At 40.2% G+C, this 69,860-nt stretch overlaps 10 protein-coding genes across 18 annotated transcripts in view; 8 read left to right on the forward strand and 2 right to left on the reverse strand.

Annotated features, from left to right (window-relative positions):
- Positions 1-14,014: 14,014 nt before the first annotated feature.
- LOC133730428 (uncharacterized) lies at positions 14,015-15,544 on the reverse strand. Its single transcript, XM_062158021.1, has one exon. It carries the CDS (start codon positions 15,542-15,544, stop codon positions 14,015-14,017), a length of 1,530 nt encoding a protein of 509 aa, XP_062014005.1.
- Positions 15,545-18,729: 3,185 nt separating this feature from the next.
- Positions 18,730-23,583, forward strand: LOC133730429 (uncharacterized). Its single transcript, XM_062158022.1, has 3 exons — positions 18,730-19,281; positions 21,378-21,545; positions 21,871-23,583. Exons 1-3 carry the CDS (start codon positions 18,730-18,732, stop codon positions 23,581-23,583), a joined length of 2,433 nt encoding a protein of 810 aa, XP_062014006.1.
- Positions 23,584-24,309: 726 nt separating this feature from the next.
- Positions 24,310-29,694, forward strand: LOC133731794 (UDP-glucuronic acid decarboxylase 5). 7 transcript variants are annotated; one of them, XM_062159204.1, is made up of 13 exons: positions 24,310-24,431; positions 25,198-25,317; positions 26,046-26,132; positions 26,388-26,475; positions 26,601-26,692; positions 27,101-27,165; positions 27,243-27,331; positions 27,810-27,887; positions 28,014-28,107; positions 28,475-28,541; positions 28,624-28,687; positions 28,790-28,830; positions 29,182-29,694. In XM_062159204.1, exons 2-13 carry the CDS (start codon positions 25,228-25,230, stop codon positions 29,365-29,367), a joined length of 1,041 nt encoding a protein of 346 aa, XP_062015188.1. In that variant the 5' UTR covers positions 24,310-24,431; positions 25,198-25,227; the 3' UTR covers positions 29,368-29,694. The 7 variants fall into 7 exon arrangements, with proteins under 7 accessions (XP_062015188.1, XP_062015186.1, XP_062015189.1 ...); XM_062159202.1 differs by having other exon boundaries at positions 24,352-24,625; XM_062159205.1 differs by having other exon boundaries at positions 24,363-24,493.
- A 444-nt stretch (positions 29,695-30,138) lies between these two features.
- LOC133731860 (ATP synthase small subunit 6, mitochondrial) lies at positions 30,139-31,816 on the reverse strand. Its single transcript, XM_062159290.1, has 3 exons — positions 31,643-31,816; positions 31,510-31,552; positions 30,139-30,353 (listed from the first exon to the last, which is right to left on the reverse strand). Exons 1-3 carry the CDS (start codon positions 31,761-31,763, stop codon positions 30,350-30,352), a joined length of 168 nt encoding a protein of 55 aa, XP_062015274.1. The 5' UTR covers positions 31,764-31,816; the 3' UTR covers positions 30,139-30,349.
- A 14,993-nt stretch (positions 31,817-46,809) lies between these two features.
- LOC133733402 (histone H4) lies at positions 46,810-47,327 on the forward strand. The gene has a single exon (XM_062161032.1). The coding sequence runs from the start codon at positions 46,887-46,889 to the stop codon at positions 47,196-47,198; it is 312 nt and encodes a 103-aa protein (XP_062017016.1). The 5' UTR covers positions 46,810-46,886; the 3' UTR covers positions 47,199-47,327.
- A 356-nt stretch (positions 47,328-47,683) lies between these two features.
- LOC133733399 (uncharacterized) lies at positions 47,684-50,027 on the forward strand. The gene is made up of 3 exons (XM_062161029.1): positions 47,684-48,026; positions 48,992-49,091; positions 49,690-50,027. Exons 1-3 carry the CDS (start codon positions 47,762-47,764, stop codon positions 49,760-49,762), a joined length of 438 nt encoding a protein of 145 aa, XP_062017013.1. The 5' UTR covers positions 47,684-47,761; the 3' UTR covers positions 49,763-50,027.
- Positions 50,028-51,386: 1,359 nt separating this feature from the next.
- Positions 51,387-51,888, forward strand: LOC133733401 (histone H4). Its single transcript, XM_062161031.1, has one exon. It carries the CDS (start codon positions 51,462-51,464, stop codon positions 51,771-51,773), a length of 312 nt encoding a protein of 103 aa, XP_062017015.1. The 5' UTR covers positions 51,387-51,461; the 3' UTR covers positions 51,774-51,888.
- A 2,180-nt stretch (positions 51,889-54,068) lies between these two features.
- Positions 54,069-54,732, forward strand: LOC133733400 (histone H4). The gene has a single exon (XM_062161030.1). It carries the CDS (start codon positions 54,164-54,166, stop codon positions 54,473-54,475), a length of 312 nt encoding a protein of 103 aa, XP_062017014.1. The 5' UTR covers positions 54,069-54,163; the 3' UTR covers positions 54,476-54,732.
- A 1,539-nt stretch (positions 54,733-56,271) lies between these two features.
- On the forward strand, positions 56,272-60,302 carry LOC133733533 (ACT domain-containing protein ACR9-like). Its single transcript, XM_062161161.1, has 6 exons — positions 56,272-56,520; positions 57,206-57,424; positions 57,529-57,634; positions 58,077-58,428; positions 59,362-59,646; positions 59,856-60,302. The coding sequence occupies exons 1-6, from the start codon at positions 56,367-56,369 to the stop codon at positions 60,000-60,002; spliced, it is 1,263 nt and encodes a 420-aa protein (XP_062017145.1). The 5' UTR covers positions 56,272-56,366; the 3' UTR covers positions 60,003-60,302.
- Positions 60,303-69,391: 9,089 nt separating this feature from the next.
- Positions 69,392-69,860, forward strand: part of LOC133732301 (uncharacterized) — a 20,188-nt gene continuing 19,719 nt past the window's right edge. Inside the window, exon 1 of one of the 3 annotated variants that reach the window (XM_062159826.1) lies at positions 69,392-69,860. This exon is cut by the window's right edge and continues 29 nt beyond it. In XM_062159826.1, the coding sequence (XP_062015810.1) occupies positions 69,809-69,860 (52 nt within the window). In that variant the 5' untranslated portion in view covers positions 69,392-69,808. The other 2 variants (XM_062159827.1, XM_062159825.1) reach the window with 2 other exon arrangements.

Below are 69,860 nucleotides of genomic sequence, written 5' to 3' on the forward strand. Positions count from 1 at the left end.
TCAGTGCAAGGATCAGATCCCACCGCCACCCCCAGGAAGGTACCCAAAGACGGGAAAACCTAGAAACATCGGCAGGTGGTGCAAATGCCACTAGGACAGCGGTCACAACACCAACAACTGCAATGCTCTCAAAACGGCCATTGAGACCTTGTACCGTGACGGCAAGATGGAGCAATTCAAGGTGCGCCAACCGCCACCTGTGATCGCCAACATTGAACCCTTGGGCCGCATCAACACCATCGACGGCGGTGCTCCAATCACCAACATGTCTCATAGGGCAAGAAAGCGCTATACCCGCGCTAACTACCCCAAGGAAATCTGCAACATCCGCTATGAGAGATCCGCTAAACTCCCAAAGTCTGGCTGGGAGCCTATTACCTTCTCGGAGGAGGAGGAGTGCGAAGTGCATCTAACCCACGACAATCCATTCTTGATCGACGCAATTCTCGATAAATGGTCAGTGGGAAGAATCCTGGTAGATAGCGGATCCGCTGTCAACATCATATTCAACGGTTGTTACAACCACCTCAAGCGGAACAGAAAACTACTCCAAGATCATGAGCCACTGCTCAGCTTCTCCGGTGACATCACTCAACCGCTGGGGTCCGACTACATACGACTAGTTATTGGCACTAGTCCATGTACGGCGGAGGTACATACTGAGTTCATAGTTGTCGATTGTTCCAGCTCGTATAACGCCATCATTGGCCGACCGGCACTCAACAAGCTCAAATGCATCATCGCTGGGTACATGCTTCTCATGAAGTTCCCCACACCCAACGGCACGGGCTGTGTGAGGGGAAGTCAGCAATTGGCACGAGAATGTTATTCAACGACTATAGCACGGTCAACGCGCCGCCATGAAATCCTGACGGTGGGGAACCAGGCACCGCCACCAAATATCTTCGAGGACCTTAGGGATGACCAGAAGAAGTATGTAAAGAAGGAGTCAGTCAACCCAGAAACGTCGTTGAAGGTTGTCTGCATCTCGGACGAGCACCCTGAGCGGACAATCCTCATAGGCGCCCAATTAGACCCAGAGGTGGCGGCGGAACTCACTCAATTCCTACGTGACAACGCTGCCATCTTTGCATGGTCATACGCAGACATGCCAGGTATCTCCCCTGAAATCATCACACACAAGTTGAGCATCAAACTATCCTTCTATCCTATCAAACAGAAGCGGAGGGCCTTTGATGAAGAAAAGTACCGTGCAATAGGAGAGGAGGTTGCCAAGCTCCAAGGCATTGGGTTCATCCGCCAAGTCATCTATCCCCAGTGGATTTCCAACCTGGTTATGGTCAAGAAGCCCAGCGGAAAGTGGCGGATGTGTGTCGACTTCAAAAATCTTAACAAGGCATGCCCAAAGGATAGTTTCCCACTACCCCGCATTGATCAACTGGTTGATGCAACCGCCAGACATGAGCTCCTTAGCATGATGGACGCTTTCTCCGGCTATAATCAGATCAAGATGCATCCCGACGACCAGGAATGCACCACTTTCACCACCGACAAGGGCCTATACTGCTACAATGTTATGCCTTTCGGTCTGAAGAACGGCAGCGCAACTTATCAACGACTGATGAATGCCATGTTCGCGGAACATCTCGGAAAAATAATCGAGGTCTACGTGGACGACATGTTGGTCAAGAGCATAAAGGCCAGCGGACATGTGGCAAACCTCAGAATCATAGTAACCATTCTCTTGGCCTATGGTATGCGCCTCAACCCAGAAAAATGTTTCTTTGGCGTCACCGCCAGCAAGTTTCTGGGTTATATCGTCAGCAAGCGAGGCATAGAGGCTAACCCGGACAAGGTGCAAGCCATCCTCAACTTGAAGGACCCTGAGTGGAAGGTGCACGTCCAGAGCCTCCAAGGCAAGCTAACCGCCCTTTCTCGATTCATCTCCAGACTCACTGACAAATGTGTCCCATTCTTCAAAGTCCTGAAAACGACTCACAAGAAAGTCATCAACTGGAACCCAGAGTGCCAAGCAGCATTCCAGAGCCTGAAAGAGTACCTGGCGGCAGTCCCACTTCTTTCCATTCCTGTGCAAGGAGAAACACTGTACATATACCTAGCGGTATCAGAGTCAGCGGTAAGCTACGCCATTGTCCGACGGGAAGGCCAGGAGGAGCTCCCAGTGTTCTACGCCGGCAGAGGCATGAACGGAGTAGAAACAAGATATCCTCCCTTAGAGCAACTCACTCTTGCACTCATCGTTGCCGCCAGACGCCTCCGCCAGTACTTTCAGGCCCACACAATCCATGTGTTAACCAATCAACCGCTGAGACAGGTAATGCAGAACCCTGAGCATTCAGGGCGCCTCAGCAAGTAGGCCATTGAGCTCAGCTAGTTTGACATTGATTACAAACCAAGAACCGCCATGAAGGGCCAGGCGGTGGCAGACTTCATTGCTGAACTCACCGAGCGTCAACCCAGCACTGGGACAGGGCCCGGAACGGAAATGGTGACCTCTGAAGAGCCAGTTCTCCAGCAGTCAGACTGGAACCTGCACGTGGACGGCTCTGCTAGCGCCAAGGCCAGTGGCGCCGGAGTCATCTTAACAGGACCTGGGGGGCTGAACGTGGAATACGCGTTGAAGTTCAATTTCAAAGCCTTTAACAACATGGCGGAATATGAAGCACTCATTGCCGGCCTACTCCTCGCTATCGACTCAGGGGCTGACAGTGTCAACATCTTCAGCGACTCTCAGTTAGTCGTTAACCAGGTCAACGACAGTTTCCAGGCCAAGGACCAACAGTTAGCGGCATACTTGGGGTACGTCAGGACATTGCTCAAAAAATTCAAATTTCACACCATCACACAAATCCCTAGGGAAAAGAACACCAAGGCGGACTCTCTGGCGAGACTGGCAACCGCTCAGCCACACCAGAGCGCAGCAGACACAAGGGTGGAATGTCTTGACAGGCCAAGTATCACAAAAACCCTAGCGGAGATCTTCAACGTTGAGGTCAACCCCAGTTGGATGGACGAGATCATCGAATACAAGCGCAATGGCACATTGCCAGAGGACAAGGTCAATGCGCGACAGCTCAAGCGAAGAGCAACCCGCTACAACATCCAGAATGGCAAGCTTTACCGCCAGGGATTCACCCACCCCAACCTCCGTTGTCTAACTCCAGAGGAGGGAAAGTTCGTGCTGGAGATGGTACACGGCGGAGAATGCGGAAACCACTCGGGCGCCAGATCCCTGGCAAATCGCACAATGCGACAAGGTTAGTTTTGGCCTACTCTCGGCGATTATGCCAAGAGGGTATCGAGATCTTGCCACAAATGTCAACAATATGCTGATCTCCTGCATGCCCCAGCGGAACCACTGTCGGTCATCATCGGTCCATGGATTCACTCAACGTGGGGCCTGGACTTGATGGGAAAATTCCAAACCGCCAAAGGCCAGTTCAAGTACATCATTGTTGCCATCGACTACAACAGCAAGTGGATAGAGGCGGAGCCACTGACGGCAATAACTACCGCTAAGGTAATTCACTTCCTCTGGAAGAACATCTATTGCCGCTATGGTGTCCCACATACAATCATCACAGACAACGGCACACAGTTCAATAACAAGGAGCTCATCTCGTTCACCGCTAACCTGGGTACCAAGATGAGTTTTTCATCTGTCGCTCATCCACAAACCAACGGCCAGGTCGAAGCAGCAAACAAGATAATCAAGAAGCTGCTAAAAAAGAAACTCGACAACGCCAAGGGTTTATGGGCGGAGAAGCTTCCGGAAGTTCTATGGGCCATCAAAACGACCCCAACTTCCGCCACTGGCGAAACACCATTATGTATGATGTTCGGAACTGAAGCCGTCCTACCTATTGAGGTAACTCAACCTACCGCTAGGGTCGAAGGCTACTGCCCAGAGACCAACGGCGACGGTGTCAACCTTGACAAGGACCTCCTAGAGGAAAAACGACACAAGGCCCATTTGCACAATCTGCAAAACAAGCAGCGGGTATAGCGTTTCTACAACGCCAGGGTCAAGACCCGGAACCTCCAATTGGGGGACTGGGTAATGAAGGAAGTCATCCCACCGCCAACAAAACTCCGCCCAACTTGGGAAGGTCCATATAAAATTGTGGAAGTCGTTAGCCCAGGCACCTTCTACTTAATGGACAAGGATGGCATCACAACGACCCACCCTTGGAATACCAAGCACCTTCGGTACTACTACAAATAGTCATGCCGCTACCCAAGAGCATCTTGACTTAGCTAAATTTTTGTTCAATAGCTAAGGGAAGCTACCCAACGGGTACTACCCCGCTTTTGTAAACGCTGACCAGTCAGCTATCAATAAAACGAGGAATTATTCAAACCATTGTTACCAAGTCTAGCACAGAGGGCAACTGGCAACGCCAGCAAAGTCAGCGGACAAGGTCCGCTACATTGTGCACTTGGACCAATTTTAATTCCTTTAATGTTTCATTGATTGGCAAAAGAAAACTCTAAGTCAAAACTCTAGAGGTACAAACGTATCATGACAAACACAACAAATTTCGAAATTTCACTTCATATATTCAGGGCTGGGACTCACCTCCCAAAAGTATTCAATACACAATTTTTCACGCCTCAGCGGCTACAAAAAAAAGATTCAGCACCATCATCTTCAGGGATTGGCACGACTGCCATCAGCATCCTCGCCTTCAGCATGCGGCGGCGGATGTAGGCGACTGGTTTGGTCAGACCCTCGAGCAGTGGGACTTCAGGTCTCTATAGTACCATCCGCCTGGGTATGGGCTGCCAGAAATCCAGCACGAGACACCTCCGACTGAGTGGGAGGTGGGGTCCGCTAAGAACCATCCGCCGGACGCGCGCCGCTTTCTCTGCTACCCGAGCGAGCACCTTCAACCTGAGCGGGGGCCATACCCTTCGCCGGCGGAGTATTCTGAGCTGGCGGCACGGCGGGTAGGGACGCCTTCACCCAGTCAATGGCGCCCTTCTGCCTCAGCATCTCCACGTTGGCAACGGCACCAGCCTTCGCCGCCTCAGTCAACTCCTTCTTATATTCCGCCGACTGCTTGAATGCCTCCACAGCGGCGGCCGCAGCACGACTTCCCTCAGCTCTAAGGCTAGCGACCTCACCCTCCAGCCTCCTCACCTCGGCCAGTCTGGCAGCAGACTCCCGCTGAAGGATCTCAACCTTCTTATCCTTGGCAGCCACCCGATCTTGCAGCAGGGACATATCTCGCTCCAGCTTGGAGACATGATCATTCAGCTCCAAGTCCGGCTCAACAACGACTGCCAGCTTGCCGCGGGCATCCGCAGCATCACAGTCAGCCTTGGTCAGGCGCCGCTCCACGTCCGCCAGCCTGTCCTTGGCCTCCCCCAACTCCCTCTGAAGACCCTTCACCTCCTCCTTGAGCTGCCGCTCGACCCGAGGCTGTTTCGAAGCCACCAAGAACATCTCGTACAGTCCAACCGAGAGATGCCCAAAGGCCGTGCTGAAGGGCGATTGGTCAACGGCAGTTAAGCGTACAATCCCCTCTAGGTCGCCGAACCTGAGCCGCTCGCAGAGGTGGTAAAGAAATTCCCGCTCATCGTCATTCAAGAACTCTGCGTACGCGGCGAACGAGTCCAGGTCGCTCGCGGGCACCTCTCTCTCAGCGACCACGGGCGCCTTGAGCGGAGCCTGTCTTACCCTCTTCTGCTGGCCGTCCCCAATGGTTTCCACATCATCCCCTTCCTCTTCCCCGCCAGAGTCATTTTGGCAGCGCCTTCGTTGAAGCACCTGTGTGCTTCCAGCGGGAGCAGGCCTCGATCCCCTCAGCGGCGGCTCCAACCCCGTAATGGTGACGGTCTCCGCCGACGGCACCGCTTTCTCCTTGTGTGCCCCACGCCGGTTGACAGGCACTCTCTCTTTCAGTGGCGCAGTTGCAGAAGGGCCTTTACTCCCGCCGACAGACCCACTAGCCATACCAGTCCCTGCCTGAACGACGGGCGAGCTGTCGCTACCAAGATGAGAGTGGTGCGGCATAGGTAGCACCACGGGAATCTCGAATTGGCTTAGCACCAGTGTTTCGGGATTAACGACCGTCTGCTGAGCCGCCAGCCTAGAGGCGTACATGCTATCCAAAAAATTATCGATCTCAGCACGATCCATAGCCTTAGCAAAAGCGTCGCGGCTCGCTTTGTTACCTGGCGGAGATTCTAAAAAAAAAAAAACGACTTAGTCTGGGGCAAACTTAACTAAGGCACCAAATAGCAGAGATTGCTTACCAACGGCACGAGTCAATTGTTGATCGACCAACAACTCCCAACCAGTGAGGAGGCGAAGGTCCAGAAGGTTGCGATTCCGCCAACAGCCTCTGATGCGTGCCACGCGACACTCTTCTTCGCGATTCAGGTTATAGCGCAGGCCCGCTACAAAAAAAGAAGTAACCGTTAGTACAAACTACAAGGACTATCACAATAAAAATCGCCAACTTTGGTCAGCGGAGACCGACAAAAAACCTCGGATAGGCTGAAACTCCGACTTAATCCTAAACGTCAGCTCCCCCTCATTGGATCCCGCTTGATATTCCCACCTCGCCGTGGCAATACAGAAGGTACCCCGCCAATAGGACATGGAATCCTTCATGTTCTCAACAAGCTTGGGCGCCCCCTGGCGACGACTCAAGTTCACCTGCCCTCGGCAACCTCGGCGCTTCACGTACACCAGCTCGTAGAAGTGTAGCACCTCCGCCACAGTTGGCCCCTCACAACCGGACAACCGCCATAACGAGTTCAGCGCCATCATCAACCGCCACATGTTGGGACAAATCTGCCCAAAGGCGAGGCCAAACTCGCACACCATGATTTGGAGATTTGGCAATAACGGGAACGACACTCCTTGGCGGAAGATCGCCTCATGCACGGCAGCATACCCCGCTGGCAGGATCGAAGCCTTTTCGTCCGTCGTCGGCGGACGCAACTTCACTACGCCTGGCAACCGAAAAATCCGCTTCAACCGGCTGACAGCAGCAACGTTCATCGGACCTCCTGCTTCGTCAACAGGGGTGCCGTCACGGAGGACCCACGCTGACTCAGTATCCTCCCCATCCACCTCTCCCCCATCAGCGGAGCCGCTAGCAGCACTATTACTCGCCAACCGCTCCTCACGCCTATTTCGGGCAGCGGCAGCCTCCCCCGCCCTAGAACTCTCTGGACGCGAAGCACGACCCATAGCTACTTCCCAGGGTATGGTTTGTAGCGGCTCGATCTCTAGTGGTTCTGGCAGTGAGGTTCCTGCACAGGCAAACGGACGCAACGAGTCAATAAAAATTCTATCCGCCACGCTGAACGACACGTCAGACCCGGAGTCCTCACTGCTTGAAATTTCTACGACGTTAGCCATCCCAAACCCTAAAACCCAAATCAGTCAGTTCACACAAAATCTAACCTATCCCTATATTAGTTGCATCAAAGAACATCAAGAACAATTACCCAGAAAATTCCAAAACAAGAACAAAACGCACACTCAACCCATATTCGACCATCTAGCAAATCCCTAAACACGAACTCTCTGCAAACCACCATAACCTACCCCCAAAGTTCACTTTACACCCTCGGAACACACCGGGGGAGAACAGATCATACCCCAAAACAAAAAACAAAAAAACAAAACAAAACCCAGAAACTGGCAGTAGACAACACATATCCAATGAAACAGGAGTGGGATTCGAGATACCAACCTCAAGGAAAACTCTGGTGTGATCGAGAGCGCTTGTCTTCACCGCTAAAGATTTCGTCCCCCCAGGTTCGATAACTCCACAGAATCGCAGTAGTCCTCTTCACAAATCGCAGACGAACAGAGCTTGAAGACGACTCAGGTTTGAAGTTTTCGCAGAAGTGTCAAATCTCACTAAGTTCCCCCCCTTTTATGTCAACGTCAAAGAATTCTAGGCCGTCCGCTGAAAAACGACATTACGCACCAGCCGTACACGTGTCCCACGTCTGCACTTACTCTCCGGATTAACCGAGGCGTCGCCTTGGTTACAAAATCCATAATTACTCGCATTAATGGCGAAAAGACGGGCAGCCTGAGGAGGCACGCCTCCAGACGCTAACCCTATAGAAGCCGGCCACGTGTCGACCACCATCAGAAGAAGCGTCTAATGGAAGTAACCACTTAGGAAGAGACCACCAATCGTCGGAAGTCTCCGCTAAGCGAAACTCCGCTAGAGGAACTTCTCTCCTTTTCACCTTCTAAGTGACGAAGTCTCCGCTAAGCGAAACTCCGCTAGCGGAACTTCTCCCTTTCACCTTCCAAGGGACGATGTCTTCGCTAAGCGAAACTCCGCTAGCGGAACTTCTCCCTTGTCACCTTCTAAGGGACGAAGTCTCCGCTAAGCGAAACTCCGCTAGCGGAACTTCTCCTTTTCACCTTCTAAGGCACGAAGTCTCCGCTAGAGGAACTTCTCCTTTTCACCTTATAAGTGACGAAGTCTCCGCTAAGCGAAACTCCGCTAGCGGAACTTCTCCCTTTCACCTTCCAAGGGACGAAGTCTCCGCTAAGCGAAACTCCGCTAGCGGAACTTCTCCCTGGTCACCTTCCAAGGGACGAAGTCTCGCTAAGCGAAACTCCGCTAGCGGAACTTCTCCTTTTCACCTTCTAAGTGACGAAGTCTCCACTAAGCGAAACTCCGCCAGCGAAACTTCTCCCTTATCACCCTGCAAGTAAGGCAGCTTCCGCCACACGACATACCTCTAGCGGAACTCCCTTTCCATCTTGCAAACTGCGTACTTTGCTGAGCACAATACCGCTCACTAAAATACCGCCAAGCACGTCCCCGCGACGCTGCTTCCTGCTTACTACCAGCGGGGGGATTTCCGCCAGCGGCGGCTCCCGAGGCAACGCCTCATTCTGACGACGACCGCCACCCAGCGTTGCGGTCAGATTACGTCCCTCCGGGACACGGGGACTAGTCAACAGTCTACGACGGCCCTGATCAGGCACGTTGACCCCCGTCACTTGGGTACCAAAGATTGGGCTCGCTACCTAACACCCTCTGCTCCGCGCAGCTCCCCTCAACAAACAATATACCGACCATCCGGAGGTCTATCTTAGCCAGGGAGTGGGGGACTCCCTGGGGGGCCTAGCAGGGGCCCACCCTAAAGGGTACAAAGCGTTCGCTCAGTAAATCCATGGTTGACAACGCACTGACGCTAATTATGCTGTTGCAACTCTAGCGGAGGCAACGCTTCAAACCGCTGAGCAACTCCCCAACCAAGATTGCCCTCCTTGACTAGGGACTTGGGGGACTTGTACCTACATGTGCATTTGCAAGCATAATTAGCTATAATGAGCCACACTCATGGTACCGCCAGCGGTACCGACTCCCGCCAAAGGAGTGACCTACGGAAACACAGCCATGCGGGCTACCGCCTGAGCCCCGGATTGGCCCCATATCACCGCTGACGCACCTCCACGCGCAGCGCCAGGATAGCATCAGAAGCTCCAGACGCTGGGAATTGAAGCACATCAATCCCACATCAAAAATAAAGAGAAGATCAGCTCTCTCCTCACCTATAAAAGGTTCTCTCTTTTTTTATCAATTAAATAGAGGATTAGGCGATATTAGTTCCTCTGCGACAGCCGATTTGGGGTGACTGGCACCCACCCACAATCTCGAAAGAAAGGGGGCCATCGCAACCGGGAACCCACCGCCCATCCCTCTATTTTATTTTATTAAAAAAGGAAAAGAAAACACAAGAAGAGAGAAGGGGACAAGAACCAAAACCTCTCGGAAAACAAAATGAAATAAAGTACTCAAAGTGAGCACTGAGCTAAAATAGTTACGAACTAATGAATAGAGCAATCACGCAGCAGAAACCACCGTTGCATGAAATCAATCAAGCACTTCAGAATTAGCTAATACGGAAATTCGGTAACCCTTGCAGATTGTGAACAAAGGCAGCTGATGCACAAGGAGGGCAAGAGTCCCACCAATAATGCCCCTCATGATCCACCCCATAGTTAGCTAAGCAATCAGCCACTTGATTCCCTTCTCGATAAATATGTGAAAACTGAATCTGCATAGAGGAGAGAATGGTACAACAATTGACCCAATCAACACTTAGACGCCAAGGGACTGAGTAATTTTTATTGGCAAGAAAGTGAATTGCTACCGCTGAATCACACTCAATCCAGAGAGAAGTCCATCCTTTTCCTGATGCTATTGAAACTGCATGAATAATGGCTTGAAGCTCTGCTTCTAGGGCAGTAGCAATACCCAAGGAACCAGCAAAACAACCCATACAATTACTCAAGTGATCACGAAAAATACCTCCATAGCCCGCGAGTCCTGGCGTCCCACGAGCAGCACCATCTGTATTAACCTTTAATTGATAAGCACAAGGAGCATGCCAATTTACCTCACAAATTTGATATGATCTTGAGGCTCTACCGCTGATTCTAAGAGCACTGAAAATACAAAGCTCATCTACTGAGTTACGCATAATTCCTAAACCCCAAGAATCAACCTCTCGAATTTGCTGCTTGATAGAGCGAATCAAATAATCAGTAGTTAAGCAACGCTCATCAAAACGGATAGAATTTCTAGCCTCCCAAAGAGAGTAGAAGCCAGCTCCCATCATTCCCCACCATAGCAATTGCAATTGAGTACCAAAACCATGTTGCAGTGGGTAAGAGAAGAAATCATATATATCCAGGAAATGAATACTGACTTTAAACCAAGATAAAACTGCAGACCATACCTTCATAGAGAAAGAGCACTCAAAAAAAAGGTGGTGGGCAGTCTCAGCAGATGCATGACAGAGAGAGCACATAGAAGCAAAAGAAAAGCCTCGCTGAAGTAAGAGATCATCTGTTAAAAGCTTACCATGAAGAAATTTCCATAAAGTAACAGAGTTTCAAGGACGAAAGCATTGACGCCAAACCCATCTATCCCAAAGAACAATTGCCTGTTTACTCCTCTTGAACTCATAGGCTATAGATAAAGATAAACTCCCATCAGAAGAATCCAACCACACCAGCTTATCCTCCATGGCTGAATAAGGAAGTCTAACAGCTGAAATTTCTGACCAAAGTGCAGAAAGATCAGCAATCAAATTTGTAGAGCAATACCAAGAGCCATCTCTGATGAAATCAGAAACTTTGGCACATAATAATTTGCCAAGCTGATGCACAATACCCAATCTATCAACAACTGAACCATTAAGCCAATTACCATGCCAAAAATCAATTGATCGACCATTGCCCACTAACCATTTAGAGTTGTAGAAAATATCCATAAACAAGGGCCACATGCCAGGCCAAATAGATGATTTTTTATAGTAAGAACATGGCTGACCTGAACGTTGAAGAAACCGAGCAGAAAAAAAAGCAGCCGCTGGTGTAGACTTAGTTAAGAAATCCCAAAATTTTTTTAGGAGGAAAGCCTTATTAAGAGCCATAATATTACGAACTCCAAGACCACCCTCCTTCAATGGAGCACAACACTTTTTCCAAGAGACTGGATAATAGGCTCTAGAAGACACATTGCCGGTCCAAATAAAATTCCTCATCCAATTTCGAACTTGTTGCAATACAGTCCTTGGCCAAGCATAAATTTTGAAACTATGGGAAAGCATACTAACCACCACAGAATTGACCAGAGTTACCCGTCCTGCCATAGAAAGAGAATGCCCTCTCCAATTAGACATAACATTACGAATTCGATCAGCCAAGACTTGGAAGTAAATTCGCTTTGGACGGCCAACAAAAATTGGCACACCAAGGTACATGAAAGGCAATTTACCCACTGAAACACCCAACCAAGAATATATTAAAGTACGACGATGAAGAGCTGACTTCCCCAAATAAACATGAGACTTGGTTTTGTTCACCAATTGACCCGAGTTGAGTCCGTACTCCTCAAAGAAAGCCATAAGATTTAGTAGGCTTCTTTTATCTCCCTTACAAAAAACCATTATATCATCAGCAAATAAAACATGAGAAGGGATTTTCACAGCACGAGGAGAGGATATAGCTTGGACATGCCCCATATCAACCAGACGCAAAATACCACGGCTAAGAACCTCTTCAGCAAGGCAAAAAAGAAGAGGAGACAGTGGATCACCTTGTCGAACTCCACGGCTACAACTAAAAAATCCCACTGGAGAGCCATTAAATAATATAGAGAGCCGAGCTGAAGCCAATATAGAACTAATCCATTCAACAAAAGTTGCATGAAAACCAAAAGCATTAAGAACCCTTCGAAGGAAGTCCCAATTCAGAGTATCAAAGGCCTTTGCTACATCAAACTTAATGGCAACATTCCCGCCACGACATTTATTATCCAACAAGTTAACACACTCAGAAGTCAGAAAAATGCAATCAGAGATTTGTCTTCCTTTCAAAAAAGCAAATTGATTCGGCAATATAATCCTGGAAGCAATAGGAGCAAGACGGTCTGCCAGTATGCGAGTAATAATTTTAAAAGAAAAATTAGCCATAGCAATGGGCCGAAATTGAGTGATAACATCAGCTTCTTGAACCTTGGGAATAAGCGCCACAAAGCTGGAATTTAGATTAGGCAGTATATAACCTGACTGAAAGAAAGATCTAACAGCACGGACCACATCCAACCCAACTACATCCCAACAAGCCTGAAAAAAGTGACCAGAATAACCATCCGGACCTGGGGCACTATCAGCATTCATGGAAAATACAACATTTTTGACATCTTCAGCAGAAGGAATAGCAAGTAAAGAGCCATTTTCTGAATCTGAAACCATTGAAGGAATAATATTTTCAACCAAACCTGTATCAGCAATATTTCCATCATCTGAAAAGTCACTTGTAAAATGCTGAACAACATGATCACGCAAAATATTAACATCATCCACCAAGTCATTCCCAATCCGAAGAGAAGTGATAGAGGAGCGTGCTCTTCGAATTTTTGCCAAAGTATGAAAATAGCCAGTATTTCTGTCACCTTCCCTAACCCATCTCACCCTTGCCTTCTCCGCCCAGAATTTTTCCTGAACCAATAAAGCATTTGATAAAGCATCCTGGGCTAAAAGCTCCTCAACATGACGCACATCAGTAAACCCATCAAGAGATATGGCTAGTTGAATTTTTTCAAGGGCAGCGCGTGCACTATCCACAGCAGTATGAACATTACCGAAGACATTAAGATTCCACTCCTTCAGAATAGGTTTTAAAAGCTTAAGCTTCCTTTGTAGAATAAACATAGGACAACCACATACCTCAAAGGATTGCCATGCTACTTGAACAATTTTAAGAAAGTCTGAGTGCCCCAACCAAAGCTTCTGAAAACGGAATGGAATTGGACCTTGTGCAATGTATTTGGTGAATGAAATCAAGAGAGGATTATGATCAGAAGAGTGTCGAACCAAAGTGGAACAACTAGTCATCGGCCAATAGTCTAACCATGGAATAGAACAAAAGCACCTGTCCAACAACTTTCAATATGTGAGCCAACTCCTCGACCATTTGTCCATGTAAACGGTGACCCTTTAAGATCAATTTGTGTCAAATGACACACATCCACCATATGCTGAAAGTCATCACAAGAAACACGAGTAGGTAGTCTACCACCCGTCTTTTCATGGGCTCCTAAAATCGCATTGAAATCACCAACTAACAGCAAAGGACCCGAGAAGCTTGTCTTTATTTGCTCAATTGCAGACCATAAAGGATGACGTGCCACACTAGTTGTTGCCGCATAGACAAATATCAGACCATGAGCAATACCACCAACAGAAAACTGCACAAACATATGTTGACTAGAAGAAGATATCATAGTAGGAGAGGATATGTTTGCTGAATGAAAAACCCAAATATTAGGAAATAACTGATCTCTATCATTGACACCGACCAATTGCATACCAATAGATCTCCAAAAAGAATCAGGAACACGTGTCAAAGATGTCATTGGTTCCGATAAACAAAGGAAATCAGGGGAGTGCTTTCTAATCAAACTACGAAGAGCAGTTCTTGTAGGAGCATTAGCTAATCCCCGAATATTCCAAAAAATAATCTTCATAAATTAAGCTTATGAGGAGGACCCCTATTTCTTGCGGGGTAACGATCCACAGTGCCCTCTTCTGGCTGCTTTTCCTCTCTTTGCTGTTTGCGAAGTCTCTTTTTCTGCCCTTTAGAAAGAACAAGGGTCATATTCTTAAGGCCTGTATCACCCCCCATCATAGAATTCACTGCTTGCATTTCAAATTGCCCCCTAGGAGGGGTTCCATCAATACCAGTTGTGCACTGGTCTTCCTCAGTTAAGTCATGGCCACTAGTTTTCCCTTTTGTCAACTCACCTGCTGCATTTTCCAAAGAAAAATGCTCCTCAAGAACTTGTTCAGTCGTTTCCGAGGAGCTCAAGTCATCCTTCCTTGCATTAGCAACCTCAATAGTTGCTTCCAATGGCTCCTCTATTACTCGCTGGGCAATAGTCTCCATTTCACCCAAAGCCGCCTCTTCAATAACGGTTTGTGCAAACTGAGCAATTTCTACCAATTCTCTTTCAGAAGATTGGACCCTAGGAGAGTCGTCATCAACTGTCATAGTTGGAGCAGCATGTTGATCCTTTGTAACAATTTCATTAGTCATATTTGGTGGAGAAGAATAGACCATCTGCATATCATGCCTAATATCAGAAGTGACCACATTACGCTTTACCCTGTACTCTTGACGCACTACAGTAGTCAAAGGCTGAGAAGGCTTCTCACGCTGTTTCTTGTTCCTTTGTTCCTTGTCGTTTAGTTGCTTACAACGATCAGCAGTATGGCCAACCAAACCACAATGGGTGCACAAATTTTCATAGACCACTTCAATGGGAAAACAATGATTTTCACGCTCGATCATCAACGAAGATGGTAATTCCCTGGCAAGATCCACATCTACTAACACTCTGGCATAATAGCCAAACTCACGCTCCTTCGTAGCCCGGTCTAATTGCAATGGAGTACCCACTCCATGAGCAATCTCCATTAGATGTTGAGGATGCCAATAGTCTTGGCTCAAACCATAAAATCTGACCCAAAGTTGAGCATGGGTCTGTGGGAGAACGTCTCCCGGCACAAAATCTGGCTTCCATTGAGCCAATCTGAAAATACCAGTAGCAAGGGTGCATGTACCCCCTCCCCAAACTCTTCGCAAATCATCCTCTGTTGCAAAGTGAATGTCGAAGTATCCTTTCCCCAACGGAACAAGACGCCATGGAGCTGAGGGCTTCCACAGAGTGTTAAGCATACCCTTGAGATCAGCAGTCTTCAAAGGTGCAGAGCCTTTACGGAGTAGTAGACGACCAAGGAGGTTGGTTTTGAAACTTTTCAATTGCTCCTGATAAAGAGCCTCATTGATCTTAATGTATGTTTTATCTCCGCGAACAATCGGTGCAGGTAGTTGGCTAAGAGACACCGATGATTCAATTGAATCTGAAACAATTGATGCGAAAGTTTTCGCCTTGGGCGGAGGAGGAGCTGTGGGCGGAGGAGTAGTCGAGTCAAGGAACCCCATGAACGCCCATGGGCAGATAGCTTGAGCACCGGAACTGGACGCCGACATGGGGGAATTATGTTCAGATTGTAATTGAAAACAATCAAATTTTACTTTCTATAAAAGGTTCTCTCATCTCTCCTCATTAATTACGCATTTACTACTCATTTATTGTTATGCTGTCTATATGCATTGACTGACTTAGGCATCGGAGAAGAGAAGACCGCCCAACGCGGTCTCCCTCTGACGCCCTGTCTTTCGTTTGACAGCTAGCGAAGATTACCAAGTCCTCAGAGTAGCGGTCTGCCCACCGGACCCGCGTTAAACGAAGGCTCGGCTACCGCCGAACTTTGAGCATTAACATCACAAAACAAATACCTCTTCGTCAGGAAGACACACGCCTATTGAATAGGTAGCAAACACAATGCTCATCAACCGTGCCAATCGGATTAAAGGGATATGCAGTTGAACAAAGGCAACCCACCAACCTCTAATTGTGAGATCCATTTATATCACAATCACAATTTGAAATCAAAAACATAATCGCATGATTGTGGAGAATGTCGCACCTAAACTCTAGGTGGGAGTATTCTTTAGCCATCAAGAACTTGTAGAATCTATTGAGAAACAATGAGAGGAAAAAGAAACATGCAATCAAGAACTTGTAGAGTCTATTACACCTATTCAATAGCATAAACCCTGAAAAATCAGAAAACAAATACCTCTTCGTCAGGAAGACACACACCTATTGAATAGGTAGCAAACACAATGCTCATCAACTGTGCCAATCGGATTAAAGGGATATGCAGTTGAACAAAGGCAACCCACCAACCTCTAATTGTGAGATCCATTTATATCACAATCACAATTTGAAATCAAAAACATAATCGCATGATTGTGGAGAATGTCGCACCTAAACTCTAGGTGGGAGTATTCTTTAGCCATCAAGAACTTGTAGAATCTATTGAGAAACAATAAGAGGAAAAAGAAACATGCAATCAAGAACTTGTAGAGTCTATTATACCTATTCAATAGCATAAACCCTGAAAAATCACAAAACAAATACCTCTTCGTCAGGAAGACACACACCTATTGAAGAGGTAGCAAACACAATGCTCATCAACCGTGCCAATCGGATTAAAGGGATATGCATTTGAACAAAGGCAACCCACCAACCTCTGATTGTGTGATCCATTTATATCACAATAATAATTTGAAATCAAAAACATAATCTCATGATTGTGGGGATATTGATACCGGCTTTGAATGTAGAGATTAGGCTTTTGAATGTGGAGATTACATAACATCCAACCCAGATGAGAGTTTTCAATTGGGTTTTCCATAGTGGCAGTTTTAGTAATTCTTAACAACATTGGGTTTTAATATTTATCCTATTTAATATGTTTTTTTATTTTGAGTATACCTAATTAATTGGTTTGGGTGTATATTAAAACACTCTTATAGATGGGTTTATCAATTCTAAAAGGGGTGTGTGTGTGTGTGTGTTTATATATATATATATATATATATATATATATATATATATATATATATATATATATATATATATATATATATATATATATATAGACACACACACACACTTTGTCTTGCATAGGATCCCACCTCATCCTGCGGCTAGGACTGCCATTTGCTATGAAAACTTTCTTCTATATTAATCTTCTTTTGATGTCAGCTAAAACAGAATGTGGTTTTGTAGGTTGTTTAAATGTGCTCCTATTGTACCTTTATACATAAGGTGATAAAGGCATGCTTATGAAAATTAGGTCAGGCATATATAACTGTATAAGAAGCTGCAGCTTTGCTTTTGAACTAACACAGTGCTTCTATTATATTTCATAAGAGTACTAGATGATTTATAGCTTCTCCTTACCCCAGAATTAACCTTTGCCCACTGTCATGAAGGAACAAATTTGGGTGCATTAAGGATTGAAGTGTTGAGTGGAAATCTATAGAAACACCTCTTTGATAGTTAGATTACACTATTTTAGCATGTAGTCCTTTACTCGCCACTGGATTTTGCTTTTGTGATAAACGTAGTGTGAATGTGATGTATAATAGTGGTGATCTCAGTGCTTGGATGTGAGGTGGGAAGAATTTGATTAAATGTTGCGGTGAAACTTGATGATTTACCTTGTGCCTAAGCTAGGAGACTTGTTCATCTGAATGATGTGATGGAGATTCTAATTTTAATGAATTTTCATCTGCTCGATTATTATTATGTTTGTGCCGAATTATCCTTGTGCTGCAAGTTTCTTCGAGCTGCGAAGCAAATTACTATTTATCAATACTGAATGGTGTTTATATAGCAAATTAGCAATGTGTTTTTTGGTATCCTACTAGCAAAGAGTAGATGTCATATGCAATGCTCTTGGACTAGTGTATCAAAATTTCAAGTCCAAATCCTCATACAGATACTTCGTATGTATTATCCACCAGATTTTGACAGAAAATTATACTGTACAATCTTAATGGATGAGCTCTTGTAGGCTGCAGGCCGCTTTGTTGAATTAAAGACCAAAAGGAAAAGTTTGACCTCACTAGTTTAGAGATCATTAGGTTATCTCTAAAGCAAAAGTTCAGTAGATCGGATCACAAAGAGAAAGGGTGTTATCATACACCGGCCTCTCCGGAAAGCATAATAATTTATTGACCACATAATGTGACAATTGATGATCCATTACGGCATAGCTCATACTGTTCATTAGTTAAAGTGGCAAGAAACTGCAATCCTCTAACTATGAAATACGAATGCCCCCGACTGTCCCTGTTAATCATTACTCCGACCCCAAAGGCCAACAGAATAGGACCGAAATCCTATGATGTTATCCCATAATAGGACCGAAATCATTACTTTTGTTACATGGTTTCTTCTTACTCCAACCTAACTATCCAAATTTGGGTTATCAAAGTGGTATATATTAATTTAGCATCATTACGTACCACTTTGACAACTCAGGCTCTAGTTTTCAGTGATATGTGCCATAATTCTTTATACAAATGAAGTCTTCTTCACAAATCACTATTATCATGGTCACTAGCTAGCAATCGGTGCTTCATCCATTCACTACACATAGTAGGCCCCACTATAGCCTTCCGTAGTACCTAATTAGCAATTGCATGCCTTTTCTCTTCTCTTATATAAACTCCCTCCTTCCGACCCTGACATAAGTACTCTGTACTCCTATTCCTTCTGGCCACCATTCCTAAGTACTCCTATTCCTTCAGAAGCAATGGCAACCTCTCAAAACCAAACCGACCGTGCCCGAGCCTTGTGGCTCACATGCCTAGCCTCGACCTTCCGAACCGCTCTAGCTTGCACCATAGTAGCCATCACCACCCTCTACGGCCCTTCCTCTCTCCGAAACCAAGTAGCTTTCCCTACATTCTCCTACGTGACTGTTATCCTCATTGCTCCTGATGCAACTCTAGGTGACACATTCCGTGGATTCTGGCTCGCGCTCTACGCCACTATCCAGAGCGTCGGGCCTGCTGCCTTGAGCCTCTGGCTTATTGGACCAGCTCGCCTTTCTAGCAGCACGACGGCTCTGGCTGTCGGTCTGGCAGCATTTGTAGTGGTTCTGCCTGGAGAAGCTACTCACTTGGTGTCCAAGCGCATAGCCTTGGGACAGATTGTGATTATGTACGTATTTGCTTTCATAAAGGGTGGGAGTACGGAGGCCATCATCATGCACCCTGTGCACGTGGTAGCGAGTACGGCAGTTGGGGTCTTGGCTAGTGTTCTGGCGTTGTTAATTCCATTCCCACGCTTGGCTTGTCGAGAGGTACTACTAGCTTTGCTAGTTTCTAATAATGTTCGTACTGAACACCAGTTAATGATAGATGAAGTGGCTTAAATATTTATAAATTTATAGGCAATGTTCTCAGTTTTTTATGTGAAACTTATATTATCAACACGCTCTCGCACACGTGACGAATTTTTAAGTCATATATGTGAATAATTTATAATAATTTATAGCTGGGCGCACCCTTACCGCCCTGATTATGGGCTAGGCGACTGAGCAAATCGCTCGGAGCTTTGGCGGGCGCCTAGTCGGGCTCGACGGGCACTAGGCGGTGTAGGCGGTCGGGCTTAGGCACTGGGCGCCGTTTTTTGTTTGGTTTTTCTCATCAAAACTGAAACCAAATCTCGACCGTATGTCCTCTTTGTTCTCTCTAAACCCAAAACTCGATTCTGTATGTTCTTTCTCCAAACCCAAAAGCATACTCACTGACTTGTCATTTTTCTCTACTCAATTTGATCTTGCTTCGCACTCTTTGACTCTGATTAAATCATACATCCCTCTCTCTCAATTTGAATGTGAGGAAGAGAGTAAAGAGAGAATTAGATGCAGTCATGAGAAAGAGGAGATGAGAAAGGAGAGATGCATAGATGAGAAAAAAGAGCGATGAAGAAGATGAGTCCACGTGTGGTGTGGTGGTTTTTTTTTCCTTTTGTTTTTTTCTTTTAAGGGAGAAGTGGTGCGGTGGTTGACAACTAAAGTTTCATTATCAATTATTCTGATAAGATTTGACTTTTGAGATAAGTTTTTTTTTTTTGAAGAGCCCGAGGGCTAAAAAATATATTCATCAAAAGCCAGAATAGGCTGTTACATACCCTTCCGCTGTCATCTAGGCAGACAAGAAGATAGTGGTAGTACCCACAGTGGTACGTACATAGTAAATAGACCTACTCATTGTACAATCAAATACCTAGACATGGCGGGATCCCCCTTTGGTACTACGCCGGAGGCGCTAGAAAGGTCCAGCCCTCGCGACCTAACTCTTAACCAGCAAATCTAGTCGCCTAGGGACCTCAATTGGTGTACAACTAGAGACACTGAAAATTAAGTCAACAAGACCAAGACCAGATACTAAAACTAGATGCACAAAGGTGCCTAGACTGTCCCTAAATGTAGGGAATTATTGAAGACTAAACAAAGTAAATAGGGACTAGGACAAAACCAGCCCAAAATAAGGCCCAACAAAAGGTTGACCCGGGCCAGTCACCAAACATCCTCCTCCAGCGCCGCCGATCACCGCCAGACCTGTAGTGGCCGCGACCCCCAAGAGATTTCGCAAACCACCTAGCCACGCCGCCACCACGATCGCTCCAGATCCATCATGGCCCCGCCCCTGCAACGATCCTCCCAGACCACCAAAGTTGCGCTGCCACTCCGATCCCCCAGAAAACCGCCATAGCCACGCCACCATCACATGTTCAGGAGAGCTCCTAACAAAACCCAACCGCCAGCAGTCGTGGAAGCTCCAACGACCCACCAAACCTGCACAAACCGACCAGCCCGGACTCCTTTGCCAAACCTCAAGCCACCCCCATTCAGAAGACTACACGGCCATTGCTTTCAAAACCCGCCCAGCAGCAACCCATTTGGCATGGCGAACCACCACCGACGAGCGCCGCAGGACAAGAAGGGTAGGAGATCTTGAAAAAACCCTACGCGCGGTCGAGTTTTTTGGAGTAGGTTTGATATCTCATATGACTTTTGAGATAAGTTATGCATACCATTAGGTGACTAACAATCATTATTTATTAAGTTTATATCATAAAATAACTAAAAAATTAAGAAAATAAAAACCGCCTAGGCCCCTAGGCGCTAGTCTCCAAATCACCGTCCGACTAGCGCCTAGCGTTTTTTAGAACCTTGTTGATCCCCATTTTCCCATCTATAATCTATATTTCAACACATACTAATTGTGAATATGTGCTGGTCCATTATCATATTAGGCCAAAAGAAATTAAATGTTCGAAAAGGTTGCATTTCGACTGTAATCTAGAAAGCTTAAATCGACATGGAGGGGAACCAACTTGACTTTTTAGCAGTGAAACGCAAGAAAATTCATTATTACTTTACTTTTGCAGGTTAAACATAACTCGAAGCTGCTTGTGGAGAATGCTTCAGAGAGGATGAAGCTCTTTGTGAAGGCTTTTTGTGCAAAAGATAACGCATCCGCTCTTGCTTCAATTTCTCAAACAAAGTCCTTGGCTTCCACTGCAACCAAGCTTATCCAAACCATCAAATGCCACCAAGTGAGCAATTTAATTTCGTATATGTGCACTATTTATATAATTAGTCTTCACATAGACTTACAGTTGGAGTTTGTATAAGTACAAGGTAGTAAACTGTAATTTATTCGTTCTGCTCGTAGCACATTGTGTATCATATCACTAATATAGATAACGGCATATCTATACAAAAGCTCTCACCTTAGTGTACGTGATCGATATGGTACACAATTTATGCAGTATAAGAATGCGTGATGAACGTAGCCGCACTCAAGAGATATAATATTTTTGTAAACCAACCACTCATTTCAGACGCGCTGATCCCAAAATATGGTTTCCTTGTGTACAGGAAAGCATGCAATGGGAGAGATTTCCACTAAAAATTTTGAGCCAAGGCAATGTCAATCCAGGAGATAGATTGCAAGGTTTGGAGATTCCCCTAAAAGGGATGGAAATGGCATTGAGTAGTACTCCTTCATTCCCAGTTGGGGTAGTGGATGGAGAGCTCAAAAGTGGTCTACTTAAACTAGTAGAGGAGCAAATGAGCTTAAATAGAAGCATTCCTTGTGAAGATGCAATAACTGCTGAATCAAAACCAGAAATTGATATTAGGTGCCTCCAGACACTTCAAACCATCCCACAAAACCACCAGGATTTATCCCCATTTTTCTTCTTGTTTTGTATAAGTCTCCTTCATGGAAATTTATTAGCCACAAGTTCTGGTACTACCGCACAGGACAAGTTGATAATTCCTCAAAAACAAGAAGCAATTACTTCATGTAAGCAAAGTGTGATATGGAGTAACTTCTCCATGAAGGTAAGTAGCAAAAGGGTTATGGCAGCTTTCAAGTGCTCACTTTCATTGGGTCTAGCTGTGTTCTTTGGCTTACTATTCAGCAAAGAAAATGCCCATTGGTCGGGGCTCTCAGTTGCTATCAGTTTAGCGGCAGCTAGAGAAGCAACATTTAAAGTTGCAAATGTTAAAGCACAAGGGACTGTTTTGGGCAGTGTATATGGAGTTATTGGTTGTTTTCTGTTCCAAAGGATCTTACCGGTTAGACTCTTATCTCTAATTCCTTGGTTCATTTTCACCAGTTTTCTTCAGAGAAGCAAAATGTATGGCCAAGCTGGTGGTATTTCTGCAGTAATTGGTGCTGTACTAATTTTGGGCAGAATAAATTTTGGACCTCCAAGTGAATTCGCCATGGCAAGAATCACAGAAACCTTCATTGGGCTATCATCAACGATTATTGTTGAGCTTCTGTTGCAACCCACAAGAGCTTCCGCTCTTGCAAAAGTTCAACTCTCTAGGACTCTTGGGGCATTGCATGAGTGTATTAACTCAGTGAGTCTTCAAACTGGAAGAGCACATTTGGAAGATAACCAAAAGTGTCTCAAAATTCATGTTGAAGAATTGGGGAAGCTCATTGCAGAAGCCGATGTGGAGCCTAATTTCTGGTTCTTGCCTTTTCACAGCACTTCTTATGGAAAGCTCATGAGTTCTATCTCCAAAATGATGGAACTCCTAGTTTTTAGTGGTCATGCAATTGGAGTTCTTGAACAAAATTCACAGGGACTTGAGGGTTCTTGGAAAGGCATTGTGCATACAATGGAATGTGATCTTGAACTTTTCGAGAAGATGGTTGGCCCTTTGATAAGTTTCTTTAAGGAGATCGCCCTGATCAAGTCAGTAACAGTTCTTGAGAAGGAAGGGCTTGATGATCAAGAAAATGCCAAATCTTGTGATCTTGAGCTGGGAAAACCGCAAACCCTAAATGTTTATAGGGCTTGTGGTTTAGAGGATGAAGAGATTGATAAGATTGTAAGTTCGTATCTCCTACACTCAAAGGAAATTGTTGATAAAATTCCTTGTCAACAAAGTGAGGAGCTCAAGGGCCAAATTGTTTTATGTTTGAGTGCTTTAGGATTCTGCATAAGTGGTTTGATAGGAGCAACAAGAGAGATAGAAGAGGGAATCAAACAACTTGTTCGATGGGAGAATCCTTCAAGCCATGTTAATTTGTATGAAATCTCTTGTAAGATGCATGCTTTACAAAAATAATGTATCCATATGTATGCAAAATTGTTTGCACAAAGACTGACACATATTATAATCCAATTAATTTGTGGCAATTTCGATTGAGCCAACGGAATGAATGAAATATTGGCAATGACAATGATTATGATCAACTTTTCAATTTGGTTCAAAATATGGCATGGATTTAAAAATTTGTATCAATTTTAAGTTAGATTTCTAAGAAGTTCAGTTATTAATGTCGTTAAATCGGTCCATCGTAACATTGTTGATTTAATGATATTTCTTTTGTCAATGAATTAGAAGCTAAGCGCAAATCCTTCCTACTTTAATACCAATCCAACCCATTTCCTCTCACCAACCAAATTGTTACCATCTTCTCCCACTTACTCAGTTACTCTGCGAGAGATGAACTCTAGATTTTGTGCGTTGGGCCAAAGATTGAGTTGATAAGAAAGATTCAGGAATTGTCATTATTTTTTGGTGAACACTCCATTAGATCAAATGATATGAAATGGTATACAGAATTTCTTGTTTACAAAGTGTTGTCTTTGATAACCAAAGTAGTGTGCCAAAGTAAGAAAACCTTCTTTTGCATGTCAACAACAGATTGGTTATTTTATCACACAATGACGTAAATTATTAAATTTCCTCTTCCAAAGTCCAAAACTCTTTTTTCTTCTACAAAATAAATATATAAAAAAATAAGTTTCACCCCACCTGTGTACTTGTACTGTAAACGTGGCAGTAGCGCAGATGCGTAAGCCTATAAAGACAAACTCATGCAAAGAGCATCCTATTCCAGCCTTCAGAACAAAGCAAGGGACAACCTACTAACCAGTCAGGCAGAGACCACCACCAGTTGAACGGAAGTGGTATGGTTGATTCTAGATACCAAAGCATCTGTCTTAGGATTTAGTACTTATCAGAACCCTAGGTACCTCTCTGTAATCACTCCACTTACTAATTCAATTTCAAATCGTTTATCCAATCACCCTCTTTACTAGGCCTCCTAAATTAGTTAATCTCAGAAACCCAATTAATCCCACAGATTCTCTAGTTTCAGAAGGTAATTAATATAATTACTGCCTTTTTCTGGTAGAAAGTAAATATTTACAGCTTGATTATCAAATTCAGTTTTCTTTGCTTGAGAAAATAACAAAGATAATTGATATATAAGGGAATATAGTTCGGTGGTGATTTCAAATTTAATTATTGTTATCGAGGAGCTATCATAAAGGCTGAGCTTTCCGTGAATTTGAAGTCTCTCTTGATTTTCTTTATTTAATTTATTTAGCTTTCTATATTAAAATTCAATGTTTGGTAGAAGTTTCGGTTTTTGGGAATTCTTTTGGGACTATAAATATGGGTTCTGATCACTAGACTTTGTGGATCCAAAGGGTGTTCAGGGTTTTGGGTCATCTTCATCTGAGGCTAATTTGCAGTTACAGGTCTACTTCAAGCTCCAATCTTTTTCTAAAGCTTGGGAGTTGAAATTTACAAAGTTTTCATTTCAAAAAAAAAAAAAAAGGATCTTTCAGTCTCTGTGTGATTTTAAGGCATCTGTCAATTTGAGATTACAGTTCCAGTAGTGTATTTATGTTGTTTACCAGAGTTTGACTGTTGGGTGAATTGTTATAGGTATTTGGATTTTAGACGGGATCTAAGAAAATGGCAACCAATTCTTCCAATGGGGATCACCAGACTACAACAAAGCCGCCTCCTTTGCCATCCCCTCTGCGTTTTTCCAAATTTTTTCAGGTTCTTTTGTTATTTATTCACTCATCTATCTTTTGGGTTATTATGAATTACTTTTTACAAGCTTGATTTGTAGATATCATTGTGTGGCTGTGAATTTGTGCTATTAAGTTGTTGCATTTCTCTGTCAGCATTTACTCACTGCAAACACAAACTTAATTATTAGAACTCTGGCAATTGCATGATTTTGTTTTTTCTGCCTTTGCTACTATAAATTGCATTGCCCGTACAATTTGTTCGAGCTATTAGATCTTCAAAATTCAGCTGCCCCCCAAAAAGCTTGGTAGTCTGTTAACTTTTAATATCTCCTGAGAATTCTTTGAGGAGGTGTTGTATATTTTAGAACATCATCCAGATGGGTTTGTAGAGGTTAGGTATTGATATCTCTCCTTGCAATTCTCTGTTTTACCCCCATTGCCCAGACAGTCAAACCTCTGCTTGTGTCCTCATGTCTGTAAGTATGTAGTTCACAAAGAAATATTGCTCATCCTCGTTGCAACTTGCAAGATCTAGCTCATTTGAAGTTTTGGTGAAATACTCTGCTACCTTTGTTTGCTTCAGCAGAGATGTGTTCATTAGAGTTTTGTATCAGTCATGCTACTGTGTATTTCAATAAGTAGCTTTGTTTAATATTAGATGGCTGATAAGTATCATCATTCCAATGGTATGGTCTTGTTTATCATAGGTTGATTCTAATGCTCTATTTTGTGTACTTTCATTGTTGATGACAGTCCAACATGAGAATCTTGGTTACTGGAGGAGCTGGATTCATTGGTTCTCACCTGGTTGACAGATTAATGGAAAATGAAAAGAATGAGGTCAGTATTTGGTTTTTTTTTCTTTTTCTTTTCTTGTTTTTTTCTAAAATGCTTAGTATTAGTTTTCAGCTGATAGTGTTGAAGACCTTTTTGCAAATGTATATATATAGTAGGGAAACTTCTTATAACAATAAGTACGTAGATAAATTAAAATGGCTAGACCCTCTAACAATCAAAAATAAACTGACACTTGATAGCATGCATGGGATAATTTTCTGAAGTCATGATATAACATTGTCTCCAATTTCTACTCAGGTTATTGTTGTTGATAACTACTTCACTGGCTCCAAGGACAATCTTAAAAAATGGATTGGTCATCCCAGATTTGAGCTTATTCGTCATGGTACATACACTTTGGTTTATTCATAATGTTCTTTCAAGTAGTTTTAGTTTACTTGTCAAGAGTCTTTGCAAAAGCATGTCTTTGATTGGAATCATGATGTTGAATGCTTATTTTCCTTGTTATAGATGTCACTGAAACATTGTTGGTTGAGGTTGATCGGATATACCATCTTGCATGCCCAGCTTCTCCAATTTTCTACAAATATAATCCTGTAAAGGTATGTACGTAGATGATTTAGATCATTAAACATCAAGATCTTACTATTAAAATAGACCTGCCATGTATCATCTTCCTGTCAAAGGTGATTCATATTGCCTATACCAAATACAGTGACGTTTTCATGAGTAAGATACATTTTTCCTTTAATCAGCGGTAATATTCAATTAACCATGGCTTTTGTCAGTCATGTGATTGGAAATTTGCCATCCTTATCCCTGCAAAAGCTGTTAGATCATTTCACAATCTATTATATAGTTTTCATGTATAAATATGTCATTGTTACTTTCCTTTTTCTCTTTTTCCTGTGCAATCATGTAAGTTCTTTCTTTACCTCCAACATAAAACTATTTGAAAGTTTATGGTAAATCTCTAGACATCTAACATTTGCACTTGTGATTTCCAACAGACAATAAAAACAAATGTGATTGGCACTCTAAACATGCTTGGACTTGCCAAGCGAGTTGGAGCGAGGTGAGTAATTAATCTTGCATTTGGATTATAGTTGAATACCACCAAATTGTCTTACTTAAGTATATACTTCTGGGCAGGATTTTGTTGACATCAACTTCAGAGGTATATGGAGATCCCCTTGTGCACCCACAACCTGAAAGCTATTGGGGTAATGTTAACCCAATTGGTAAGTGCTCATCTCATTTTATTCCTCAACTTTGCTGTATTCTGACAGATCTAAGAAGATTATGTTGTGTGCAATATATAATTAATGGGGAGATACATATGGCAAGAAGCAAAATGACCGTTACACTGTTTTCATTCTCTGTGAATAACTCTAAATTTTCTCAACTCATTTGAGACGAACTTCCTTGAGGGAGATTCTGGAAATTCCAAGCTGTTCATGAGCTTTACATTTGGAAGTGCATAGGAAAATGTGATCTTTAGGGCCCTATAGTGTGTTGTTACAGCCCAACCTTCAGTATATTGCTACCATATTGGGCATATGGTTATGGAGACTGAGATACCCTATCTGCTGACTTATAACATGATTTTGTAAAACATTAGAAGGCAGAATTTTTTTTTAAATGCTTTCCTAGTTTAAGAATCCATTGAATTTCATGAGAACCTGATCTCAACGAGAACAATGCATCTTATGACAACAGGAGTGAGGAGCTGCTATGATGAGGGCAAGCGTGTTGCTGAGACCTTGATGTTTGACTATCATCGGCAACATGGGATAGGTATAATCTCATTTCTCTTTTCCTATTTCCGCCGACTAACTTTTGGTGTTTTCTTTTCAATGGTGAAATCGGTAAATGTTTTTCTCTTTATTGCTTGATGGATTTAATTGACTTTCTCTTTGACAGAAATACGCATTGCCAGAATCTTCAACACATATGGCCCTCGCATGAATATTGATGATGGGCGTGTAGTGAGCAACTTTATAGCTCAAGCACTTCGGTGAGTCCTTAGGATGTTTCATGGTTCTAATGATGCAAAAAGAAAACAAAGACTTACTGGTTCAACCTATTTCTGTTAAAAAGATGCAAACCAGCATGTTCTGTGGCATTATTTCAAGCTAAGTGATGATCAAGCTTTTGGCAACACCAAATTTTACCTCGTTATTTACCTTGTATCTTGAAAATGACTTCCCATACCTGGACCACTGGCCTCATAGCCAGACATGATGACGATGTGTTTGATGTTGAGGATTTAGCTACAACTAATATTTGTCTAGTTGTTATTTTGTGCATAGAAATGATATTTCCATCAGTTAGCTACAACTCTTATTTTCCGTTAATTCCTACTTTTTGTTTCAACATTGTAGAGATGAACCATTGACGGTCCAAAACCCTGGAACTCAAACTCGCAGTTTCTGTTACGTCTCTGACATGGTATGTGAAACATAATTGACTTTACATTCTGCCATGTATCACAATGTATTGGGAATATAATTACTTGTTTGAAATGTCTTAGGTGGATGGCCTCATCCGTCTCATGGAAGGAGAGCACACTGGACCCATAAACATTGGAAACCCAGGTAAACTTAAGAAAATATGATGTGGGATGTGCATTTGTTCTAGATAAATTATTAGTACTATAGTTGTATATGATTACTGACCTAGTCACTCTTGTATACTAGGTGAATTTACGATGCTTGAACTCGCAGAGACAGTGAAGGAGGTAAGTTTTATTGTTTCTCTTCCCTTCGTAGGCTGTTATAAGGTAGTTCTTAAGTAACATGCTTGCTGAATACAAAAATAATGTAAGCTGTTCTTTAGTTCTTGAAGAATCATTGAGCTGCTGAGTAACTTGTCTATATTAGCTAGATTTTAGATATGTGATCATGGTAAGTAAGTTTTAGAAAATTCTTCAAGTATTAATGCTTAGTTGAAATGAATATACCACCAATGAAAATGTGGTTCAGATGCAAAAAGGAAAACTATCTAATGTGGTTTATGAGGGAGAGATTTGGAATCAATTATTTTGCTTATATTGATAAATACATCTTCACCTATGCATTTGACTTTGCAGCTCATCAACCCGCAAGTAGAGATTAAGAGGGTGGAGAACACTCCTGATGATCCAAGACAAAGGAAACCCGACATCACAAAGGCAAAAGAATTGCTGGGATGGGAGCCAAAAATAAAGTTGAGGGAAGGTCTGCCTCTAATGGAGGAGGATTTCCGTCTGAGGCTCGGAGCAGCCAAAAAGAACTGATTGTCTTTTACTGGAAATACAGATGATTGGGTTTTGGCCGTGGAATGGATGTTTGACGATTAGACTGCTGAAGTATGCTCGTCTCCAACAGCTCCCGATCACCAAATTGTGCTTATTTGTGTGTTTTCTTTCATTGTGCTATAACAGAAAATAAGAATTAGTGTCTTGTAATCTTTTTTTTTTTTTTTCTTGCTTCATCCTTCAAAATGTGGGATTCAGCACTGTTCTTTAGTTTGAATTTTGAAAGTTGTTCTCAATCGAGTCTGCTACTAGGAACCCCCAATTTTGTTGTTGCAATAATAAAAAATGAAACTATACTTTCTTGTCCGTTCAATACTTATTCCTATTGATCTTCACACAGCCTACAATTATGAAGTGCAAGAGAATGTTTTAACTGTTTTATCTCTTTTCCTGAAGGCCATCAATCTGATTTGAACTGTTCTCAGAAAAGACGCATAAAAAGCTGAGAACAGAAGAGAAAGCGCTTTTAATCGATGCATTTTTTTGGAAGCATTTGTAAGTAAGCAAAATCATTCTGGAGCACAATCTTTAACCCGCCATTCAATTAAATGGCAGAGCATGGATATAACTCAAAATTTCATCCACTCGAGACTGTAAAACCTGTGCCTTTCCACTCACTACAAAATTCTTCAGATCTCCTAAACTGATTTAGCAATTATTTATATCAGAAGAATGAAGATGCATGAAACTGGCTTCAGCAGGAAATCATGAAAGAACGCATATTGAGATCAGCTATAATAACATGAACACAGCACAATTTTTGTAGTTTCACTTTGAAAGATTGGTCTGCTCAAATACACAAAGTTCAAAACCAATGGAAAGAAGTATTCCTTCTCATGTTATTCAAGCCATCATAAACAAGACATAAAATTCAAAAACAGAGAATCCTGAACATCACTCTTTGTTATTATCTTCCCCTTGACAACATGAGAAGAAAGGTAGTCGCAACGGCATCCAGAAATCACCTACAAAACAAAGAAAGAATTAAGGAACGAATTGCACTTACTGACTCAGGGAGACTCTAGTAATGCTATAACTTGTTATTGGTGAATACACAAACTTTATTCAAAATATATGGCCAAATTATAAAAAGCAAAGGAAAATAGCACTAATCAAAACTTAGCATCCTAAGAACTTGGATATATCTATATTGCATCACTCGCATGTAAAAGTTGAAGTAGGCTATGAGAAGTTGAAACATTGAATCACTGACATTACATAATTGCAAAATATTTGAGCATTGGCAGTGACGTTATAAAAAAGTGTCCTCTTAACATATATCCTTACATGCAAGTGGGAAACATATATTTTCATGTAGGTAATGACATTAATATTTTTAAAACTCATACCTTCTTAACTGCAAGTAGGGAAAGTAAATGTTCCTATATACACCATCACAGTATAATTTCCAAAACCTCTTTACCCAATACCATCTATATACTGTGAAAACGAAGAAAGACATCTCAGGATTAACACTCGGAACAGTACGAACTTTTGTAACCACCAAATGGCCCTCTGATAGAGAACCGAGAGGGCAGATGTATGTGGTAGTAGAATTGGTTTTCATAGTGGAAATGGAGAAAGTATTGGTTTAACAGAAGACCAAAGAACAATACATGCATCAAGAACTTAAAAGAGATGATGTAAATGACCGGTTGAGATCTAAGATTAAAGACAACCAGTTTAGGGGCAGGTTGTGATTCAAAATCTCAACTCCATCCTGTAGCAGCAAACCCCACTACATCCAGACTTAGACGTAACCATTGGGTCTGTCTTGAATAGAACTAAAAGTTTTCAGAAGGCAGAATTCACTTCCGGGCATTAAAATTAGTCATTCTGGCAGCAACCCCAATTGTTAAACTTGTAACAATCCGTAGAGACCCTACCAAGTGCTAAAATTAAGTGGAATTCTCAAATGCCTAGTCTCATATGGCAACAACAAACAAAAATTGTACGAAGCAGGATCTAGACTCTACACCCTCTCAAACAATTAATCATTTAGTCATAGAGCCCAATTCAAATAAGGTGCATTACCGTATTGCCTATACCAGCGAATCATTATATTGCAATCGAATAACAACGAGTGTACATTTGAGTTCCGAGATAAGAATGAAAAGGTACCTCTTGTGCCTCTGAACGAAGGGTGAGTTCTTGGCATCTTCCTCTGTAAACAAATCAAGCAAAAAAAAAAAAAATTAGGGTTTTGGTTTGGAGATTCGAAAAAGAAGAGATCGAAGAGAGAGAGAGAGATTACCAGTGAGGCCGAGAGAGAACTTGGTGATGAGGGCTCCGGTTATGGCGAACCCAGCGATGAAAGGCCAGTTCCGGTTCCATTCTCGCTTGAAGAAAATCGGCCATGGATCGAACTTCCTCATTTCTGCTTTCTCTTGCTCCTCTCTCTCTCTCTCTCTCAGACTATGTTCTGTGTTTGCGTTTGTGGGAGGGTTGTGTGGCTCATTTGCTATTTGTAGCCACTTGAAACCTTTGGGTTGGGCTCTTTCATGCTCGTGTGTAGGTAGGCCCGCTTGATGATACAGCCCATAAAGGCCCATTGGAAATGACCTTTTTTTGGGGTTCTATCCGAGGGATGGCAATCGGTAGTAGGAGGGTTCCGGTGTGTCATTTGTCGCAGTACGACTAAATTTTTGACCGATCTTTCAAAAATAAATAAATACATAAATTTGACCGAGGAGCGGGTTTGGATGTGTCTTCGAACATTTTTGACTAAAATTCGTGGCTTTGCCCACAGATTTTTGGTGTTTTTGGCCAAAACACTTTTTTTTTTTATGTCTTTCGGTCATGCATTTTGAAATTTTTAGGAAGATAATTTTGTTTAAACGTGTCAAAATCAATTTATTTTGTTTCTTTTGAGATTTTTTGCGTGTGGCTCATGAAAAATGTTGAACCTCATGGTAACAATTCTAGTGACTATTTGAGCACTACATATCGAGTTTTACTTTTTGGGTTGAAAAAAGACATGCACCTTCATTTCCCTTGTGCTTTTGCACACTTCATCTTGAGTGAGTTTTGTGTGCACAGATATCACATAAATTATATCAACTCTTCCTTTTAAACCATATAGGTGTAGTCCTCCAAAAAAATTCGATAATAGATGTACATCGTACATTTATTAGTGAGATATTTGAGATAACTAACAAATTAGACCAAAAGTATGTGATATAATACATAAATAAATATTCTCATGGATGACCTTTTTTTTCTTGGCCCTGGGACATACAATTTTACACAATTTTTTACACTGTTTCTAAGCCCTTGAGATTAAAAGCATTCAATGGCTCGGATTAATTTTGTAAATGATGTCAACATACCAAAAAATGATTGGACAAATGACGTGGCATCAAATTAATTGAAACAAAAAGATTAGATTAAACTTTTCTTTTTATAACAAGACATAAAATTTAAAAAAAAAAATTGCAATGAGATGATTAGAAGAACACGATTAGAAAAAGAAGCAGAGGAAAAATGAAGAACCCTAGCTCTATCTTCATCGTCTTCTCCAAGGTCCAGTAATTGAAATGAAGACAACTTAATTACCCAAGAGAATATGGAATTCTATTGCTTATATGTTTCTTTTAGAAAGGCATCTGATCATTGGTTGCTACTGATAAACATGTTCCCCTCTTCGGTAGAATTACGCATGGTCAGTTGTCGACTTCATAGCATTCCTGTTTACCTATCTTCAATTTTACTTCACTTGCCATCCTTGATCTTTCTTACAACAAGTTTTATTCTTTGATGCCAAGGTGGGTTTTCAGTCTTAGAAATCTGATTTATCTTCATCTAAAGCGTTACAGGTTCCAAGGTCCTATTTCTAGGAGTCCACACAATATCACATCTCTTAGGGAAATTGATCTCTCCATGAAATTTCTTAATCTTCTGATACCTAAGTGGTTGTATAGTTTGAACCATGCATCTTGAGTCCTTAATTCTTTCTACCAATGCCTTTCACAATGAAATTTCAAGCTCCATTGGAAACCTAATATCCATCATCAACCTAGAGTTGTGTTCAAATCTTTTGGAAGGGAAGATCCCAAACTCATTGAGAAGTTAATTACCTAAGAATTATGGAAATGCTCTCTGGTTGATCCTCCTGCTCCGTCATGATCACAATCATGAAATATGAGTGTCAAAATTCCCACCAAACAGAGCACAGATCCTACAATAGAATACCGTAATCTCTTAGGGAATTAAGTTGTCTTGATTTCAATACTTGGACCTTGGAGAAGACGACGGAGCTATGCTGGGGTCTTCATAGTTCCTTACTTTTTTTTCTAATAGTGTTCTTCTGTTCATCTAACTGCATTTTTTTTTTTCATTTTATGGGATTTAAATTTGCTCACCATTTTTATTTTGTGGTGATATCACCACCCAATTAAAACTTGTCACGTCATGTAAAATTAATTTAATATTTAAAATTTATTTTTTTAATAAAACATCATGATTAACTATAATTATGTTTTATAACACATGTCAGTTTTATATTGAGTGGTATCACCACCAAAGTATTGGTGGTGAGCAAATTTGAATCCCATTTTATGGCTTCTTATAAAAAGAAAAGTTTAATCTAATTCTTTTTTAATCAATTTGATGCCACGTCATTTGTCCAATCATCTTTTAATATGTTGACATCATTCACAAAATTAATCCGAGCCATTGAATACTTTTGATCTTAAGGGCTTAGAAAGAGTGTAAAAAATTGTGTAAAATTGTGTGTCCCAGGATCTTGACCCTTTTTTCTTAATGTTTATTTATTTTTCTCTATTTTCTATACCTCATGGTTAATTATTTAGCAAATTACCATTGACTACACTTCCATCTAACCTTTTAGAGCATCTTTAGCAGACTCTCTACTTTGGTTCCTTAGCTATTTTTGAGAGCATGTTTAGCTTTTTATCTATTTTAGCGGCTGCACCAGACTTCTAAGAGGCTCTCCATTATAACTTTTAGCTATCTCACTCCTAAATATACAGAGCGAGATGAGGCTCTCTATAATTTAAAACATTCATTTTGAGTTATTTTATGTAATTTATAAATAAATTTAAACTATTTAATCTTCATTGACTCAAAAATGGCTAGCATTGCTAAAGATGCTCTTACCAGCCTAAAATCTCGATTCCTTTGCAGAGTGGCCATAAGGCCTAAGCGGACTCTTAAAGTCCATGCAGAACATTTTTCTTTTTGTTAGATAGCAATTGTCAGAAATACCCCTATAATAAGCGGACTCTAAAAGTCCATGCAGAACTAATCTCAATGAATTTTCTACTGAAGGTCAATAGCAATATCTATTTCTTTATTGAATACAGTAGATATATCAGTTTTGTTGCTGATGGTTTATAAGAAAATTATATTTGTTATTGTGGGTCAGTATATGTATTTGCTACTGAGGGCTACTGAGTGTCAATAAATGTATTTGCTATTAGGGCCCTTTTTTTAATCGTATCAAATGGTCTATAATATTAGAGTTTTTCTATTGGGACTTCCATATTTGCTCATTTGACCTCTCATCTCTTTACTTTTTAAAAAGTAAAATTTGCTAAATAAACCTCTTTCATATACCTAACTTAACCTTACTCATAAAAGAAAATTTTTGGGAGCATTAAAGATGAGTTAGTGCTCCTATAATTATTTATTTACCACAAAATAAACTTGACATTGTTCAAAAAAAAAAAAGAGAGATAATTATTGAAAAACATACACAAACTTATTTGGTTAGTTTACATGAGGGCTCTCTATCCCCCGTTTCATGATCCTCAAGAGAAAGACCTTTGTATCATAATTTTATTTTTATATAATTTGCCAAGTAATTTTGAATGCATTTTCTCTTGATTTTTTCTTTTTTGAAAGCTTTTTTTTTTTTTTTTTAAAGGAGGGCTGGTGCGGCTGCCCTCAAGCCTTGAATAATGAAACTGTCGAATACAAGGGGTGGATATAGAGCCTAAACCCTTGATTACAATAAGCATCCAGAGAAGATCCCGAAATAATATCAGGACTCTCAACAAAAAAACATGTATTCTAACAAGCACCAATTAGCAAAGAGTGCTCTACTGGCTACTCCATTTGCTTTGACAGAGCGGTGGCATACCGGAAAGATAACTCGATTACAACGTAGCATAATTGCCAGCTTTAGTACAGCTTTCCCACTATGCTGCCGCCGGAGAATAAATCTGACGTCACTCAGTTTCATCCTGCCACTAGCAGGCAGCGACCATTTAACAATGAACTGTTGCCTCGCTAGGTCAGACAAGGCACTTAGAGTGCACACACAGGCATTTAGCTCGACTAGCCCTGCAAAATAGATGCAGGGACTTATTACGCGCCAAAGACGCAACAATACTAACCAACTAACATAATTAGAATTAAAAGTAAAACATATAGCCAAACCAGCCCAGGTTGGGCCCAAAAAAAGAACCCTAGCCCAAGCCTCAACACAGGCAACAAGGAAAATGAGAAATATGAAATGAGAACTAAAATGGAAATGAATAATTAAAGTACTATAAATGTGTTTCCATTATTATAAATCTTTGCAAAGAAAAAAAATATTTTCGTTATTAGTTTACTGTCTTTAACAGTCTTTTTGTATAAGGATACATATGTCATTGAATAATAAAAAATTGAGGGAGGTCTAGAAAGTAGATTAAGAGATCTCAATAGAAATTAACTCTCAAAATATTATGTTTGGTTTTGAAGGAAATGAGAATAAAAAATGATTTGGCGAAAGCATTGAGATATTGACAATTTCATATTGTTTTGAAATTTTATTGGCCCAAGTTTTTTTTTTTTTTTTTTTTTTTTTTTTTAAGAAATATGGGCCAAGAATGTGTGGGATGACATTGTTTCAACTTTCAAGCTACCATTTGAATGCTCAGTGGCGAATTTCATAATTTCATCAAACTTTGATGTCTACTCTACCATTTGAATGCTCAGTGGCTCATTTGCTATTTGTAGCCACTTGAAACCTTTGGGTTGGGCTCTTTCATGCTCGTGTGTAGTTACGCCTGCTTGATAATGCAGCCCATAAAGGCCCATTGGATATGATCTTCAGTTATGCATTTTAAAATTTTTCAGGAAACTGATTTTGTCCAAACATGGGGATGGTCTAAAAGTTCTGATAGTTTAACCATTCCAACATGGGAAAAATGCACGAACAGTGTCTAGACACTTTAAAGACTTTCAAAATGATACTTGAACTTTATAACTTATCAATATGATACCTGGACTTATATTTTCTTGTCAACGTAGTACCTATGTCAACTTTCCGTCACAATACCATCAAGTTGACACGTGTGTCACGTGTAAGGCCGAAAAAGAGAAGTATATGATTGATATGCCCTCAAATTACTTTTTTATGAATAAAATAATTAATTTAAATGAATTTCATAATTAATTCTTAAAAATGAATTTTATAATTAAGAGAAAGAAAAAATGCACGAACAGGTCTACTGCCCACGCCTCTTCCTCCCCTGATCGTGACATCACCACGGAGTTAGCTGCCACCGCCACCACCGCCGCGCCAGGTGGCAACACAAGCAGCTGCGGCGAGGACCACGAGGTCCGCGCCCCGAAGAAGCGGACCGAGCATTGGATCCAGGAGGAGACCCACTACCTTATCAACTTCGGCCGCGAGGTCGATGGCCTCTTCAACACCTCCAAGTCCAACAAAGAAAGAACAAAGACTTGGATTGCAAAACAATCACAGATGTATAAGATTGAATTAACACAAAATTCCATTCCTCTTTTGAAATCGCCTCAACAACATCAATGCAGACATGTTGTGAAATGGGCAATGAAGAAGAAGAACCAAGAAGACCTTGCAGAAACCCTGAAATTCATTTTCCGTCACCACCCACACCCACACCTCCACCAAAACTTGAACTCAAACTCAAAATCCATTAATATCAAGATATTAACTACAACAAAAACACCAGCAAGTAATGATATAGACGATCTCTCCGTCCTCTTCCTTCCTTGATCTCAAGTCCCGCTTTGAGTACCGTAGAAGTTTACAGAGAACCCAATCCAAATCCAAATCTCAATCTCAATCTCAATTTCAATTTCAATTTCGTCCTCCAAAATGAAGGACAGAATCTTCTCGAAGCCTCGCTTGTTGAAGATCTGAAATCGGCGATGGAGTGCGCCGCCTATCCTTTCGTCGAGGTCAACTGCTTCGGCGCCGTGTGCCTGAAATTGAGGAGTACTGAGGGGTTGTTGGGGGACGAATCGGCGAGCGAAGTCATTTTTTTAGAGAGAGTGGTTGATTGAGGGGAGAGGAAGAAGACGAGAGGTGGAGGGGTAAAAAAAAATAATTATAAAAATTAAAGGTAAATAGATCATTTTTATTAAAAAAAATTAAAATGTTTTTACCAAAAAAATAATAATAAAATGTCAGTTATAGGGAAAATCAGTCTTTGTACCTTCATTTTGTACCTAACACTTGGTAAATTTAACGGTGCTGTGACGGAAAGTTGAATAAGTACTACGTTGACAAGAAAATATAAGTCTAGGTATCACATTGATAAGTTTTAAAGTTCAGGTGTCATTTTGACAATCCTCAAAGCGTCCAGACACCGTTGGTACATTTTTCTCTTCCAACATTTCAGGTGGTGTTGAGGAGATATGATAAAACCATATTCTTTTTTTTTTTTTTTATCAAGAAGAACTTCATTAATAATGAACTGCTTACAACGAGTTTTAGGCAACATCTCATACACAAAAATAGCCACTAAACTTCACACAGCTGGAACTCTATAATGATTGACTCAAGGGGCCAAAAACCCCGACTCCAAACTTGCACTACAACTATATGGCAATGACAACAAGTGCAGGAGCAGTGAATCCTTGACATCTCACCTTTCGTCCAGCCAATACGAACCCTAAAACTAGACAACTCACTTGTGTCAAACTAACTCGCCACCTAGAGTCCATCTGACTAGCTTTTGATCGACCAAGCCTACACTCATTGTGACCTAAACCCGACCAAAAGGATTGTCGGACATTCAGACTTGAGACTAAAGTAAACCCAACACCGTCACCACCCTATTGTCAACACCATCAATTCACAACTGCTCCAAATCACCATCGCCTTCGACCCAAAACCAGACAAGATCGACCCACTAGAAGCTCAGTAATGCTCGTCTATGGCACAACCAGACTTTTTCGCTGACCCAAAACCAGATAGGAACGCCCTACTAGAAGGCCGAAGAGAATATTGTCTCTGCCACATCCTGTAGTGTCTTATTACCAACAAAACAAAAACATTAAAATAAAACCAAGCCCTAAATCACTAGTAACAGCAGCCCACCAACAAGGGCTCAACAACACAATCCAGCCCAACAAGCAGCAGAACAATGCCCAATCCACTGCCCAGATTTCCAGTGCTTCATTGACACCGATCACCGCCGGCCAGTATCACCCCATCGCTGCGCCTCACCTGCGTTCACCAAAGATCCGGGATGGACCAATCGAGATCGATATGCCCACCCCGAAATCCAACAGCCATCCATCTTCCTTGTAATACGCCTATGCCAGAAGGTTCCGCCGCCCCCTGCATAATGACGTCGCAGCCGTCGCCACCTCTATCATGCCACCTACGTCGGCAAATCACCATCGAGTCAAGGTCTCGCTCGCCATCACACCACCCTAGCAACCAAATCGTACCAGATATGGGTTGAACATCCCAAATCGCAACCCTCAGAGATCGTGGTCGAAACAGAAGCACAAATCGATCCCATCACCGCCACCCAAGTTGCCCGTCCCCACTTCTACAATACACCATCAACTCAGCAACAGACAACTGGTCCGGCTGCACTTACCATCCTCCAACGAGGCCATAAGCCTACCTCGGCGCGGTGAGCCGCCGGACGAGCAGAGAGGAGCACACGAAAACCTAGTATTTTTTAGGGGCGCGTTCTAATCCCGTAAGTTGATAAGTTAGAATCTTCTTCAAAGCTAACTTATAGTACTTTGTGAAATTTAAAGGAATGTTACTATTTAAACCAGATTTTTTTTTTTTTTTTTTTTATAGATCTTTTGCATGTGTATCACATTGCATAAATTTTACTCGTTTGGGTTGAAAAAAGACATGTGGTCAAACAACTACAACCTTCATTCTCCTTGTGCTTTTGAACGCTCCTCCGTCTTCAGTGAGTTTTGTGTGCACATATATCACATAAATTATATCCGCTCTTCCTTTTAAAATCATATCGCTGTAGTTCTAATGAAAAAAAAAAATTATAATAGATATATACCGTACATGTATTAGTGAGATACTGGAGATAACTAAAAGATTAGAGAAAAAGTAAATGATAGAACACATAAATAAACAATCTCATAGATAATTTAGTTCAACGAAAGGTTAAGTGTTACCAGGGACGGTCGAGGGTATCGCCACACTAATAATTAGTTTTTTTTTTTTTTTGATCCAAAGAAACTTCATTAATAAACGAAGATTACAGTGAAGATTAGATCAAGAGCTTCATAGGTAGAAGTACTCTGTCCACTTTAGACTTCACACCCGAAGTCTATACTGACACACTGGTGGAGCCAACTCGGCCCCGACTCCAAACACACTGGTGGAGCCAGCTCGCCACACTAATAATTAGTTAAAACCATCTAATAATTGTATATTTAAATTCTTCACCAAACATGTCACACATTTGGTATATGTTTTAGATAGAATATAAAATTATTAAACTTTTAGGAAAAGACAGATTTTTATTATTTAATAATATTATTGCGTAACTTTTTTAGGTAGAATGTAAAATGATTAAAATTTTTTGAAAGGAAAAATTATTAAACTTTTTAGAAAAGATAAAGTTGTATTCCTTAACCGTATTGTCTAATTTTGCACTCCTAAATGTATAAGTGGTATAGAAATTAAATTAAATTCGTTTGTTTAATTATTCAGCTTTAGCCAAACTGAGAAATTTTTCTATGCTCACGTCAAACCATATCATTGTTGTGACGTGGTTTGACTTCCCAATAGAAAACTGACACATGTTCAATTTCAATTTAACTTCACTTGACCTATTTAACATGCACCGTTATTCTCCGTTAATCATCTTGAAATAAAAATAAAAATAAAAATAATTTAGCGACATCTTCTTCGTTAGTTTCCTCTCATGAATCCACCAAACACATCTTCTCATGAATCTCATCACCTAAAGCAAAAACTTTTTTCTCAGATACCAATATCTTCACAAGACCTTGTTCAATCATTGAAAACTTGGGTAGATCTTTTTAGATTAGTTTGACTACTCTCATATTGGCCTGGGATTTTTTATTTCTCTTTTCCAAAACCTAGATCCAAATTTCTATCTCAATAAAGCATAATTAATTTGATAATCATATCAAGATTTCTATCAAGCCATGTCTAGAGTTTTGGTGGATGATTTTGGCTGAACTCATCTCCAACGTGATCTTGTCTGCCCAGAAAATTGAAAATTGTGAAATGATAATACCAAAATTCAAAGTAATTCTATTATTTTTCTTGAGAAATAAAGAGAAATGATGGAGATGGTGTGAGCTTGAATTTCACTTTGCTTTGGTTCATTGATTTGAAGAGGAAAAGAGGTCGAGTGATGGAGAAGAATCAGAAAGCAATGAAAAAAACAGAGGTCGATGGAGAAGAAGAAGCTCTAGAAATTAGATAGAACTTGTTTTTTCTTTTAAATATTTCTGGGAATTTGACGACGTTATATGTGAGATATGAATTTATGGAAACTGAACATGTGTCAGTTTTCTAGTGGGAGGTCAAACCATGTCATATTGCCACATGGTTTGACCGTAGCATAAAAAAATTTCTCAGCCAAACTAGTTGGAAAGGAGGTTCCTCTTTCAGTTGGGGTTGAGATTACCACAATTGAGGACAAATCATTTGCTTCTATTTTTGAATGAGTGGGGAAGATCGATAAGAAAATTTGTGAATCTGTTGTTAAAACTATCTCGTCTCCTGAGTACTAAATTTTCCTGTTTTTAGGCTTAAGTATTTTAAATTATTGGTGTACTAGGGGTATCCTTTTGTAGTATACTTGTGGGAGGGGTATAGTAGATAAGTGTATGCTAAGTAATTATTTTTTCTGACGACCCCTAAGGGCATATCATTATTGTACTGCTTGCTAAATTGCATAATACCTTTTGTACTGAAAAAAAAAAAAAAAAAAAAAAAAAAACTAGTTTGAAAAATGATTACTAAAACACATAACTAGAATAGTATAGATCAAATTTTTCAATGGCCAATTTGCTACCTTAGATACTTAGAACTACTCCATCAATATTAACTACTAGACTAAACCCAATCTACTCCCTAAACTTTTATTGAAAAAAAACACTTCAGTCCTCGCCTTTTAATTTGATATGTTTACTCTTTCATCTCTCAAATTATTATGAACCAATAGGTCCATTTCGTTACTCTCCATTCAAAAGCTCCGTTAAGTTGCTGATGTGGCATCCTTTCGGCGCCAAAATATCTATTATACCTTCCCTCACTCTTTTTTTTTTTTTTTAATATAGTTTTTCTCTCTCTATATTTTTTAATTATTATTATTTTTCTCTCTTTTTTATTTTTTGTTCACCACTTGTCCCCAAAACCCCCAACCTCTCCCAACCATCACCTACCGTCCTCATCTTCAAATCTCAACCCACACTCTCATATAATTTGGTTCTTCAATTTTTGGACACACAATCTCAACCCAACCACCACCTTCGCCACCTCCTCCTCAACTCAAGCCGGTCCACTGTGACACTATCAGTCAAATAGTCACCTTCAAGTATAAGGGGTTCAAGTAATAGTATAGAGATTTAAGAAAGGTTGTCAAGCCTACGAGGATTGGATTCCTTTCACTAGCTAGGGTGTGAACCTAAGGCCATCTCCAATGGGGGGCTAAGGGGTTGATATAGCCCAAAAAATAGTGGAAACCTAAATTCACAAGGAAACCTAGACTCATGGTAAGTATGTGAAAGATGGAGTAGTGATTTGATTTTATTTTTTAAAGATAGTTTTGAACTCAAAACAACTAAATAGTCAAATGTAAACCAAATTACTTTAAACTAAACTAGTGACTTAGTAAATGAAAGTTAGGATTGGGATTGGCTACCATTAACATCCCTTGCAAGTATTGATTGATTGATGCATTTCAATATAAATGATGCTAAATTAATTAACTAATTTCTCTCCTTGCATTCCTCTCAGGTATGATAAGAGACTTGCACATTTTGTGATATCAAGCAACCCCTAGCGGGTGTAGTACTTAACTACTTAAGTCATACATTTCAATCCGGTTAGGTATCTAGTACATTACCCTAAGGGCATAACATTTGAAAATGAAGAAATCATCCAAACCAACCAAACTTATCTCTAAGTGATTGTAATTCACAACCACTACATGCACACCTAGTGTGCTTTCATACTTTAACTGTAAGACCTCAGAAATTTGTTATTAATTCCTAAATGTTTCCTGGGATTAATAAAGTGTTCGTTTGTACGATTTCGTGGTTCGAGGGTGGAGTGGAATTATTTTCGGACGAATAATTATTCAAAGTGCACGTTTTAGGGGGTTACGAAGTTTGACTTTTTATACATTTAGATTATGTGAGAACTTCCTTCACAAAAGTTGTAGAGCGCGTCGATACGAGTTTGTGGACATATGGAACGCGAGAATCGGAGCTCGTATGAAGAAGTTATGGCTTTCGGAAAAAGTTTCCATTTTGATATATATGAGATTTTTCCAGAAATTATTTCAGAAATTCCAACTTTCCATTTTGGAAAAGTTTTCTCTCTCCTCTCTCCCGAGCCCAGTTTCGCCCTCTCCCTTCGCCGGCCGATTTCTTCACCGTCCGGCCACCAATCGGCGTGATTCCAAAGGGAATCCTGCTCGCCTCAGTCCCCTCTACACGTCTGTGGTGGTGATTCGTCGTGGGAAGCACCGTACACGGCAGTACAAGGCCGAGAAGTGGAGCTGCTGACGTTGAAATCGCCCTTGTGGGTTCTTACTCCTCCGGTTCTTGGGGGCTTTTCTAGCCCAGAAGACGTAGATTCTATACCCAGGGTGGCTTGCAACGATTCAACATGTGGAGCTCGAATTTGGAAGATTGGGAATCTAGGGTTCATCGGTTTTCAAAACTTGCGAGGTAAATTCTAGCCAAATGGCTTTGATTCTGACTTGGTGCTAGTTATGAATGTTGTAATTGGAGTTGAGATGAAGATCTTTTGTATTGGAAGTTTTGTCAAATTTTGACTTTGGGTGGGCGGCGGTGCCGCCACTGTGGTGGTGTTTTCCGGCGGCTTCCGGCCACCCCAGGGACCCTGATTTCGATCTACTCGTCGATACGAGCATTTCGATATATAGTTTATAATTTTTAGAAATAGTATGAGCATGTTATGAATTTTCCAAGTTTTAGGGTTTTCGGTTCGATCGGTTTTCTATCCGTGAGGATTCAGCTGTCCGATCAACTTGTAGTTTTGATATAGTGATCGTAGAAGTGTTCCGAAGACGTTGGATGGTCTCGGATGAGGATCCGACTGTCGGATGGTCGTATAATTGTGTTTTGTGAATTGTGTGCTTTGTGTTGTATTGAGTGTGACCTTGATGTGATTAGGTGATTGACGAAATTGTGTGAGTGGAGTTTGGACGATTTAGTGCTTATCTTGGTTTTGTGTGAAGATGCAGCAGGATATGGAGGTGAGTAAATCTCATGGTGTTTCGGTCGAGAATTTAGTTATGTTTAATTTAGTAGATTTAATTGTTAGTATGCAAAATCATATTTATCAAAATAAATTATTTGTTTTAAAATATATGAACTTGATCGACAACGGTTCATGGGTAGGTTAAAACATGGTTTTGATATAAAATGATTTTTGAGAAGTATAATTTGTAAAACTATAGTTGGTATTAGTGGTCATTCCTGCGTGAATGATTACGTATATATATATTTACGTGGAATATAAATATCTGGATGGTGTGGCATTGTGATATGTAGACTTTTAATGATTTATATTGTTAAAAGAGTGATTTGAAGTTATGGTGTGAAATCTGTGAGTCGTGTAGGATTTGTTTTAAATGTTTTGTTCTGAGGGCCAAAGTTCAACGGTTTAATGATAACCGAAGTAGGATTGTTCTGAGGACGGGGACGTCTAGAGTTCGACGGTTTAATAGTAACCGAAGTGCAAGATATCGTAAGGCTGAACTCCGACGGGGGTGACAAGTTACGATTTAGTTGGAGCTCTAGTCTGTTGTATGCGTGCGGTCATGGTGGTAACTGGGTTACGGCATCAAGAGTACGTAGTCTGTTGTATGCGTGCGGTCATGGTGGTAACTGGGTTACAACATCATGAGTACGTAGTCTGTTGTATGCGTGCGATCATGGTGGTAACTGTGTTACTGCATCATGAGTACGTAGTTTTCGAGGAATGTTGTTGATGTTCTTTCTTTAGTGTTTACGTGAGATTTGGATTTCTATGAATTCTATTGTTTGTTTTAATGTAATCTCCTGAACTAAGTTATATGCAGGGATTACTGCCTTTTGTATTGTTTGTTTTTAATGTAATCTCCTGAACTAAGTTATATGCAGAGATTACTGTCTTTTGAATTGTTTGTTTTACTGTAAATTCCTGAACTAAACTCTATGCAGGGATTTATATGATTTCTATTGTTTGTTTTTAATGTGATCTCCTGAACTAAGTTTCTATGCAGGGATTACTGATTTTAATTAATTCAATTGTAAGTGCGGTTGTGGTTGAGATTTGTAGTGAGTTGTGAAATGAGTCGTGAGGTCATCGTTTTGAGAAATGTTTTATGTTGAGGGGAAGTGAGTGGGATTTTCGTAGATTTGTCGTTGAGATGGAAAATGATTTGAAACGTCATTAAGGTGACAACTATTTTTGTTGAGACAAATGAAGGTTGATTTTGTAGTTCGTTGTGTTTTAAAATGTTTAAAACATAATTGAGTTTAATTGTTTAGTTGAAGTATTGTGAAATTGGATGCATGAGTCGAGAGTCAGAGCATGTTGATTTTGATATGAGTTAACTTACGTGAGCATGATATGATATGATATGATATGATATGATATGATATGATATGATATGATATGAACTTGATGTTTAGTTGTGTTTTGTGGAGTTAAATATTGTCGCTTTAATTCATCTCACGAGTTGAGAAATTATAAGCATGCGTGACGTGAGTCACTTTAATTGAGTTTACTCATACGGGCTTAAAAAGCTTACCGGGTTTGTTTTATTCAACCCAGTGCACTATTCTATGGTGTAGGGTTTATTGTGCATGTTAGAATACCAATTAATCGTCGTCGAAGCTGAGGGGTACGTTCGGTAGCGTGGACGTCGAAGGGTACTATTAGATTTAAGTCTTCCGCTGTGTAGTGAGTTGTGGTGGGTGTGTTTACTTATTGAATTGTCATTCAGTTTAATTTGTAAACTATCTGTAATGTAATATGTGACTCTAAAGAACGAGTCGGTATTGACATTGTGAGCTCAGTTTGTTTAGTTACTTAATTTAATTGAAAAATTTTCTATGTGTTTTTCTTGTGCTTGTTAAGTTATCGCGTTTCGGATTTGAATTTATTTATTCAAAATTCGGGGTGTGACATTAACATTCAAAAGTTATCAACCTCTAAACATTATATCATGACATGACAAACACACATACTCAAAGTAGTAAAGTCTACGCATATGATATATACTAATCATGTACATATTGATCATAAACCTAAGATATAGAACATTTGTTGCATATTGATCATAGACACTTCAAACCCAAAACATATTTAATAAGCTACTTTAACGAGAAAGCTAACAAAAATACAATATTCAGCAACGACATAATATTTAATGTATCATTTGGGGTAAAAAAAATTTATAAGTAAAAAAAAAATATCTTTCACAATAATGAATAATTCAAGTACCAATTGTTATAATGACTAAGCTCGTTCTGCTGCTTAAGACTTAAGATTTTCAATTTATTATTATTAATTTATATATTTTTTTCCTCTTTTGAGGTTTTCAATTTAATCAATTAAATGTTGCTCTATAAATTGGAAATACACTAATACAGGGGTGTTTCAGTAATTCTGATCGCACGTGTTGTGCGCGCCCACTTTTCCCCAACTCAAATTTTAACAAAAATTATAAAAAATCGTTTCCTTTTGGCCTTTTTGGGTTGTTTTTGGCTCGCCTTCGAAACAGCGTAAAAGAGAGATAAAAAGCACAATCCGTGCCCACACCTAACAGGGCAAAACAATACCTCTCAACCAATAAAAAGACATGGCGCGGATCGACTCTATAAACCGTCGATAAGCACACATATCCAACGATCAGTATCAACCGACAAAGACCTCCATATATTCCAGATCCCTAATTCCTTTCTATATAAAAACCCACCCTTCCTCCCTCTCCTCCACATCAAACCATCTCAATTCTCTCATCTTCCATCAAAATCAGAGTTTCTCTCCTTCAAATTTTCCTGTGAAAATGTCAGGCCGCGGCAAGGGAGGCAAGGGGTTGGGCAAAGGAGGAGCTAAGCGTCACAGGAAGGTTCTCAGGGATAACATCCAGGGCATCACCAAGCCCGCCATTCGCCGTTTGGCTCGCAGAGGCGGCGTCAAGCGTATCTCCGGTCTCATCTACGAAGAGACCCGAGGTGTCCTCAAGATCTTCCTCGAGAACGTCATCCGTGACGCCGTCACCTACACCGAGCACGCCCGGAGGAAGACCGTCACCGCCATGGATGTCGTCTATGCTTTGAAGAGGCAAGGAAGGACCCTTTATGGATTTGGGGGTTAAATGGTTGGGTATTAGTGTAGGGTTGGTTCCAAAATTGGGATTTAGATCTGGGTGTAATGAATATTAAGTTTGCTGTTCATGTAATTTGGATCTATTTAGAAGTAATAGAACTTTGATTTCCCAATATGACTCACCGTTTTGTTATGTCTTGCATCTTTTTCTGTGGGTTTGTAATTCTGTTTAATTGTGGTGAGATTGAATTCTGACTATATGGTTTTTATGGTTTTGTTACTTGAGATTACAACAAATTCCAGAACTATGATTATTGAAAGAAAAAATGTTTTCTGCACTATATGATATAACCATGAATGATCTCCTTTCCCTTTCGGAGTTTAGGTGTATGGTGCCGCACTGCTACTCAGTTGCACGGTTGGGATAATGCAGCCCAAGTAGGCCCATAGATTTCCTTTGGGGTTCTATATGGGCCTCTAAGGGGTTCTGACAACCCCAATCACCTTAAACGACGTCGTGCAAGGTGCATTGGTTTTTAGTTTTGAAGTCCACCTACAGCACTCTCTCTCTCTTGTGTCTCTCAGAAGAGTAGCTCCGTTTTCTTGAAAGAAATGGCGTCAAAAACTCTAATGCGAACCGGAGCTTCTCTGATGAACCGGTTCCTATCAAAACCATTTCTCCACCCGAACCCTAATGCGAATTACCAGATTGTATCCCACGCCCTCGAAATCACTCCCAAGCTATTCCCGTCTCTCTCCAACTTGGACACCTCCCTCCGTTTCCCCCAAAACGACACCGAATCGATTACAAGGGTCTTCAATGAGAGCTTCGTGCACCCTTGCGGCCTCCCTTATCTCCCGCTCATCTTACCTGAAGGTATTCCCTCTCTCTCTCTCTCTCTCTCTCTCTCTCTCTCTCTCTCTCTCTCTCTCTCTCTCTCTGTCATTATCGATTTATGCCTTTTTTTTCTTTTTTATTTGGTAAAGAAATTAATGGACCTGTTTAGTTTATTTGAAAATCTGGGAAAGAATTCAAAAGCAGTCATTTTGCTAAGTTATGGGTTATAAGGACTGCACAAAGTACACAGGTTTATTTAGAGCGAGTGTGCTGTTTACTTTGATTTGGGTTTTTTTTTTGGTTGAGAAATTTTGGAACGCACAAGTCTTTTTTGTTGAATGGGATTGAAAAATTTTGGTTGACTGAATTCATAGATTTTGAAGCAGAAGGTAGCATTTCAATAGTAATGTCGCTAATGAGTTGAACAAGGTTTAGCTTCCAACTTCTAAGCATGTCCTTCATCGGCAGCTTCTCATACCTCTAAATTGAGCTTACCGCATTTGGTTCTATGTGATAAGTTTTGAGGGGAAGTTGAACCAAAATACTTTGTCTCATGAGCTTGACTTTCTAATCATCTTATGGAATTTGTTGTTCAGGCTTAATGTATCTTGCATGACACATTGATATCCAGGTTTAGTTCCTTTTGTGAATTGTGATATACATTGTTTGTGAAGTTGCTTTGGAGAATGAGATAATTCTTAAAGTATGTTAAAAGTTTCACATCACTTGCATATCTTTGTCAAGTTGTGTAGTTCAAATGGATTTGTGTATCGAGTTAGATAGCATTTTTATCAGCATTGTGTACTTGTTTAATTTCTTCCCCTGTTAGAGTTATGATCGGCACTGTAAACTGGGAGCTGAACTCTCTGCTAGTTGTCCTGTAGGCAATGCCAGCCAAGTATGCTGCATGCCAAGCAGATATAAGGGATTGCACAAAAGTAATTTGGACCCAGTTTGTGTTTCTCTTTGGTTTCCACTTACCCGGTATACAATTTATTCCTCAGGAGATGAATCTTCATCAAATGAGCCAATGATATTATTTCCGAAGCGGACATTCCAGCCTAGTACCATCAGGCGTAAGAGGAACCATGGATTTTTTGCTCGGTATCTCTCTCTCTCTCTCTCACACACACACACACAGATACAAACACTCCATGAGATATATATAAGAAAACTTAATATTCCTTCTAGAGTTGGTTTTTTCTTATGTTGTATAATGTATCCAAAGTTGGATTTTAGACAGCTTTTAGAATATGGTTTTTGTTATGCAGTCTTTTCAAGCAAACTTTAGGTTTAGCTAATAGCTAGTTATGAAGGAATAAGATGAATGTGGTTGGCTTAAGTGCTACCATTGCCTCACAATGTTTTTCTGTGATGCTAACGTTAGTGAAAATATTTACAGCTGTAATTTCAATTCTCTGGATAGTAGATGCTTAAAGTTAGCCTTGTTTAGAACACTTGTGAAATCATTGAAATGTAATGCTTCTTTGACAGTCATATCAACCTATTAAAACTCTTCATTTTGGTAGTCTAATCTGCAGTTAAATTCAGCTTTTGTTTCAATGGTGTCTCATTCAGTCATTTGGTGGGTTATACAAAGACATTTTTTTATCTCTTGGGCACAATTTGTCTTCTCTTATGTTTACGTCTCAGCTCGGCCAAGATTTTGCATGAATGACTGACATATTTATCACATGAACAGCAAGGCAACAAAGGGTGGACGGAGAGTAATTGCTCGAAGAATAGCAAAGGGTCGTGCAAGAATTACAGCTTAGCATCTCTTACCCCGGCCGAGTCTTCATTGATCTTAATGAGCGAAAAATCTAGTTTAGAAGCTTATGTTTATCTTGGTGCTTCTTGTTACTGCTAGCCTCAGAAGTACCCAGGCGTTTATAACTTTATATGCTTTTCAGGGATTACCTCAGTATTTTATTTCATAATGTTTGCGAGTTTGGTCGTGCAGAGCTGATTTGTAATTTTGTACTATCATCTATCCAATTCACTCACAATCAAGGTTTTAAATATCTGTGATATTTTCGATATCTCCCCCGATATATTTAGGGGGTAAATATCTTATCTTTTACCGTTTCTGCGAAATTTCTCCGACATCGTCAAATATTCCCGATATATTAGATATTTGTGATATATCTCCGATAAAGTGAAGAAATATCTGTAAAATTTGAGGTAAAAAAAAAAAAAAACTCAATAATTCTCTAAATGAAAATCTGTGTGAAGAGAGATCTCCTAAAGGCAAATCTGAGTGAGGAGAAATCTCTTCAAGGTGAATCTAGGTGAGTAGAAAATCCCCTCAAGGCAAATCTAGATGAGGAGAAATACCCTCAAGGCAATTTTGGGTGAGAAGTAATTCTCTAAAAGTCTAAATGCAAATCTGTGTGAGGAGAGATTTGGTACTGTCACTACTGTGTAGTCTGTGACTATGTCTGTAACTCTGTAGTTGAATAATAAAAAGAAAATAAAGCCATAAAAGTTCAATTATTCAAATGAGGTCAAATGACATTGCAAAAGGAAGTCAAAGAACCATATATGGATGACATGATGAGAAGAGAGTGTAGAGTACAATTCGCACTATATGGGTCCTATGTCTTGGTCTGATTATTGCATTTTCGTAGACCAGTGAGCGGCTTTTCAACCGCCTAGAGTCTCTTTTTTGGATGTAGATGAAGTTGACATTCATATGTATTTATATGTAGTTCTAAATTTCTAATAAATTGACTTTTTTCAAAAACGACATTTTGTTACCCTGTATCCCCGATATTTCCGATATCTCTCTTTTTCAAAGTACCGATACATGTGAAGATACCGATATTTAAAACCTTGCTCACAATTCAGTAGCAAAGACACAACATGCGATATGTAGCTTGTTTATCAACAAGGGACTCTTGGTTTATTTAAGTTTAGCTTCACTCCACGTCCAATTGATTGTTTTTGTTTATCTCTCTCCCTATTTTTTTTTCTTCCTTTTTTTGGGTCCAGAGCTGCATAACAGAGAACAATAAGACAAGTTATACAGTTGGATAACATGTACTAAGATCAATCAAAACATTTTATAAAGAAGACACATTTTGAGGAACTGATACAATTTATTATTTTTCTACCGAGGAACTCGCTGTTCACAATTTATGAGAATCATCAATCAAATAAAGCCGGATGGATCCTGCTTATTTTGGTTGCTAGCTCATGTTGACTTCTTATGACTCGCATTCCCAAGGAGCTACAAAGCACAATCCGTGCCACACTCTCAGAACCAATTAAAATACATGGCGCGGATCGACTGTATAAGCCGTCGATGGGCACCTAGATCCAACGACCATTATTAACCCCCCAAGACCTCAAAATCCCAAATCCCCAAGTGGCCTTTCTATAAATACCCAGACTTTCTTCCCCATCAAATAACTCCAAATTCTTATCTTCCATCAAAATCAAACTCTCTGTTCTAAAAAATTTCCGGTGAAAATGTCAGGCCGTGGTAAGGGAGGCAAGGGATTGGGCAAAGGAGGAGCCAAGCGTCACAGGAAGGTTCTGAGGGATAACATCCAGGGCATCACCAAGCCCGCCATTCGCCGTTTGGCTCGCAGAGGCGGCGTCAAGCGTATCTCCGGTCTCATCTACGAAGAGACCAGAGGTGTCCTCAAGATCTTTCTCGAGAACGTCATCCGTGACGCCGTCACCTACACTGAGCACGCGAGGAGGAAGACCGTCACCGCCATGGATGTCGTCTATGCTTTGAAGAGGCAGGGAAGGACCCTCTATGGATTTGGGGGTTAAATCAGATTAGGGTTTGTTTAGGATTTGGGTTTTAGATCTGGGTGTGATGAAAATTCTGCTGTTAATGTAATTTGCATCCTTATAATCAAGTAATACATGTTTGATTTCTCAGTAATTCTTGCTGTTTTGTTTTTGTTTGCATATTTAGCTCTGTGGTGGATTGTTTAGAGCAATTGGGAAGTGTTTTCTGACTATATGGTTGGTTTTCATGGCTTTGTTGGATTAGAACTAGATTACTAGCAATACAATAGTTTCTAGAACCTATATCATTTGGAATTGGCTTTGCAAATTAGGTGTTTAAATTGACAAATTGGGTGTATTTGGGCTGGCATTAGACTTGTTTCATGTCACTACTCTCTGACGCTGAAAATATCTAAAGCATGTGTGCAAGCTTTGAAATGTTTATCAGTCCAAAAGGTCATGGCAGAAATTTATATTCACTCTCACCTGTGTAGCTAATTGAACTTTGAACATAAAGAAATTTTAATACCTGGAAATAGATTAAGAGTAAGTCTTGGAAGTGTGGCAACAGAAAATGTTTTCAGCAGTGCTGGGTGATATGATCCTTTGGATTTATTTGGTGCCAATGCTACCTTTAAATTTGGGCAGCTGCCGTAGTACTAGTCACTGCCGTAGATCAGCCTCACCAAAATAAGAAAAACAAATCACATTTTGATTTTTCTAAACAAAGCACAGATGAACCCAGACGGTATCTTCATTTGGGTTCAATGAGATGGTACAAATCGATCGACCATGAAGAATGTGGACGTCAAACTGACCATGTACATATTGGGAAAGTAAAGTTCTTGGATCATCTTTAATGAATTGAGAATTTGTGATTGATGCCTTTACATCCTGTCACAGTTTGGTCTGTTCAAATTTCTGCAAAATCTGCACTAGTGAACTCAACGCCCAGTGACCATAAACTTGGTATAACTAGAACTTAAAAAGATATCATTATAATGTAGACGAGTGCGTCATCAGGTATTGTAAGGTCATTCTCTATTTCATCAGAAATATAGGAAAGAAAGGAGCTTGATCACACAAACTCAAATTCATACATTCATAATTTAACCACTCAACAACTATCAGGTTCAAAATTCACACAAAATGACTGCATACATAACCAGTCTACCAACCAAATAATTATCTAAAGCAGGCTAGGATGTGAAAACACTACTTGACTCTTGTTTTCCCATTACTTCTTCTAAGCCTTGTTCTTCTCGATGAGTTTCTCGATAAGATCCGCAGCATCCTGAACAGTTGCAATGCTCTGAGCACTCTCCTCTTCCACACTAATACTAAATTCCTCCTCGAGTCCCATCACGATCTCAACCTGAAAGTGGCATCATATTAAAGTAAATTTGAAAGTACAAGCATAAATTCCTCCTCACATTAATTCCTGTTCTGGAGGTTGCTGCATAATGAGAAGAATTGTATTGTATTTTACCCCAAGTTACGAGTCCCTAGCATTGTCTTTGACCAAAGAATCAATTATTCAATTGTTAATTCTTGCTCTTGTTTATTGGTGTTCATGCGGTCTGGGCAGCCTCAAGAGCCTTAGAGATGCTCAGCTTGCTATTGTGTTTGCTGGGTTTATTTAAACAAGGTTGCTGGGTTTATTTAAATAAGGATAAAACGGGAAATATAGAATAATATTTAGAATGCTGGGTGTATTTAGATATTTGCTGGGTACATTTAGAAAGACCCTTAAATTATGACAAAAGTAAAGGGATAAATTTAGAAAAGTAAGATTATTGAAATAACTTTGTCCGATTCTTCATCACAAAAAGTTGATAAAATGAATCTTTTAACAATTTTTACAAATTTTTTTTCCTTATTGATACGAAGAGCTCAGGTAGGATTTAGCTTGAACAAAATAACAAGATGAGCTCTGTACCAAAAAATAAAATAAAAAATTAACAAAGATGAGCTCATCCATAAAATCTTAAAATTTATTATCAGCCAAAAGGGTGCTTCTGTCATTCCATTACGCTGGCACGTGCCACGCGCTGATTATTCCCCAAAACAAACTCATTTGCAAATTTCAAAAAGCGAGTCCTTGTGCTTTTCCCAAACGCCGCCAAAAAAAACCACAATCCGTGCCAAACCTTAAACACGACTTCCACACCGTACATTACCACAAATATAAACGGTTCAGATTGCGCTACAACCCATGACGCGGATCGAGCCCCTAAGCCGTCGATAAGCACCCGCATCCAACGTCCATTATTAACTCCGCCTTGTTTCAAATTCCCAATTCCAATCTCAAATCCCTAATTCCCTTGATATAAATACCCTCACTCACCACCACCTTCCCCATCGAATCATCTCAATTCCCTCATCTTCATCAAAATCAGAGTTTCTCTCCTTCAAATTTTCCGGTGAAAATGTCAGGCCGCGGCAAGGGAGGCAAGGGTTTGGGCAAAGGAGGAGCCAAGCGTCATAGGAAGGTTCTGAGGGATAATATCCAGGGCATCACCAAGCCCGCCATTCGCCGTTTGGCTCGCAGAGGCGGCGTCAAGCGTATCTCCGGTCTCATCTACGAAGAGACCCGAGGTGTCCTCAAGATCTTTCTCGAGAACGTCATCCGTGACGCCGTCACCTACACTGAGCACGCCCGGAGGAAGACCGTCACCGCCATGGATGTCGTCTATGCTTTGAAGAGGCAGGGAAGGACCCTTTACGGGTTTGGGGGTTAATTTGGGGATTTTACTTGGTGGGTTTAGTTTAGGACTGGTTCTAGGGATTTTATGTTTAGATCTGGGTGGAATGAGTATTGGGTTGTTGAATTTGCTGTTCGTGTAATTTGCAACCGTATCTTGAAGTAATGGAAGTTTAATTTCTGTATAAAACTTGCGTTTGGCTAGTTGTTTTTCGTTTCGGTATATGCTATTTTCTTCTGTTCCTTGAAAATTCTGAGAGTAAACCCTGAATTCTCAATTGGTTTTCTTTCTCATTGTTTGACTAGAACTGGGCCGCTAGCAAAACATTGAATTAGCTATTGGGTGTTCGAGTGAATTAGCAAAACATTGAATTAGCTATTGGGTGTTCGAGTGAATCTTTTAGCCACTAAATTAGCTATATGAGTAAAATGTGAGCAGTTGGACTCTAAATGTTCTATGGTCTTAGGGCATCTCCAACAGAGTAGCTATTTTAAAAAAAAATTGAAATTTAACAAATATTAGGATAAGTTCTATCTCCAATAGAATAGCTATCAAACACCTAAATTTAGCTTTAGCTAAACACTCTAGCTATATTTAGCTAGGATGAGAAAAAATTTAACTAAAACCTAAATTTAACTTTAGATTTAAGTATTCTGCTGGAGCATAACTCAATAGTTAACTAGTTATATTTCACTTTTAGCTACTTTTAGCTATGAATATAAGTATCATTGTTGGAGATGCTCTTATGTTTTGCGATGGACACATCCTTATCCCGAATTGACTGCAAATTTCGGTTGATGAATTACAACCTCTCATGTGAGTTGGCAGTTGGGTTCGTTTAGCATATTCCTAATTTTCTGGCAAACATGCCTAATCTCTACTAGACAAATTGAAAAGCTTCCAAATTGTTCTTATTTTTTTTCTCTCCCAAAACAAGAGTATTTTCTGGGAGAGATACAGTTTGGAGCAACTTCCAGACACGTTACCTGAGTATTAGTATCATAACAATATACAAATTTGTACTTTAATCTATTTTGCATTAAAATGACATATTAGCAACTGAAATATATTCAGATCAATCGGGAAAAAAAAAAAAACTGAAATATATTCAGATTTCAGAGTTGGAAGAAAAACGAATCAAATAGAGCACGAAGTATGTGAAGGTTTTCAGTTGTTTGTGCATCTTCTAGACATCTAAAATGACCATCACGAACTATCTTCTTGGACAGAACTCTTGTATAGCTGGGATATGACATGAGTTGTGTGGAGTTGTTCTGAGTTTCTGACTCGACTTGATAAAATTTTCTTTCTACAACACAATTCTTGTAAAATGTCACGTTTATAAAATACTCAATTTTTTTTTTCACACAATCAAATGATGAATTATTTCCGACTTTGAAATTTGAATGATCATGATATCCCTCATAGAGGGAAAATGTTTTAGGCCGTGAGATAAGTGCGCTTCCACGGCATTTTGACCAATCAAATTTCAGAATAGTAATATAAATCATCTTGAAGAAAATAGAATAACATAAATAAACCAAATTAAATCAATTAGCATCAGCTTAACGTGTCGCAGATCACGGACACGTCGAAGTCCAGCAGGGTAGTCCTTATAATTTTGTCGTCTCTACGTAGAGACCGGCCGTATATACAGCAAGTTTCGAGTAATAATCATGTGGAAAATGGTAGCCGAGCTTTCTAGCTGAATCCTAACTAATTCCCAAGGCCGGGGAGCTCCGCTACCGCAGCCATCCACCACGTGTAAAATGCTGATGTGTATCTTCCTATGGTAGCAGACTCTCCAACTCTCGCTCAACGTCAAATCAAGTGCCCGCCTTAGCCTCTCCTCTCCTCTCCTCTCCTCTCATTCATCATTTCCTCTCTCACCTTTCAATTCACCGCAGACTTTCATTTTGATCGGAATATGGGAATCCCGAGCGACGACGTCGTTGTGTTCCAGAAAGCTAAACGCCCCGGCGAGGCTTCCGTCATCACCGTTAATTGCCCGGATAAGACCGGTCTGGGATGCGATATTTGCAGGATCATCCTCGATTTTGGGCTCTGCATCAGAAAAGCTGGTAAAGCAAAATGTTACAGCTGCTTATGATAGTTTTGGGGTTTCACATTTGACCCTTTTTATCTTTGACAAATTTGTTTGTTTCTCTAACACATAACAATCATGCACCAGTTGTTTGAAACGTAGAGTAGAAGAAAGCTCATTCTATGATTATTTGCTAAGATCTGAGGGGAAAAAGGAGAAAGCTAAGAAGATGTTTTGTGGGTTTGTTTTTTGGGTTGAGATGGGTTTTTAAGTACTTTTTGGGTTTCTTGATCACTATTGATGCAGGAACCAAATAGCAAGATAGGGACCCTTTTTTTTTTTTTTTTTTGAATAAAGGGATTTTTTTTTTCAACGGTTTTGGTATGCAGGTCCGTATTGTTGATTACTCTAGTAGCTGATTCATATGACTACTGCGATGAATTCCCAGATTTTGAATTCAAACTACTGTGACATTCATATTTCATCTTACTATGAATCCCCTTTGTGCATAAATTCCATGTCATCTGCAAGATTAGGTGGTTTCTAAAATTTGGGAAATATTTGGTCATTTGGTGGCTGTGGTGTTGTATGTAATTGTCTTTGTAGTTTGGAAATCAAATGGTCCGATGTATGCTTTAGTTAGAGAATCTTCTATTGTTGAGGTTTATGCCTGTACTGACCTGATATATATATTCTTTCCCTTCGATGAATTCTCGCTATAGATTTTTCAACTGATGGGATATGGTGCTACGTTGTATTATGGGTGGTTCCTCATTCTAACTCAACAAAAGTGAAATGGTCGAATTTGGAGAACCAGCTCCTATCCGTGTGCCCGTCATGTTCTGTTCCGTATTACTTCTACCCCCAGACTACATGTTCCTCGCCCCCTGCAGTTTATCTATTGAAGTTTCTTTGCTCTGACCGTAATGGATTATTGCATGGTAAGGGAAATATTTCCCACTTCCTCTTCAGGAACGAATAATATTTTTGTTCATTTGTCTCCCTGTGGCTCTAGTCTCATGTTGCCTCAACTCCTTTGTCTTAGATGTCACTGAAATTCTGTCTGATCTTGAGCTTTCGATTCAAAGGGTGAAAGTGACAACGACACCAGATGACAGGGTCTTGGACCTGTTCTTCATAACAGATAACATGTGAGTTTTGCTTTGGTATTTGTTTTCTGTTTCTATATCTGAAAGTTTTCATAAATTCTATCATGTGCTTGTTTTCTCACATTTACATGGTTTCTAGATGGCAAATTGGCTAGACATCATAGGTTAGTCACTTAGATACTGAGCTTGTCTATATGTAACAATGTGGGACATGGTTTCTAATTTTACCTACTTTCCTCTTTCTCTTTGAGCTGATATTAGTTCCTAACTTGTAACTTTCCACTCTTCTCCACCGACTAAATTTTTTCCTGACCAATTGCTAAAGGATAAAATATCATTATCCTCAGAGACCAGGAATATAGCTGGGATCTAGTCAAAATTATTGTCTTTGATTTGGTATTCTTGGTAGTGTAATAAGTCAGTTAATGTAAAATCTTGATGCTATTGCATATAAAGATTCGTATGGGCTAAATTCTCATTTCAGGGATCTTCTGCACACAAAGGAGCGGCAAGATAAGACATTGAAACAGTTGCGAGCCGTATTGGGTGAGTCGTGTACCAGTTGCGAACTTCAGTTGGTAGGCCCCGAGTATGATCCCCACCATGGCATTCCTTCTCTGTCTCCTGTAGTAGCTGAAGAGCTATTTAGGTGTGAGCTGTTGGATAAAGAAATCCGTTCTCAAGCTCTTAGTCCTGATATGACGAAATTGAAGAACGCTAATGTAACAATAGACAACTCATTGAGCCCAGCACATACATTACTTCAGATCCACTGTGCTGATCACAAGGGTCTCTTGTATGACATTATGAGAACTTTGAAAGACAGCAACATCAAGGTAAAGATTCTTATATCATCTTTTTTCCAGACAACATCAGATCATAGTTTAGTAACTAGGCTATTTTATTCTGTTTGTTTGGTCGGCACATGCCTGTCCTGGAATGGTAAAATTGCCAGCCACCTAATAAGATGAGCATGGTTAGCTGGTTTCCAAGGTCCTAGTTGACACAGGTTTCCCTAGATGGGAATGAGGTTGAATTCCGACCTCAACCCCAACAAGGGTGATAGAAGAGTTATATATGCATTTGAGTGTGTGCGGAAAGAATGTGGGTTGGTTGGAACTTCTACTTTATGGAAAATTAGGTTGCTCTGCGCGATAATTTGGTGTTAGGACCGAAATCTTCAGTTTTGTTTCATTTTGTTTTTGCATTTGCAGCTCTGTCTTCCTTACACAAAGTATGCATAAATTCTAAAGTGAAACAAAGTAAGAAACTATGGTGCTTGAAGCTATAGAATTTACTCTGATATTGTTTAATTTGCAGAAAGCTGGAAACCCAATCTATACCAAAGGGTCTTGTACGTAAATAATAATTAATATATCAAGCTCCTTCTGTACGCCCATATATCTCTCCATACTCATTTCTTCTGACCTCATAGGGTTCAATCTCTGTTGTCAGCCCTTGACCAATAGGAACTCGATGTTTGCTTTACTGATCCCTGGAATTTCTTTGTAGTGGCTTTCCCCATGCCTCTTATTTTCTTCTGTTGTAACACCACATTGGAGAAAAACAAGTGTGTCATGCCATTATTCTTTGGCCATGCTTGATGAAGCCATAAGATTAATTTTTGTTAGCCAGGAACATTATGACTGGTCTTATCCTTTATTTTCTTCCGTGAATTCATCTAAAGTGTACACTTGCCAGATTAGTAAGGTTTTGCAATTTTCTGATGCAAAATGTTTGTTATCTTTTTTTTTTTTTTTTTTGTTCAGATAGCTTATGGTCGATTTTCTCCAACTACAAAAGGGTATCGGGATTTAGACCTTTTTATTCAGCAAAAGGATGGGAAAAAGATTCAGGATCCGGAGGAGCAGAGTGCATTATGTTTGAGTTTGAAGGTGGAGATGCTTCACCCACTGCGTGTTATCATTGCAAACCGAGGGCCTGATACAGAATTGTTGGTTGCTAATCCAGTTGAACTATCTGGAAAGGGGCGACCACTAGTTTTCTATGATGTTACTTTGGCTCTAAAAGCACTGAGGATCTGCATTTTCTCGGTATGAGTAGGCATCGTTATACTAAAAGTGATTCATAAATTCATGAACATTATAGTAGAATAAGACAGGATGTAATGCAATCCAGTCTCATTCGTAGATTAAACACTGAAAACACATGTTCTATTGTGAATTGGTAACTCAAGTCACACTGCACAATTTGGCCAAGTTAGAAGTGACTACTGAACAGTTTGAATTGTCCTGTCTTTCAGGCTGAAATTGGAAGGATCTCAGCATCAGATCGTGAATGGGAGGTGTATAGTTTTCTGTTGGAGGAGAATTCCAAATTTCAATTATCAAATATGGTTGCTAAGAATCAGATTGTAGATAGAGTTAGAAGAACACTGATGGGATGGTGAGTAGAATTATCATCTTTCTGCCGAGTCTAAATGTATATCTCTGTAGCTCTGCCCTCCTCGTGGGGTTGAGGCTTAAAATATCTGATGAATGACTTGTGTTGAATCCTCTTGAAAATGACCATTATGTTTCTGTCCTGGCCGCAAGCATCCAGATTTTCATATGTAAAGAGCATTGCTTTCTTCTTTGTGGGAGGGGGAAGAAAGCAAATTTTGTAGTCCTTGTTGATTAATTTGAAGAAGTTTTGAGCTAATTATTTGATCAATTTCTTCCCTCTTCTGAAGGGGAAGCCATGTGAAACATGTGAAGTCCTCTTTGGTGTCTACCCACCAGTCCTTTTATGCAGATTATATATTGATTATTAGGGAACTGCTGTATTAGTAATAATTTGTTATGCAAAGGACATGGGCAAAGAATCTTCGCATGTCATTCATAATTTCATTCAGTCTCTATTCTCTAGTAATTATCTTTTGGCCAATTAAAAGAGTTCTTTTTGCAACGAGCATGCGAAGAATAATGCACCAGATAACGGTAAGTGACCTCCTGGAAATCTTACACCCATTTTAAAATAGGGTCATTTACAGCGGGTTGGTTATGTGTAATATTCACTATCCTTGACGACTATGGGTCAGAAAGATGATGATTTGATGACTGGTCATGAACATCAAAATGGGGTGCTTGTGCGTACCTAGAATTTCTAGGCAGGTCTCACTGTCTCAGTCTCAGTATCTGACATCATGTTGCATGAGATAAAAGAAGCTAAACGCCATAAAAGGAAATATAACACTGATGTGTCCAAGTCCAACAAGACAATTTACAGCATACCTTTTAATTTCGGTTAATTTTATTTTGTAAAAAAAAAAAATAGAAATATTATTAGAGCATTTGACATGAAGGAAATACTTTTTAAGGAAAGGTTTATTATGTAAGTCAGGCTAATCTCCCGCTACATGTGCCACGAATCCGAAATCTTTCAAACCTGCTTGCCACAAATTGATCGGAGTTAGAATTCGAACACAAGACATAAGAGTTCCATATTAGGCCGCTTGATCAACTTTACCACACGAAGTGGTTAACTTGAGTACATATTTCTGTCTATGTTTTATCAAAGGTTGCAAAATAAATGCATATTTTGTCTTTCTAATAAAATTTTATAGATATATCTTAAGATAATCGCCAAATTCATTTTCTATCTATATTTTTTATTCTTTTTTTTTTTTAGAATAATATTTTTTTTTTTAGGGTTAACTACAAAGTACTACCAGACAACAAATTTTTTGACAACAAAGTCCACAACCTTTTCCCTTATACAATTAAGGACACATACTATTCCCTTTTTATCCTTTTACTTTTACACAGTATCAGCTTCTTCAGTATCAGTTTATATTTCACTTTTCTAGACCGAACATAGTATCAGCCTAAGGACTAACCTTCAACATGCCACAATTTCACCTAACGACTTCCTGTCTAAGCGGCTACTAACAGGGCGGAATCACTGCTGCCTTAGTATGATAAAGGGTTCAGTCTTTAGAGCAAGACATAAGTACTGCTACTGCTTACTTACTGCTACTGTTTTCTAAAAACATAAAAGTAATAACAGCAAAATATTTTTGTGACAAGGTACTGGGCACAAAATGAATTTATTTATTCAAACATAAACTTCAGATACAGAATCCAGAGCCTCACTCTTAGGTAAACAGCTAAAAACCTGTTTAGCTATTCATGAGAATGATTACAGATACTTACTTGTAATGAAAGCACACTACTTCTCACAAAACAGGAAGGAAAGAGTACACTGCTACTATGGCTTTCTTTTGTTGAGAGAATCTGATTTTGTTTCTCTTTTCGAATGCCTTACAAATGAAACTAAAGCTCTTTATATAGAGAGCGGAACCCAAACTAGAATTCAAAACATAAAAATGTACAGGAGGACTCCGTGACTTTCGGCTTTTCTGAGTGCTCCTGATGATGGAGGTCGGACAAGGAAAAGCAAAAGCATTTGGGTGAAATGTTTTTCACCTTCTTCTTTTTCTGAAAAGCAAAAGTATCTTTTTGAAAAAGAGAACAGTTGCCTTTTGTTTTTGGTGCCTTTTTCTTTCACCAGCTGCTACATGTTATCATCAGTCTCTGAGTGGTGGCCAAAGACAAACGAGTTGTTGTCTGCCTGAGCCATTCTAATAGTTGTAGCATTGTCTTCTACGTCCGTGTCGACATACATCTTATAGTGGTTGTCGTTGTCAAGTTTGTCCATCCACTGCATGCATGCCATTGTTGAGTCTATCTCTTTTCTGGTGAGAGATAGGAATAGGTCACTGCTGACTACGTCAGGATGATCGTAAGCAGTGATAATAATCTTTTCTCCTGCTGCCAGGAAGGTATTGTTGAGATCTTCAGAGATGATCTTCTTCATGTATTCCAGGGCCATGGCCTTCATCCATGGGATGCTAGAGTTTGGTTGGCCATTATACCCCACACAAGCAGGTTGCAGATATTGTCTTGGAATAATTCTCACATAATGATATGGGGCAATATATTCATCCTCACCATTTGTTTGCTGGATCCATTCTGGAGGAGTGGATCTAAACTTCAGACGAAGCGTACAGTCGTTTTTTCTAACATTCTTGACTGTATTGACGATGATGGGCGGCAAACCTTTTAGATCATCATTAGTTTTGGTCCACAGATTATGAACAAAACCATTTTCAACAAGCCAAAGCTTGTGTTCTTGCGGATGTTCACTTTGAACATTTACCAGGTATCTTCCAACATATGGTCCCGCGATGATGAAGAGGGTTGGAGGAACTAGGTCTTCTGAATTGTGCCTTCCTATTAGATGGTGAAATTTATGCCAGTCTGCTTCTGTGAGCGCCATGATAGGGACCCTAGCACTTTCTGGGCTTTCAAGGAAGTTAATTTTTTCTTTCTTGACAGCACTCTGCTGTATTTCTTCGAACTGTGGTCTTGCATTTTCATAAAGTTCTTCAGCTAGTGCAAAGAAAGCTGGAAACATAAGACCACTGCTTCTTTCCTGAAAGGCAAATAAAAGATTATCCAGAATTGCCTTCTGGTGGTAAGCTAACCTCCTGCCAGTTCTGAACACAGGAGTATCGAACGTTCGAAGTTCATAATTGAAAACATTTATTACTCCAGTGGGAGTAGGTTTGCTTTTTGGCAAAGCAACAGCCGTCAACGGTCTTGATGAGCCTTTACCGTCTGCCGTTTGAGACGGGCTAGCCAATCCTTTACCCTGGGATTGATCAGTTGTGGCTAAGCCTTTTGAGCTTAGCAGGAACCTCTTGAGGATTTTTTCTTTGGGATCCTCATTGGTTTCAGGTTCTTTCCCAGCTCTTCTGCTTCTGGGATTGCGACCTTCGTCGTTGTCATAAGTTCTTTTGCTGAACATGGCTAATTCTCTTGTTAAGGCGTTTGGAAGATAGTTCTTGTTTCCTGCAATTAATTCAACAACATAATCATATTGGTTAAGGAATAATTGCCAGTTAGCTAGTCTTCCTCTATCAGCAGCTTTATCGAGTTTGAAATTTTTGAAATTCTTTACTCTGGCACAATCGGTGCGGACAGTAAAGGGTTTTCCAAGGAAAGCTGGAGAATTTATAATTGTTTTCTTGACAGCCAAAATTTCTTTTTCCCCTGTGGGATAATTCAGTTCTGCAGGGCTGAACTTGCCACTACAAAATTTACAGATCTTTTCAATGTTAGTTCCAGGCGTTTTTGCCAGAACAACACCGGACCAGTAATTATCACTCGCATCTGTTTGGAGGATAATTTCATCATTCTCTTCTGGTTGTTGAAGAGGAGGGAGGTTTTTGCAGAGATTTTTTATCTGCTTCACGATTTTCTCATCGTCTTCTGTGAAGTTCCACTTTCTTTTAGAACTTGTTTTAGGAGATAACATTGCTGTTAACCCTGAAATTTTAGGAATGAAATCTCTCCCATAATTTATGACACCAAGGAATCTCTCTAGACTCTTAGCATCAGGAATTCTATCTGGGAACTTCCAGATCTTCTCAAGGATATGAGGTTGGAGTTTTATCACCCCATTTTTGATGTTTATTCCTAGGAAATCAACTTCATCGAGGATAAAGAAGATTTTCTTTTCTCCTAGGATAATTCCATGCTGAACTATCAGCTTTACTACCTCATAGAGGTGTTTCATGTGTTCTTCTCTGTTTTTGGAGAAGACCAGAATGTCATCTATATAGACGACGCAGAACTCCGCTACATGCTTGAAGATGTTGTCCATCTTTCTCTGGAAGATTGAGGGAGCTTGTTTTAAACCAAAAGGCATTACCAGCCATTCGTAATGTCCTTGTGGTGTTCCAAATGCAGTGAGAGGAATACTCTCAGGATGCATCTTGACTTGCCAGAAACCCGACTTTGCATCGAATTTTGAAAAGACTTTGGCTCCTCTGAGCTGGTTGATCAATACTCTTACTTGAGCAATTTCATAACCGTCTTTGACAGTCTTCTTGTTGACATCTCTATAGTCAATCACCATTCTAGCTTTTCCTCTTACAGTTTCTGCATGATTTCTCACGTAGAATGCTGGAGCATGATGAGGGCTAGTGGAAGGTTGAATTAATCTCTTATTCAGGAGATCTTCAATATCTTTTCTGAATTCTTTTTGATCTTCCTCTTTGTACTGAGGAATGACTTTGACATGACAGATGGCATTCATGTCATGTAATCTCAATTCACAGACCACTGGGTCTTTTTCCCAAAACTTCTGAGGATCTGTGTCGATGTACTCTTCAAGTAGTTTCTTGATTTTCTCAAGAGTGGGAATTTTCTGAGCCTCAAGCTTATTCTGGAAGTGCTTGAGGTTGTGCTCGTGGATGAAACTAGCTTCGTCTTCTTCACTAGTTTCTTCTTCTTCTTCTTCTTCAGAAGATTCTTCAACAAGTAGTTCTTCTTGTTGCTTGATTTGGAGTATGGGTTCAAATTTGGGTTTGTAGGGGGTAAGATCACCACTATTCTGTTGCGATCTCTGATATTGGATAGTAAAGTTTGGACCTACAATACTTTTGGCGTGAATAAGCCTATCAGCCCAGAACACCCGTTCTCCTTTTCTGAAGCCTATTGCTTCTTCATCCTGAATAAATCTCTGTTGGAGAATAAAATCATTTCCCAACAAGAAATCTGCGCCTTGGCCTTCAGATTGCCAAACGTTGTGGATGATAAATGTTCCTCCACCAATGGTGATGTGAACATTTTTTGCTACTTTATTCATGGTGAGATGGCTTCCATCAAAAGTAACACCAGTAGCTGTTTTCTTTTCTTCTTTCCAGAGATTCTCTGGAATTGCAAATCTTTTTGCAACTGTAAAGCCTGATCCATTGTCTACAAAGGCATGTAGATGATATTTTTTGTGATCAGGGAATTTTAGTCCAATCTCTATGTAGTTGCTGTATCTACTTGTAGAGACGACTTTCGATTGTTGAAGCTCATTTTCTTGAGCTTGTTCTTTGGGAATGAATGGTTTGCATTCTTCTGGAACAATTTCTGGTGGTTCAACCAGTTCAAAATTTTCATCAGTTTTTTCTTTATCGATGATTTCTTCTTTCTTTTTCTAGGGAGAAGGTTCCCTGATTTCCTGGATCAAGGCTTCTGCCTTTTTCTCTTTGTATTCAGAGAAATATTCTTCATATTCTTGTTCAACCAATTGGCTGACAAGGCCATTCTTGGTTTTTCTTCTTGCTTCAGCTATGAAACATTCCTTGTGATAAGTCTTTTTTGACTCTTCACAAAACATAGGGAGACCATTCTTTTCGTGACACAAGCAGTAGTCACAAACGAATGTACCAGGGTTTACCTGATAAGAAGACATTAAGGATTCTGTCTTGCTTTCTTCCCAATTTTTGATTCTCAAAATATTCATTTGTCTGGATTCGAAGTACTCTTCTTCAGAATCAGTCTCAGACTCAGATGAATCTTCTTTTTCAGACCAGGCAGAGTAAACTGACCTGTCGTCTTTTTCATCATCTGAATAGGCTATTTCGTAGCCTTTCATATTTGCATATTCTACTATGTGCTCATATTCTTCAAAGAGAGATTTAGTAGATCTTTTACCTTTTTCCGGGCATTCATTGGCATAGTGCCCTTCAGCTTTACATAACCAACATCTGCAAGCTTTCTTGCTGGGGTGTTGTTTATGCTGATGAGTATTCTTCTTTTTCTTGAAGAATTTCTTCTTAGGATTTTCCTCCTGTTGTTTCTTGTAATTGGAACTTTTCTTGAATTTCCAATTTCTTTTCTTATTACCCTTGTTGAATCTTTTGGGGTAATACTTTTCTTTTCTTTTCCTATGGAATTTGGATTCATGACATCCCCAGTTTGTGGGTACATCCAGTATTCCATAGTAGAAATTTTCAACTCATTTGAGTTGTTTCTTAGCCATCTTTGCTCTAAGATTGGCTTTGCATTGTTCTTTCAGTAATTGCCGGATTCTGTCGGCAATTCCTCCAACTGAAAATCTTTCAATTGGTTTTTCTGCTATGCTTTCTCGCACAGCTGTTCTCCATGGTTCAGGGAGTTTCCTACGCAACAGGTTGACTAAATCTGTGCTTTCTAGTTCACCAATTGTACAGTAATATTCTTGAAATTCATTCAAGTATTCTTCAAAATATCTCATGTCACAAATTTTGAGAGCATAGATATTTGATTTTGCCGTTTCTCTGGCTTTTTCACTCATATTTGCAGAATCTCCACAGAACTGATCGTACAGGGGTACTGCAAAATCATATGGAGATTTTGAAGCTTTGATATCTTCCAGCCATTCTTTTCCTCTGGCTGTTTCTTTGAAAGAGAAATAATATTTCTTAGCTACTCCTGTGAGAGTAGTTTCAAAGTACATCTGAAGATCAGGAGCTTCGAATTTTCCAAAGGTGAGAGCAGATGCCATCATCAGGCTGTCTACCCATTGGTCAAGAGTTTTTCTCTTGTCTAGAGTTTTATCCAGATCTAACCAAATACCAAGATTGGTAATTGGTACTCTGGGTATCTTGTCCTCTGGGACAAATCTTTGAGAATTTCTTTCTCCATCTCTGCCCGTAGGGGCCTTTTGTATAGGGAGTTTCACTTTTCCTTTTTCTCTGGTAATGGAAGTTTTGGAGCTTTCTCCTTCTTCCATTTCAACATCCTGGTAGGGAAGGAGTTTTCTTTCCTTTCCTGGATTGAAATTTTTCATTTCTTCGATTAGTTTTTCTAATCTTTCTGGATTTTCACAGAATTCTGCTTCTTCATAAAGATCATAGAGCTTTTGTGCTCCAAGCATATTAACTGGTCTGTTTAGATCAGCTTCTAGGTCTTCTTCAGTAATTGGCTCTTCAATAGTGGGTTTCATGCCACTAGTACTAGCTTCTCTAGTGCTATAGCTTCTTCTGAGAAGATTTTTGTTTATCCTGATATTCTCAGGACAGACATCACTTTTTCTGTAATTGTCAAAATTTAGACTGATTTCTCCAGTCTTTCTGCTTTCATAAATTTTAGCTTTTGCACTCTCGGCTGGTAGCTTCGGACCAGATAATTTCCATTCAATAGGAAATGTTACTTCATTCCAAGTAACCTTGTGAATCTGTTGTGAATGGTTCTTCTGACTGGTAAGGAATCCAGTAGTAAGACCAGGGATGTTAGATATCCTTGTCTTTGGCTCTACTGTAGTGCTCATCAGTTTGTAGTATATTCTGTATACTATTGCCAATTCTTGCATATCATTTTTCATAGATATGCCATCTGTCTTGACTCTCAGTCGGAGACAGTGGGCTGCATCTTTCAAACTGGTTGAGAAGTTGGGGAAGCAGTTGAAATACGCCACCTGGTTGCACAGAGATGCTTCAAGGGTTCCCAAAAGACTAGCTTGAAAATCTTCCAGTCTATTGTCTTGTAAGACACATAGAACTGAACAATTTATGCCTTCTCGAGCTAAAAGTTTTATGCCTACTTGGACTGCTCCAATATGCATAAATTGATAATTTTTTGCTTTTGCTCTGGCAACTTCAGCTGGAGTGATTAGTAAAAGATCAGTTTCTCCTGTTGTAGAGGGGGTTGTAAATTCCAGTAATTTGAAATGATGGCTATCCATCAGGTCAAATGTTCCCCTTTTGTATATTTGTTTGAAATCTAGCTTTGGAATTGAAGCGTTTTTTACCTCATGCTCGATTTCATTATATTCAAATTCTTCAGCATTTAGGAGTTGTACTCCTTTCTTTTTCCCGAAGATGCTCATCATGTTAACATCTCGAGTTTCTTTCGGCTTTTCATACCGAATACTAGTTGAACTAGTTGAGGGATCCAGAAAAATCATGTTTGGAATAGGATTCTCTGGTCTTTCTAATGGTTTGAATCCATTAGCTTTCTTTTTTACTGTAGGCACTTTCTTGTCCTTCAGTATAGTTTTCATAGAATCCAGCGTTTTTTGTTGTTCATTGATTTTTCTACTAACACTTGTTAGCTTTTCTTCTTCCGTTTTTGGAAGGTCTTTGATATAATCCAGTTTGTTTTCCAATTTTTCTAATTGGTGGATTATAACAGGAATTTTTTCTAGATGATTCTGACATCTAGATAATTCTTCTTGCAAGATCTGATATTTTTCATCAGAAGTTTCTAATAGAGAATTCAGTTTCTCTATGATCAAATCAGATATTGTCCCCATGGGGGGATTCCCCTGCTGAGCTCTTTTTGCAAGCTCTGATACCAGTGATTTGTGGATCTAACCAATGCTCATATAGTCAAGAGGTTTTTGTTCCTCTTTGAGTATATATAAGAGATTTTCAATATCTTCTTCTATTTTATAGATTCTTGTTTGAAGTCTAAAAATAATATCCCAGTAGTCGGGAGTTTCTTTTTTAAGATTTTCTCTGAAATCTTTCAATTTTCTCAACTTTTCTCTTTCTTTTCTCAATTCTTTGCTAGTATTTTTGCATATAACATTTAACTCAAGTCTGTCGACGATTGAAATTATGAATAGTAAAAATAATTGTTTACCTTTGAGTATAGAGGATAGATTTATACCTGTAATATGGTTAAACAAACAAATTCAAAAGTATGGGCCCACTACGCTCCGTCAATTTTAAGTTTTACTGAAAGAAAGGTAAATAACAAAGAAGAAGAAAAGACAAAATGTCCTTAAGTGTCTAAAAACAAATGTAGTGGAGTTTTTTGTGTTTTGGAGTTTGGTCAAGGAGATAGGTGTAGTTTCCTATTTTTTTTACTCGTTTATTTAAGTAATTATTTTGGATGATTGTAAAAATGTGCCCAACTAGAATGGGGCATGCGGTAAGTGCCAGCACACTTTTTGGACACGTGTAACTCACCTGCAAGACACACTTTGCATAGGAGGGGATCTGATTTAAATCCAAATCTCCCTAATATTATCCGCAAATCAATCCAATAGAAAAATAGAGAGAATGTGTAACCGTGCACTCCTCCATTGAAGAAGCCACATTTCTTCTCAGGCTCCACCCGTCATCTCATTGCTTCCCTCCCACGCCACATCACCAATCTCAATTATTTATCTATCAAATCACAGATTACTTTATTACTAATTTTCGTTTTGTAAAGACCAAAGCAACGCCCCACTCTCTCTCTCTCTCTCGCTCTTTGTCCACCTCGCATTTCAATAATTAATTCCACCACCACCACCAGAAGAAGAAGACCGGAGCCGCGAAACCGGTATCGGTTTTCGCTAAGGCCGCGTTTGGATCGAACTCTAGCGACTTTTGGATTCTAATGCGCTTAAGTTGATGATCTCGACGTCGAGGAGGAGGAGGAGGTCTGTCTCGTAATCATCAGAATGCCGCAAGCTTCTTTCACGCCTCGAAGCTCTGCCTATCTCGATGCTCTCA

The sequence above is a fragment of the Rosa rugosa genome, chromosome 2 (assembly GCF_958449725.1).
Source record: "Rosa rugosa chromosome 2, drRosRugo1.1, whole genome shotgun sequence".
NCBI classification, from domain to species: Eukaryota; Viridiplantae; Streptophyta; class Magnoliopsida; order Rosales; family Rosaceae; genus Rosa; species Rosa rugosa.

Bases quoted from the DNA above. Each gene is read 5' to 3' on its own strand.
- LOC133730428 (XM_062158021.1), bottom strand. From the start codon at position 15,544: ATGTCGGCGTCCAGTTCCGGTGCTCAAGCTATCTGCCCATGGGCGTTC.
- LOC133730429 (XM_062158022.1), top strand. From the start codon at position 18,730: ATGGCAACCTCTCAAAACCAAACCGACCGTGCCCGAGCCTTGTGGCTC. The intron at 19,282-21,377 runs GTACTACTAGCT...TTACTTTTGCAG, and splicing joins CACGCTTGGCTTGTCGAGAG to GTTAAACATAACTCGAAGCT. The intron at 21,546-21,870 runs GTGAGCAATTTA...CCTTGTGTACAG, and splicing joins AAACCATCAAATGCCACCAA to GAAAGCATGCAATGGGAGAG.
- LOC133731794 (XM_062159204.1), top strand. From the start codon at position 25,228: ATGGCAACCAATTCTTCCAATGGGGATCACCAGACTACAACAAAGCCG. The intron at 26,133-26,387 runs GTCAGTATTTGG...ATTTCTACTCAG, and splicing joins TGGAAAATGAAAAGAATGAG to GTTATTGTTGTTGATAACTA. The intron at 28,542-28,623 runs GTATGTGAAACA...GAAATGTCTTAG, and splicing joins TCTGTTACGTCTCTGACATG to GTGGATGGCCTCATCCGTCT.
- LOC133731860 (XM_062159290.1), bottom strand. From the start codon at position 31,763: ATGAGGAAGTTCGATCCATGGCCGATTTTCTTCAAGCGAGAATGGAAC. The intron at 31,553-31,642 runs GTAATCTCTCTC...ATTTGTTTACAG, and splicing joins GTTCTCTCTCGGCCTCACTG to AGGAAGATGCCAAGAACTCA.
- LOC133733402 (XM_062161032.1), top strand. From the start codon at position 46,887: ATGTCAGGCCGCGGCAAGGGAGGCAAGGGGTTGGGCAAAGGAGGAGCT.
- LOC133733399 (XM_062161029.1), top strand. From the start codon at position 47,762: ATGGCGTCAAAAACTCTAATGCGAACCGGAGCTTCTCTGATGAACCGG. The intron at 48,027-48,991 runs GTATTCCCTCTC...TTTATTCCTCAG, and splicing joins CCCGCTCATCTTACCTGAAG to GAGATGAATCTTCATCAAAT. The intron at 49,092-49,689 runs GTATCTCTCTCT...TCACATGAACAG, and splicing joins AACCATGGATTTTTTGCTCG to CAAGGCAACAAAGGGTGGAC.
- LOC133733401 (XM_062161031.1), top strand. From the start codon at position 51,462: ATGTCAGGCCGTGGTAAGGGAGGCAAGGGATTGGGCAAAGGAGGAGCC.
- LOC133733400 (XM_062161030.1), top strand. From the start codon at position 54,164: ATGTCAGGCCGCGGCAAGGGAGGCAAGGGTTTGGGCAAAGGAGGAGCC.
- LOC133733533 (XM_062161161.1), top strand. From the start codon at position 56,367: ATGGGAATCCCGAGCGACGACGTCGTTGTGTTCCAGAAAGCTAAACGC. The intron at 57,635-58,076 runs GTGAGTTTTGCT...TTCTCATTTCAG, and splicing joins TTCTTCATAACAGATAACAT to GGATCTTCTGCACACAAAGG. The intron at 59,647-59,855 runs GTATGAGTAGGC...CCTGTCTTTCAG, and splicing joins TGAGGATCTGCATTTTCTCG to GCTGAAATTGGAAGGATCTC.